This window comes from Lampris incognitus, chromosome 2 (assembly GCF_029633865.1).
Source record: "Lampris incognitus isolate fLamInc1 chromosome 2, fLamInc1.hap2, whole genome shotgun sequence".
NCBI classification, from domain to species: Eukaryota; Metazoa; Chordata; class Actinopteri; order Lampriformes; family Lampridae; genus Lampris; species Lampris incognitus.
This window is the reverse complement of record NC_079212.1, coordinates 95,280,739-95,352,827: the sequence shown is the minus strand read 5'-3', so window position 1 is coordinate 95,352,827 and position 72,089 is coordinate 95,280,739. Positions and strand designations below refer to the sequence as shown.

Genomic DNA, 72,089 nt, shown 5'->3' with positions numbered 1-72,089 from the left:
TACTGACTAGACCAAGCTAGTCTGACTGGCTGGTGATGAAACTCAGATATTTAGCCTCTTTGGAATCGTTATCAGAGCTATTGATGTCAATGGCTCTTTTGTGTTCTGATGTTTAGCAATGACGGTCGTTGGAGGTGTTGGTTTCGACTTCGTTAGTGCTCTATTCAGTGGTCATGAGTCGTTGGAGCCGTTAGTGACTGACTGTTGTTCTTGGAGGCTAGGCTTCTTGAGTCTCCTGGGTAGAGATGAAAGGACGCTATTGTAAGTGGGAGAGGGGTGGTGTCGCAAACCTCCTCCTCTGTTGAGGGATGGTTTTTCCAGTTTTGCATAGATGGCTTCCTTCACCCCTCTTTCAAACCATCTATCTTCCCTGTCCAAAATGTGTATGTTGCTGTCCTCGAAGGAGTGTGTCTTCTCCTTTAGGTGTAGATAGACTGCTGAGTCTTGTCCTGAGGAGTTTGGCCTTCTGTGTTGGGCCATTTGTTTGTGTAGTGGTTGTTTAGTTTCTCCTATGTATAGGTCAGTGCAATCCTCATTGCATTGTACAGCATACACCAGATTGCTTTTCTGGGTATGTGGTACACGGTCTTTGGGATGAACCAGTTTTTGTTGGAGTGTGTTGCTGGGTTTGAAGTATACTGGGATGCGGTGTTTGTTAAAAATTCTCCTGAGTTTCTCGGAGACCCCAGAAACATACAGGATGACTATGTTATTCCTACTGTTCCTCTTCTCCTCATCGCTCACCCGGTTGGTCTTTCTGGAACGTGTTGCAGTTTTTACAAAGGTCCAACTGGGGGATCGCAGGTTTTTAGAGCGTTCCCCGGGTGTTTGTGTTTTTTTCCGTTGGGCCTGAGTGCTGCTGGGCACATTGTCAGCTCTGTGTTGCAGAGTTCTGATGACACCCAGTTTGTGTTCCAGAAGGTGGTGTGAGTCGAAAAGTAGATATTGGTTTGTGTGTGTAGGTTTACTGTAAACCCCAACGTGGAGGCTCCTGTCTTCCCCAATGTGGACGTCACAGTCCAAGAAGGGCAAACTGTTGTTCTTTACCTCTTTCCCTGTGAACTTAATGTTCTTGTCCACTGAGTTGATGTGTTTGGTAAACGCTTGCACCTCTTGTGTTTGGATTTTGACCCATGTGTCGTCCACATATCTGAACCAGTGGCTCGGAGGTGTTCCTTTGAAGGAGTTCAGGGCCCTGTGTTCTACCTCTTCCATATATAAGTTGGCCACAATGGGAGATACTGGTGAGCCTATTGCATAGCTTGTTTCTGTCTGTAAAACTGGCCCCTGAATTGGAAATATGTAGTGTTCAGGCAAAGGTCCAGTAGTTGGCAAATCTGGTCTGGGCTGAGGTTGGTCGTATTGTGGAGGGTGTTGTCACGTAGCAAACATTGGCTCACAGTTTCCAAAGCATCCATGGTTGGGATGCAGGTGAATAACGAGGTCACATTGTAGGATACCATGGTTTCAATAGGTTCCAGTTTTACGCCTTGGACCTTGTTCACAAAGTCAATGGAGTTTTGGATATGGTGAGGTGTTTCGCCCACTAAAGGGGTCAAGATGTTGGTTATATGTTTGGCAATGTTGTATGTGACCGAGTTTATGCTGCTGCTGATGGGCCTGAGGGGGGCTCCATCTTTATGGATCTTAGGGAGTCCATATATGCATGGAATGTTATCTTGTGGGTAGAGACGGTGGTATTGTATCCCATCAATGGTTACTCCTTTCTGTAGTTTCTGTACGTACTCTATTATTCTCCTCTTGTAACCGCTAGCTGGATCACATCTCAGCGGTTCATAGGTGTCGGTGTCGCTGAGTAATGACGTGATCTTGGTGTAGTAGTCTGTTGTGTTGAGGATAACCGTGCATCTCCTCTTATCTGCTGGAAGGATAGTGATGTTTTCATCCTTGCTCAGGGCTATCACGGCTTTCCTTTCCTCCATGGTTAGGTTGGAAAGAGGGGGTTTCGCATTGACCTATACATTGGAGAAACCAAACAACCACTGCACAAACGGACCGCCCAACACAGAAGGCCAAACTCCTTAGGACAAGACTCGGCAGTCTATCTACACCTAAAGGAGAAGACACACTCCTTCGAGGACAGCAACATACACATTTTGGACAGGGACGATAGATGGTTTGAAAGAGGGGTGAAGGAAGCCATCTATGCAAAACTGGAAAAATCATCCCTCAACAGAGGAGGAGGTGTACGACACCACCTGTCTCCCACTTACAATGCCGTCCTTTCATCTCTACCCAGGAGACTCAAAAGCTTAGCCTCCAAGAACAACAGTCAGTCACTAACGGCTCCAATGACTCATGACCACTGAATGGAGCACTAACGAAGTCGAAACTAACACCTCCAACGACCGTCGTTGCTAATCATCGGATAGCAAAAGAGCCATTGACATCAATAGCTCTGATAACGACTCCAAAGAGGCTAAATATCTGAGTTTCATCACCAGCCAGTCAGACTAGCTTGTCTAGTCAGAAAGGCACGAACTGATGAAGCCTCTTGGATGAAAGGCTTCACGGATATATACCAAGTCCAGTTGCACTTGATTAAATTCCTTTGGATAACCATGACCTGGATGAATGAGAACATTCACAGACATCAAAACAACACCATTTATAAAAAGTTAATCATCATCAGGTGTATTAAATCTAAAGCACCTAGACTCACGCAGAGTCTCAATGTTTTGACTCATAAATGAGCACTATATTTCACTTAACATTAGTGATAAGAATAACCGGTATGATATATGACATCTATTTCAAGAGGCAGCAGTAAAATCTTGCTAAAGTATCTACAAAAGACTATAACATGAACCTGAAGGTCTAAACATATCACAACTAAGCAGATATACCAGGTCAAAGTTAATTTTACGCCACAAGTTTTAGAGGATTTTTTTTCTGCCTCGCAAAAAAGAATGCCAATAATTGTGCATTCACACCATTTTACACAGATTCAGGCTTCTTTCTCAACATTTGCCTTTAACTGTCAGAAGATCATTTTACAAACCTGTTATTTATTTTCTAAGGCCTTCATAGCATAGCTAATCTATGTAAAGGACAGCAATAATTCTGGCCAGCAGGGTGTATGTATGCATGATGCATGTGTGTGTGTGTGTGTGTGTGTGTGTGTGTGTGTGTGTGTACATTGGATTTCTTTCTGTCCCCTATGAAATGTTGAAACAAAGAGTAAAAGGGCTCTCTGGTGGTTGCATTCCTTGTGAATGATCTCCATTGACCAGTTTTCGAAAACTAATTACAAATCCAATCGAGCACAGTTATCGGAATTTAAGGTTTGTAGAATTTATATATATAAATACATTTTTAACAGTGATTTATCATATATCTATATTTAATATCTCAAGTTTGTTTGTCTTTATAAAAGTTGACTCAAATCATGTCTAAGTGGCAATGCTGCCTTAATATTGTAATATAATATGATATATTACAAAAATTACCTATGGAGAAATCTGAGATAGGAATGCTACCACCAGAGGGAGACCACCAATTTCTTATTTTTCTGAGCAACAGCAGGCACGAACCATCAAAACGAGCAACTGCAAAAGTGTTCATAGCCTGCAGCCATACTACCATGTAACCTGGCTCTGCGGAACGACAGATTAAGCAGGTGTGGGCTTGGTGTTAGTGGGCCAGTAGGGGGCAGTATTCCCTCTGGTCCGAATTTAAAAAAAATAATCCCAGTGCCCCGGGGACACTGTGCTATAGAGATGCTTTCCTTCTGATGAGATGTTCTGCTCTTTTGTCTCTGTGTGTTTATGCATGAAGGCTCAGTTTTAGTCTTTTTTCTGCCTTGCATGACAATAGATTCCTGCAACCAATAATAAACATTTGTTGCATCCAAAAAAATTTAATATAACTTGTTAGTGACATGGTAGAGGGACAACCAAAATGTTGGCTCGGAGGTGAAATGTTATTGCCACTAACTTTTTGCTGACCATGAGCTGATGTTTACAAAAAAAATGAACAAAATCTGAGAAATACCACATCTGGCATAGGCAGATGAAGTTGCTCAGTCTAGCAACACGGGGATCCGGCGATCCCCGTGTTGCTAGACAAGGGAATAGACCGCCACGCTACCTGGACACCCCCCGGCACATGTATCTTTAAAATAAAACCTAATAAAAAGTAAAGGACAAAAAAAGCTATATAAATGAAGCTTAAAGTTATTATTACAGGTATCAACAGAACAATGTTTTATGGCTTAAAACAAACACACATCAACTCTCAGAGTGTTCATATCTCAACTGAGTCTGAGAAACTGGTTCATGTATTCATCTCAAGCAGGTTCGACTATTAACAGTCTATTTGCAGGATTATTCAAACAGTCAGCAGGACGGCTTCAGCTCGTCCAAAATGCAGCAGCTAGAGTCCTTACCTGCACACGAAGCTGTGAGCGTGTTGCTCTGGTACTGAAATCCCGTCACTGGCTCACGGTGCAGTACAGAATCACCTTCAAAATCCTGCCAGTAGTCTGGGAAGCTCTTAATGGTTTGGCTCCTCAGTGCATTTCTGACTTGCTCACTGATTATAACCCAGTCAGGCCTTGCAGTTCACCAGGTAGAGGTTTTCCAGCTGCACCCAGAGATGCGTAGATCCAAGTCTGGTGAGGGTGGCTTCAGTTACGGTGGTGGTCCTGCTCTCTGGAGCAAGCTGCCTGCTGGGCTGAGGTCCATCAAAACCCAAAACTTAGTTATTCTACCAGGCTTGTGGTTATTTACTCTGTGTGTGTGTGTGTGTGTGTAGGAATGCATTTAGTTATGTAATGTTATGTAGGTATGTGTGTGTGTGTGTGTACATACACACAGGGTGTTGTGATGCGTCTAGTGCAGCAGTGTGTAGTTGGAGGGAAGGTGCATGTGTTCTTCCAACCTGCTTGTGTCCTTCCTGCCCTTAGCTTGCTGTTGCTGGCTAGCCTTTGTGGCGAATAGGGAAGCATCCTAGCGTGTAAGCCTTCCCTTGCCAGTACATAGCCTCTCCTTCACCAAGACTCCTGCCAGGCCTCCCCGTGGCCACACGTGGTAACTGGGGTCTTGCGGCCCCAGGCTAACTTGGCAGGGGATCTCGGAGCAGCAGTGGGCCCCAGAGATATGGTGTGCAGGCCCACCCTGGTGGACATGCCCTGGCACCTATCAACCACTGCCCCGCTGCCTTGTGGGTGAGTCTGGGAAGACATAAGGCTAAGGGAGCTTACCCCAACAGAAAAGCAAGCTGTGGCGGTACGCTTCGAGGTGGTTTCCGAAAAACTGGATTTCCGGCAGCCCCCTGTAGTTGTGTGGAGATGCCGGTCGTCTACGGATCCCCCTTGCCATCGGAACCATCTCCTCTACAATCAAGTCATGTGGCGTTGGGAGAAGCGCACCCCCCATGCCACTTTAAAAACCATCTCTGCGCAGGTATCTTCTGCTATCTGAGTCCTCAAAGGACCCACAAATAGAAGAAGATGGTCATCATCGGGCACGATGGACAACCAGCAAGCAAGCATGTAGGTATGCATTTAGTCATGTAATGTTGTGTTGTGTATGTAGAGTCTGAACAGCTGAATAGCAGCGCTGTAGTTCACCCTTGCCGAGGCAGCCAGGCAGCTCACAGGCTGTAATACCTTGTGTCTAAACAAAGAGGAGGAATGAGCGATTACATCGTTAATGTAACTGTTGTGTGAATGAAAGGGAATATGATCACTTTACACTGGTAATGCTAAGAATTGTAGATAACAGAAGGACATAGAATGAGCACTTTAAACACCCTTACGTAGAACTGATCATTTTTCTCCTGCGGTGCGGGCGATATGGGTTCGCTTCCCGGCCGCGGCAGTTCCTGTGGTTGCGTTGTCTCCCGAATTCGCTACATTGAGGTGGAACTATCCGGGGCTATATGAGAAATATGCCCAGGCCAGGCGACGCCACTGCATACAGCATACGATACAATCTTAAATGTAGTTAGAAAACCGTTTTGAAACTGTCTTCATCGACATCAGATATAAAAGCTTTGCTGGTGCGTGATCAGATGGAAGATAGTAACACAGAGGTGCCTCGTTTTTGTAATCCATAAATGCAGCTTGAGGAAACGAAGTGAACAAAACTTCACCGAGCAGAAGCCGTAGGGGAATTAATCAGAGTTTTCATCTCACTGGTGAATGGATGCAGAATATGGTGCGTATGTCATCTTGACAACTTTGTGTGCAACACACCCTGAAATGTTCCTCGGAAAATGTGGGCAGACAACCACAACATTCCACTCACACACCCTGACCGTGTGAGGAGGAGGTGGCAGATAGGATCAGGTCAGATTGGCTCTGTTTTACCAATAACATGCGACTCTTTCTTTGTAGCCAAACGTATTCCTCATCCCTCACCCCCTGAGATGCTTCCTGCTGATAGTGGGGGCAGTGTCAGCTCTGTTATTTAGAACAAGTTGTGGACTATAGCACGAAGGACATGTTTTCATACTGTAAAGACATGTAGGTTAATGAGGCTCCGACTGACGAGGTAGGGCGTTGAGCCTTGACACTTGGTCGTTCAAGGAAACTTGATAAGAGACTGAGTACAATGCCACGAGACGAAAACTGAACGAGGATTTACTCTAACAAGTCCTGCTGCTTATTTCTGGATTGTTGTTTAAACGAGCTCATACTATGCTACCAGTAAACTGACCTATCTGGATTTTTATCCACAGACTTTACATTTGGCAATGGACAGCTATGATTACCTGCTCCCCGCTCCCTGCTTTGTCTGCTTGCAGCAGTTTCACCTGCCATTGAATTCGGTGAAAAGGAGGTACCCCCCCCCCCCATAAGGACTTGCATTTACAAAGGTTTCACTGAGTCAAGACATTGACAAGGTTAGAAATAATGATTTGTATTTGAAATAAGATTTTTTTTACATCAAACTTTGCTTTCGTCAAAGAATCCTCCATTTGCAGCAATTACAGCATTGCAGACCTTTGGCATTCTAGCTGTTAATTTGTTCAGGTAACCTGGAGAAATTGCACCCCACACTTCCAGAAGCAGCTCCCACAAGTTGGATTGGTTGGATGGGCACTTCTTTGAGCAGATTGAGTTTCTGGAGCATCACATTTGTGGGGTCAATTAAACGCTCAAAATGGCCAGAAAAAGAGAACTTTCATCTGAAACTCGACAGTCTATTCTTGTTTTTAGAAATGAAGGCTATTCCATGCGAGAAATTGCTAAGAAATTGAAGATTTCCTACACCGGTGTGTACTACTCCCTTCAGAGGACAGCACAAACAGGCTCTAACAGGTACTATTTAATGAAGATGCCAGTTGGGGACCTGTGAGGCGTCTGTTTCTCAAACTAGAGACTCTAATGTACTTATCTTCTTGCTCAGTTGTGCAACGCGGCCTCCCACTTCTTTTTCTACTCTGGTTAGAGCCTGTTTGTGCTGTCCTCTGAAGGGAGTAGTACACACCGGTGTAGGAAATCTTCAATTTCTTAGCAATTTCTCGCATGGAATAGCCTTCATTTCTAAGAACAAGAATAGACTGTCGAGTTTCAGATGAAAGTTCTCTTTTTCTGGCCATTTTGAGCGTTTAATTGACCCCACAAATGTGATGCTCCAGAAACTCAATCTGCTCAAAGAAGTGCCCATCCAACCAATCCAACTTGTGGGAGCTGCTTCTGGAAGCGTGGGGTGCAATTTCTCCAGATTACCTCAACAAATTAACAGCTAGAATGCCAAAGGTCTGCAATGCTGTAATTGCTGCAAATGGAGGATTCTTTGACGAAAGCAAAGTTTGATGTAAAAAAAATCTTATTTCAAATACAAATCATTATTTCTAACCTTGTCAATGTCTTGACTCTATTTTCTATTCATTTCACAACATATGGTGGTGAATAAGTGTGACTTTTCATGGAAAACACAAAATTGTTTGGGTGATCCCAAACTTTTGAACGGTAGTGTATATACACACACACAAACACACACACATATACATATGTTACATGTCCCAGGTAAGGGGCGGGGCCAGTAACAGGAAAGTGGGTCTGTTTTAAACAGAAAGAAAGTATAAAACAGGAGACGTGGTTGACTTGTTGAGCAGGCTGGTGACGTCTTTATTTACTCATAAAATCATAAACTAATCCTTTCTGTATTCATCTCATCTTATTTCTTTTCTTTTTTATATCAACAATAATCTCTTACATCAATATCTCAATTATCTGACATATACACACATTGTGACACAAACATTCCACTTGCACTAATGCAATAAATCAACTAACTGAATTGACCAACAGAAGCTACAATAGCTACAGTATGCTATAGGTCCCCTAGTAACACTAGATGTTACAATAATACTGTTTCTGATACAGTTCAATAGTTCCATTGCTGCTTTACAGATTATCTGTATTCTACATATATTCCAAAAAGATAGATCAGCCTACATGTCAACAAACAAATTACATCTTTATATAAAAAACGCAAATAAGACTTAGAATAACCTGTGTACAACTAACGTTACACAGAAGCCACCTTAACTGGCTCATGAACTGACCACATGTTACCACGGTAACCTTGGCTACGCTTGTTTTCACCGTAGCTCATAAAACCGTTCATTAAAGACAATATCATAACGTTTGTACATGTTTCTACATTCAGTTAAACCACAAAAGAAACCAAATGAGCCCAGGAGCCAAAAACTAAACAAAACAACACTCAATAATGGCAAGAATACCCATCTTATTCCTCAACACAAACCGGCACGCAGCTACGGGCATGACGAGACAAGTTAGCTAACTGGCTAGCTAAGTAGCTAGCGAACTTTTCTAGTTTGACAAAATAAACTTTTTACTGGACATAAAGACCCATAACTCCGTAGTTTGTAAGTCAAACATGCATACATTTGGTTCCTATATCATTCAATCATGCTTGGTGACAGTACATACCTGTTTTAAACAGAAAGAAAGTATATAACAGGAGACGTGGTTGATTTTGAGCCGGCTGGTGACGTCTGAAGGCACGAGCCCACTGCAACACAATTATAGAAACGCAATACTCTGCCAGACCAGCGCGCCCCCTTGTGGCGTGGAGACATATTGCAGCTGCAATACATTAGAAATAAGTCTACATAACAATGAAATAAATCTGGCTCCTACTAACAATATATCAAATACAATAACTTAAATTGTGACAACACAATTGTGAGTGTCACACACACACACACACACACACACACATATATATATATATATATATATATATATATATATATATATATATATATATATATATATATATATATATATATATATATCTTTGTTAAAAGAAACACTCAGCGGTATATATATATATACTAGAAGAACCCCGCTATGATGTAGCGGTTTGGTTATCCACCCGTCTAAATCTCCCTCCTCTTCATCCTTCCCCCTGCCCCTAAACCCCCCCACTCCAACTCCCTCCCCCCAAATGCAATGAAGAAACGCCCACAGCTGCTACTTCACACAGAGCAATAGTTGGTGAGGCTGGCACACATACCTCTGCAATACTTCCTGTTTGGCTCTCATCTGCAACCTGCCCAAAACAAGAAGTCCTTGTGTATGTGCTGCTGGACTCTCAGAGTGACTCAACCTTTATTCTAAGCGTAGTAGCTGAAACGCTAAAGGCCAACAAAGACCAAGTCAAGCTCAAGCTCACTACGATGACTGCAACCACAACAGCAAACTCTCAAAGAGTGAACAACCTACAAGTCCGTGGCTTCTACTCAAGAAAGATCTCCCTACCACCAGCCTATACACGGGAGTTCATTCCAGCCAACAGAGCTCACATACCAACAAAAAAAAATGAAAGTCTGGTCCCACCTGGAGCACCTTCAGAAAAAGATAGCATCTCTACAAGAATGTGAAGTAGGCCTGCTCATCGGGTACAACTGCTCACAAGCCCTTCTACCAAGAGAAGTCGTATCTGGCAAAGCAAACCAGCCCTACGCACAACGCACGGACCTAGGATGGAGCATTGTGGGGTGTGGAAGTCCCTATGTAGACTACGGAGATGCCATCAGAACGAGTCATCGCATAGTAGTGAGACAAGTGACACCAGATGTTGAGTCTTCTATCAACCGCACCGAAAGAATCAAGTCAAGTATAAAGCCTGAACAGTGATCCTATGTTGCTTCTGAGGACAACCCCGCGGATCACGCCTCTCAAGGTTTGACTGCAGACCAACTTAAGTCCTCAAACTGGTTCACCGGCCCAAAGTTTCTTTGGCAAAAGGGTCCACTCCACAAAGATTGCAAGGTGGGAGAAGTCAACGAAGATGATCCCGAGCTTCAAAAGGCTCTCGTGTGCAACACTGAGACAAAGGAACAGAGATCTTTATTAGACCACCTGAAGAAGTTATCGGACTGGACAAGAACTGTAAAGGCAGTTGCAGGATTACAGCGAATGGCCAAAGAACACAAAGGTCTGAAGCAGCGCACCAATGAAAGTACAAGCATCGAGGAAAGGAAAGAAGCAGAGCTTGCCATCATTAAGTTGGCTCAAGAAAAAGCATTCCCATCTGAGATAAAAAGGCTCAAGCTAAAGAAGGACGTTGCCAAGACCAAAGAAAGTAAGCTGCAAAAGTTAAGCCCCTTCCTGGATGAAGACAGGATCCTCATGGTGGGAGGACATCTAGGTCAAGCTGCGCTACACCCGCACATAAAGCATCCAGCAATACTTCCACAGAAAAGCCACATATCAGCCTTACTCATCAAGCACCACCACGAAAAAATACAACACCAAGGACGCGGAATGACGACAAACGCACTCAGAGCAAATGGATGTTGGATCCTGGGATGCAGCAGTGCTGTCTCATCACACATCTACAAATGTGTCAAGTGCCGAATGTACAGACGACGCACAGAAGAACAAAGAATGGGCGACTTACCTCAAGATCGTATGGAAGCAACTCCACCTTTCACGTATACTGGAATGGACTGCTTCGGCCCAGTCTGAGTTAAGGAAGGAAGAAAAGATTTCAAAAGATATGGACTCATACTTACCTGTCTATGTTCAAGATCCGTTCACATAGAAGTGATCAACGATATGACACCTGGACAATTCATCAAGCAAGATCTCTATCTACAAAAGAGGTGGCACCGAGTCCCATGAACCGAACTCCCATGCCCCCCCCCCCCCAGCACTTCCGCCAGGGTTGGTCTGTTGGTCTGTTGTTCCGGGGCCAGGACGGAATCTGCATTGTTCCGCCTGGATCCGAGATTCGACAATCGGTCAGAGCCTCCTTTCTAGCACCCTAGAGTAGACTTTCCCAGGGAGGCTGATATTGTGGTCTGTGTGCTCTTTAAAAGTCCTCACCATGAAACCTCTACAGAAAAGGTTAATTAAAGATGTTATGTTGAGTTTAGGAGCTTACTCCTCACGCATACAAGAACGGTATGTGATGGGAAATACAATCCAACATTATGTGCCTTTGTCCTTCTTGAAATTCAACACTACACAGGTGCTTAGGGAAGGAAACCTCTCACACGTGAGTTGAAAGTCCAACTCTATATAGAACAGCAGCCACGATACCAGGCCTCGCCCTTTAGTTCTGAACAGATTACTGAAAATGAGAAGGGGGCACTGTTTTATCAAAGCAATTCAGGACAAGAAGTAAGAAGTTGTTGAACATGCAGCCAACAAATTATAAAAAATAAGTGTCCAGTTATTTGATATCAGGGCCTTTGTAAGTAGCAAAAACAACAACAAACATAGTAATTGGACAGTAATGGTTCTAATACTTAACATAACTTCAAAAAGTAGAAGGGGATTCAAAATATGTATTTGTACTCCAAAAAAGGCCTTAATTTCACAGACGCCGTGGTTTCTGGTGGAAAAAAAACACTGCAGTCTCGCCATCCGCCACCATTGTCTGGAACGAGTAATAAAGAACTCGATTAATTCAAAACTGGTCTGAGGTTTTGTAGTTAATTCCCATGACTGAAAATAAGTAATACCTATATAATTTCTGCAGGTTTTCATCAGAAACTTCAGTTCAGTCGCAGCTCCTATTAATGCACTCACCAAGAAGAGCTACCCATCATTCTTGTGGACTCCTGAAGCGGACTGCACATCCACTGAGCTCCAGAAAAAAAAGAAAAAAGAAAAAGAAAAGCTCGGTGTTCCAGCTCTGGTCCGGTCTAGTCCATCCAGCTCTATCACTGCCTTGCACAGGGGAAGTTGGTGTGTCAGACATGGGAATATGGGCTGTCTTGTCTCAATACTCTACCACGGACCAAGTATCATCCTTGTGCTTTCTTTTCCAGGCATCTGACCCAGACAGAAACCAGCTACGATGTGAGGGATCAAGAACCGTTGGCAGTAAAAGAGGCCCTGGACGAATGACATCAATGGCTGAAGGAGACTAAGCATGTATTTGTGGTAGGACTGACCATACAAAATAATCTTATACTCTGCATACTAAACGACTCAACTCCCATCAAGCTAGATGGGCATTATTCTTTAAATGGTTTAATTTCGCTCTGTCCTGTTGGCCTGTCAGCAAAAGCCACAAGGCCGGTGCTCTCTCCCCTTCTGAAAATAATACTAAACCTATCCTGGCACAATCTCGAATCATCACTCCAGTCCTGTGGGGAATTTAATCAGCGGTGAAGGCCACACAGCACACCAAGCCGGCTCCAGGATGAAGTCCTTGGATCCATCCGGTTGTTCATCCTTGCCTCTGTCCATTCCCTGGTGCTGCAGTGGGGGCATTCTCCTCATCCGGTGGGACCCCTGCGAGTTGAGTGATCATTTGAATTCATCAAGCAGTGGTTTTGCTGGCTCTCCGTGCATAAAGATGTCTACTCTCTTGTTGCTGCCTGTCACACTTGATCCCAGCATAAGTCACCTTGACAGCATCCTTCTGTTCTGCTCTGCCCCCCTGCCTGTCTCGTGACAACCACGGTCTCATCCCTCAGTTGATTTCATCACAACCTCAGCCTCAGGAAGAGGCTGAAGAAGGTGTAGGAGACATGCTGGGACGTTGATCTGGGGGGAGTGGGCAAGCTAGCTACTGCCTCTTGGGGTAGGGGGGTGGGGGAGGGGGGGAGGTGTGAATGGAGGCACTGGTTCTGGTGACTGGGGAATCAGGCTGCCCATCTGAGCTCACGAGGTTGGGTGGTCAAACCTGTTGAAAAACAGGTTGAGCTCGCTTGCACGGTCCAGGGTCCTCTCAACAGCAGTGCTTGACTATTTGTTGCCAGTTATCTTTCTATTCTAACACCCCCCCCCCCCACACACACACCTCCCTGGAGCTGTCGGAGGAGCTGCATTCTGGTCTCCTCTTGTTCTCTGTATTTGGGTCCACTATTAACCGTCCCTTGAATTATAGAATTTATAATGTCAATTAATGACACCATAAAATTTTATCAGCACAGCAGAGTTGAACAGTTTTCTGAGCTGATAAAAATTTATGTGTGGGACGTAAGCCAATAACCCATTTATAGCGGTTGTCTCTGTTATCTGCAGTCAACATGTGTGCCAACACTGGTACCCAACAAGTGTAGAGCACACGTGTCGGTGTGAAGGAGTTGGTCTGTGTCTGTGAATCCTTCTATCGTGGTGTCAAGAGAGCGTTGGTTTTAGTGGCCTCAACTGGCCTCAATAGCCCCTCCCCAGTGGCAGCTCACTTCATATCTCGCAGTTTCTGTCCATCTGCAATAGTCTTGCTGTTGGTGTTTGGCTCTCGAGGACAATTTTCTGAAAGGGGACAATTCACTTACTAGAGGTAAAAAAAACAAAACCCACACACTTTTTTCAGAATTATGTTCATGCTGGTGACATTTTAGAAGGAGCATTGTGTGATTTACTATGGGACGTTTTTGTTATTTCTGATTACACAGCCTTTATCTCTTGTTCACAATATGTTATTGATGTGCAGCTACGTTGTGTGTGTGTGTGTGTGTTTGAGATACTAATGCGTTGCAGAAAGTGGCTTATGCTATATTAGCCTCGCTTGTGTCAACTAATTGTTGTTTCACAACTTATCAGATGCGGCCTTACTGTAAGAAGGGTAGTATTACATACTGTAGATGCATGTGGATGATGAATACAGGTAAAAGAGGTGAGGAAAGCCTATCCTTGGACTTGGTGTAATCTGAGGATGCTCGGTAACAGGGCAGCGAAGGAGATTTGATGGAAAATGTCAAAAATAAGCGCTACGGCAGATTTATGCATTAATTGCTTTGGGAAGGAGCTTGGACCAAGCTGTTAGTTAAACTAGTCTGCCTATTTGGCCAGTCCGATCCGCAGGGAAGAGTTGATATCGCAATAAGAAACGAGCTGTGGCAGCCTTCTCATCCACTTACAGCTTTGTCTCCTTACTAGTTTCTGCCACCTTTTAACGGGTCAGTCGAGCCTATAGAGGCAATACCATCCAGCTTAAAGGAATTTAATTCGTATGGGTTTCATTGAGTTTCAGTGTTGTGTGGTCTTTATGCTGTTTCAGGGTCCTTATGATGAGTGAGCACACTTTATTAGGAAGGCAATGAATTAGATCAGACCAGATCAGAATCAGAATCATGTTTATTGGCCATGTATGTAGGTTTGCACTGCATGGAATTTGACTCCAGTTTCGTGGCTCTCTCAGTACTTACAGTTTTTGTCTTTTTTTTCCAATTGATAAATGGAGGAATTATTATTATATGTTTTTCGCTTATTGAGTTTCAGCTACAAAGCAGGTCAGGTTCCCTTGACATACATAGTTTTTTTTTATCCCCTTATGTAACTGAGCAATTTACCTACGAAAATAAAATCCTTTCTCGTGAAAATTAAATTAATAATTAAATGAGACTCAAACGTACGAATTAGTTGTGCAAGAAATAGGATACAAAGGTGAAATACTTTTGTTCCTCTTGAAATGCTGCATAAATATTAAGAGGAGGAAACTTCACTTGTGTTGAATTACAGCCCAACTGGGCAGTTGGGGTAAATATGATCTCTTTGGATAAATAACGTCAAGAAAATGAAACTAAACACGAGGCACTGTTTTATCAAAGCGTTTCAGAGGAAGAAATGTAAGAGGCTTGAAGAAATATTTTTCAAAATATGCCACTAGATATACATGGAGATATTCTAAAATGCCCAAAATTTGTTCATTTGTTATCGTTAAAACTTCTGTTATTTTGTTCTTATTTCTTATTTTATCTTTTATTTCTATGTGTTTCTGTTTTTCTTGTTTCTATTTGTTTGTATTTTCCTTTTATCTTGTATCTTGTTAGTTTTTCTTTACTAGAGCGTGAGCATCTGTAATAGGACCCAATTCCCCCTCGCGGATGAATAAAGTATTCCGATTCTGATTATGGAAATGGGAACAAACATAACTGTAAAGTAAATATTCTCACATTTTAATGTCTTCAAAGATTGAAAATGGTCAGGTGTTTATCAAAACTGCAACGTTCTCTTAAAGTGTTGATTCTATACCTGGTCATACTAGTTAATGGATTATATACATTGGTTAGGGTAGGGGCCAAATGCATGTATATATGCATGCATGTATATGACACATGCATGTTTGCGAGTGTGCCAGTGTGCAGTGCTGGGGCAAGTCTGCAGACCCGGGTTAGAGAAAGAGGGGAGGGGTTGGCGCCAGTTGTTACTTCCACGGGAACAAGACGTACACAAATGTAAGGAGTGTAAGCCAGCAATGCATTGATAGTGATTATCTCCCCTTTATCTCAGCGAACATGCGACGCACCACTGGCACCAAGGGCGTTGAGGGGAACGTATGAAATTGGGCTCATGCGCATCTGCCATATCATATCTTGATGTCAAGAAAACACAGTTCACTGACAGCCCACTTCAAATCTCTATCTATTTCATCTGAAATGGTCCCGCAATGGTTGGAATTTATCGATGAGAATGGTTTTCTGACGATTAAGCGAACAAGTTGCAAACAGTGAAGTACAACATTTTCAGCTTTTGTGTTGAATAAGTCCTTGTTCTCATGAATTAAGAAAACTGGTGTTTTGCAGTTGCAGGGAAATCTTAGGTCTTCTGCCTTTGCACAAAAAAAAGGTGACAAGTCAAAGCAAAAGATGGAGAATATTGAAAGGTAGCAACAAAGAAATCAAAGTAAGCGAGTTCAGCGAGACGGGTAGCAGATGCTCAGCGTGGCACCAACATCTGCTACTTCCCAGCGCCCTCCATAGATACCGCTGGCTGTGGTCACCGCAAAGTTTGAGCCAGCGTGACAGGAGTCTGTTGGAGACGGCGTGTCAGGCCACACTAAAACGGTGTTTTTCATTGCAGAAATCTGGGGAGTCGTGTCAGTTAACTCGCTCCAATCTCTACCGTTCAACAGCCCCTGCCATTCACTAGCCATACAGTATTATGGCCTGGGAAAACCCCAGTACTACCCATCGCACCCTGGTTATAGAAGAAAAAAATATTAGTGATATATTTAAAATATACTGATGTACCCACAATTGAAATTTTTCTGATTGATTAAAATTGATTATAAGAGTTTTTCTTATTGTCAACCGGACGAGATAAAACTGAAACATCATCTTCACAACTTTTTCTTGGATTCTTAATTTGTATGCCCCAGTTATTGGTTTGAGCTTTTTGTAAGTTTAGTGGCAGTATTTATGGAGGTTTTACAACCTTTATCTTCCGAAGCGATAGAACATGTATCATAAATCTAACCTCCATACGTAGGAGGGGCAGCTTCCCCTTGTTACTTTGCTCCTTTCTCTGCTCTGGTAACCCACTAAACATGTCACGCGATTCATAGTACATTGCTGTTGGTCAATACATAGTCTAATTTTTTTTTTTTGCTCAAAAAAGTATGTCAACTTTAAGGCATCTTATTGAATCCCACAATTCCCAACTCATATGGGAAAAACTGTTGAATTTTGGACTGATATCCGTGTCTACAATAACAGTGTATTGAGCAGGGCCGTTTCTGAACATTTTGGGGCCCTAAGTGACATCTTACAGTTGGCCCCCCAAACCCAAACCACTGTTATTTTGACCCTTAACAGACGCAATTTGCTTCCAAATTCATATCCCATCTTGTTTGAATTACTCATGAACTCATAACTGCATAGATACGGAATACATACGTATATCACAAGAAAGAGTGGCGCTTAGTAATGATGCTAGTCATATATTTGTACGGGCGGCACAGTGGTGCAGTGGTTAGCACGGTCGCCTCACAGCAAGAAGGTCCTGGGTTTGAGCCGCGGGGTTATCCAACCTTGGGGGTCATCCTGGGTCGTCCTCTATGTGGAGTTTGCATGTTCTGCGTGGGTTTCCTCCGAGTGCTTCGTTTTCCTCCCACAGTCCCAAAGACATGTAGGTCAGGTGAATCGGCTGTACTAAATTATCTCTAGGTGTGAATGTGTGTGTGTGTGTGTGTGTGTGTGTGTGTGTGTGTGTGTGTGTGTGTGTGTGTGGGCCCTGTGATGGCCTGGCGGCCTGTTCAGGGTCTCTCCCCTCCTGCATCTCAGTGACTGCTGGGATAGGCTCCAGCATCCCTGCAAAGCAGGATACGTGGTTTGGATAATGGATGAATGGACATATTAGCACATACCAAAAGCATCACATTACGAAGACAGATCAAATTCCACCCGTTTTCACACTCCTGCTTCTCGGCTGAATAAGTCACAAAGTCCCTATCGCTTCACAATGTGCTGCACATCAAAACATACAGTGGAACCTACCCTTTCTGATGATACTATTTGTTTCTCTGTGCGGCAAAGCGTTGTTGGGGAAGCCAGTTGTGAAATTACAGCAAATTTCTACATCGTCTCCAACATAGGGCTGACATTACATCCCAATTTATATGAAAAATAAACACCAAATAATCTATTTGCTTTTCATTGCAACGATTCAAAAGTTGTGGTCAGAAGACGTGTGCAGGTCACCTGTGCACAAGTTGGCTCATGTGCAAATGTGCACATGTGCGAACACAGGTCACCTCAAGTCACCGCAGGTCAGTCGTAGAGCATCCCACCATCATGCTTCTGATATTGCCAGATCCCAGACAATCTGCCCTACCCAGTTATGAAAAGATATCTCTACTGCCAGCATTTCATGGCGAGATACATGTAAAAACATAAAGGCTAATATAATATAAAAAATTTGCAGGTACTATCATATCAAATGATGGAAGATCTGGATAGCCTTGTTCTGAAAAAACAAAACAAACAAACAAACAAACAAACAAACAAACAAACAAACAACCCCCCCCCAAAAAAAAACAAACAAACAAACAAAAAAAGACACAGCACGCATGGCTACCCCTTATAATGACCAGTGCTTGAAGTGGGCCGGTACTCACCAGTACGCAGTACCAGCACGTCTACACTTTACTCTTTGGCATACCATGACTTTTCCTTGTGCAGCGGCGTTTCTCACAAGCTGCAGGTTCACTTTTCTGCCCTCTCCAAATCAGACTCTCTGGGCGATTCATCATGGCCCTGAATAAACTGCATTTACCAAGGGGTACTGGGGGCACTACTCACCTGCCTGTTATTCTCTGTCATTGGCTAGTCTAAGTAATGTTACATTAACCTTACAATGGTAGCCTGAAGGCCAGCTGGACATGGAGCATGGTGATGCAGAGGTGCTTAGCTTGTGTGACACAGTAGAAACAGAGAGAAGACAAATGATCAGATTCCCCGGGAATATGAGGAACTAAAGGCATCCCGGCCTGATGACTTATAGACTACGTAGTATATACACTAAAGCTAGTGTACATAGTCAAATACTTTTTACTCTAATTGAAACTGTTGCCCCCTTGATTAAATAAATTTATGTTATGAACATCAGTGATAGCTGCTAGTATAGTTGGTAGAAACTCAGAATGTAATAATGATTTGCTGATGCACGCGCCAACATGTGAGTAAGGGGGAGCACCTCCGTAGCAGAACGGTTCGATGTGCTGGAGATCTTTTATTTCCCTATTGGTTTAAGATATTATGTTGTTTTTTTATCATTGCTTTTTTTCTATAAAATAAAATAAAATACATACCACATGGTTGCAATGTTGCTGGTTTGATTCCAGCTGGTGACCTTTGTTGCATCTCATACCCCTCTCTCTCTCTCTCCCCCTCATTTCCTGTCTACCTTGCCGCTTCCACTGTCTGATAAAAAGGTTAAAAAAATAAATTTTTCCCCACTTCTAGCACTGACCAAGATAAGAGTTTAAAAGTAAAGGCAGTGAAATTACCCTGAAAATAGACTAGGGCTCATAGGGTTAATATCACTGAATGAAAAGTAATGACTAGGCATACTTTATTATCAATAAAGCTTTTAATTAACAAATACAAGCACAATATGAAAACAATAAATACAATTTCTTGTTAATATTCTTGTAAAGATTTCGTGTACATAGGTACAAGAACATTTTTTAGAAAACGAAATTGCACAAATATTAGTAGAAGAGAATAACAAATAATATCAGCGTAAATTACAAGATTATTCTAATGCAATATAAAAAATAAATAACTTTCAACTAGAACATGTTCAAGAATATTAATAAGTCAACAAGTGTATATAAATGTAAAAAAGAAAATTGCAAAATAAATAAAAATAAATATATACAGAATTAAAGATAATTAAAATGTAAACTTTTGAACAGATAATAAACTAAGTTGTTGTTTGTTGTATTTCAGTAACGTGAACTCTGTGTGTTGACGTCATAGTCTGTGAGGGATCATGTGTTCATGATCTTCAGAATTTCTGTTTCCTAGATTGTTTTGACGTGACCTCATCAATGACGTCATTGTGACGGCCGTCCTGTCTGTGGGGAAAAACACCCCACGTGAGTCCCCTGGTGGTTAGAGGGCTCATTGCAGTCGATTATAATGCAAATAAACAAAAACGGTCTGGTGCTCAGAAATGAATTTTTACTCAGTGTTTATCAAGTAATATTAATATTCCTTATATTTTGATCAGGTAGATTAATGACCACGAGAGTTTGATGAGAACCCACCCTGTTATGTTTCTTTTTCCAAAATATAGGTCATAAATTGTCACTTTGGTGTCCTTCTATCACTGCTCAATAGAAAGCATACTCACTTATGGCATCTTAGTGTGGTAGGCCAGTTGCACTGTGGCTGATAAGAAAGCTCTGCAGAGAGTGATTAAATCAGCACTGAAAACCACTGGCCCACAGCTGCCTTCGCTTGAGGACGTATACAGATCCCGCTGCCTACGTCGGACCACAAACATAATCAAGTAGTCCATGGGCCAGAGCCCAAAATTTCCTATTTCGGTACACTCAAGGTGGCAAAACTTACTTATAATTTTTGAAAGGATCCATGTCTGTAGATGATATTTTGGTATGATAACCATTCCTGAGTGGCAGCTGTATCACAGTTATCAGCTCATGAAGTTAACCACCCCCTAAAGTAAATTGCATTTTAGACGCTGGTGCATATCCTGGTTTAGCCTCATGGTCAGGACATTTTTCAATGTTCTATAATATTGTCTTTGGTATCATTTTAAAGGGGACCTTCTTAGCTTTCATTCAAGCCCTGTTGTGGATATTTCTCACAAATATAGAGGTCACTTGAGCTCTTCAACCTGTCAATAACACACATCTTTCTGCAATGTTCGCCTAAACTATATACTTTCTTTTAGCCCTGTGGCATCTAGGAATATCAGGGACACAAAACACAAAAACACTGGAATACTCACAAGACTGTAAAGATTCAGGAAATGTATAATATACCCATACTATTTCATTGTGTGAGGTGATTGTGAACCTTAAATTAGAAGGGCATTATTACTAAGAAACTAACTAGACCAAAGCCAGTTAGTCCATGGGTCAGACCAGATATCGATATCACCCAAGGTGACACAACTTCACTGGTGCCATTTTATTTGGTACACTAACAGAAGTAAAATAATACATGATAACCTTTCCAAATGAGCAGCTATTTCATTTTTCTTTCAGGAAACCTGTTTCTGTGCCTTTCACGATTGTGTATTTGCCCAGATTTTTACAAATATAGCATTTCAACACCCCTGGTACTGATTATTCTAGCTTAAACTCTGGGACAGTTCTTAGTTGGCCAACAACCAAGGATAAACAGTACTGTGTACTTCCATTCATTGTGCTAAGCTAGGCTAACGTGCAGCCAGATAGCTTTCTACTAAACACATATAGAGGAAACTGGTATCTATCTTCTTGTCTCACTCTGGAGAAGATTGTAAGCTAATTTCCCATAATGTTAGCATGTTCTTTTAATGTATATGTTAATATGATTAGTTAAAGTGGCTACGAGGAACTTTCATCTTGTGTTGATTTTAGCGGCCTCATGTGGACAAAATACAGCTGTTGCATAGCAACTAGGTAATGTATCTATTTGTGGCTATGTAAGATAAATAATGGTAATATGACGCTGGTGAAGCAAAGTAAACTTTGTTTTAGTAGTGTTCATACACCTAAGTTACATGTATTTGTTTGTATGTGGCAGGTGAAAACTGACTGAATATGGCCACTGGTGAACAAGCAAGTTTTTACCCAATACCAAAGCGCCCACGGGTGGAGTGCATTATCCACTGTTCTGATGATACAGATAAGCTGGTTTCACTACAAAGTGTCGACTCATGGAGAACTCTGCTCAGGGCAGCTCAGATACGAAATCCTGCACCAGTTTTGAAACTGGCAAAAGACATTCCTGAGGGACAGATTCCAGCAATCTACTACCACAGAAAGTGTCGCAGTATCTTCACTATGAAGCAAATTCTTGATGGCCTCCTTGCAAAAGAAAAGAAAAGTTGTGTCTCTGCTGAAGAGAAACAATCTAAGAGAGTAGCTCGACATGCTCCAAGTACATCTAGGACTTATGATGCAGAGTGCATATTTTGTCAGAAAAACAGCAAATATTCCAAGAGACAGAATACGAGAGAAGTACTGGTGCAGTGTCGAGAACTGCGAGCTGATGCAAAGATCAGGAGTGCAGCCACAAAGAAAAGGGACAGCAGAATCCTTGCCATTGTGAGTAGAGACCTTGTAGCAGCTGAAGGGCACTACCACAGGTCATGCTATAGACTTTACACCAAAGAAGAGGTTTCCAAAGGAGAGGTTGCCAGCAATGAAGATGATGATGCTGCAGCCCAGTATGAAGCTGCTGTGAATAAGGCATACAATGAGCTGTTCCTCTTCATCAGGATGGAGCTTTTTGGCAATCCTCAAGTGATGACAATGACTGATCTCTCTTCTAGACTGGTAGCTTCAGTGAACTCCCAAGGCATTGCCCAAGTCAAGGAATCAACCAAGAAGCACATAAGGCGAAACCTGGAGAGTGAGTTTGCTGGAGCCTTGCAGATATTCCCTGATGAGAAAGGAAAATTCCTCCTCTATCCCGATAACTTGTCCATGAGGGAACTTGCCAAAGAAAATCAGTCTCTCAAAAGGGAGCTGCAGACCCTGAAAAGTGTCAGTGCACAAGATGTTATAGCCAAAGCAGCCATCAAATTGAGAGCAGACATTAAAAGTCAAGATGTTCCTCAAACCTGGCCGCCTGAAGTCAAACCAGAAGCAGAATGTCATACCATTCCAGAGTCGCTCATTATCTTCCTGTACTCTCTACTCACAGGCTCAAATGATCCTGATCATGCATCCCAGAGAGTGCAGTGCCTTCTGCAGTCATTTGGCCATGACATAGTATATGCAGTGACATGTGGAAATACCAAGCCTTCCAAGCACATTGTTCTGCCATTCAGTGTCAAATCGTTGACAGGAAATGTAGAGTTGATAAACATCCTCAACCGACTTGGTCACAGTGTGTCCTATTCACAGATGGAAGAGATCAACACTGCCCTGTGTCTCCAGAAACTCTCATCATCAGGGAGTGGCATTGCCCTTCCAGCTAACATCCATCCTGGCATATTCACAACTTTAGCCTGGGACAATATCGACCGTCTTGAAGAAACTGTCAGTGGTGAGGGAACATCTCACAGAGTCAATGGGATTGCTGTGCAAGCAAAGCCAGTCAACCCACTTCCTGTCCAACCCATGCCCACTGTTCCCAAAACAAAGAAGAGAAGCATTGATGGACCCCCACCAATGTTACCAACTTACAATGCTGGACAACGGGTAGGGCCACCACAAAGCAAAAAGTCAGATGCCGATACTGCAGCCAATACTAAGCTTGCCAGAGAGAAAAACCTTCTTTGGGTCCTAGCACGCATGTCACAACAAGAAGAACAGTCAGTCAGCAGCTGGACAGGCTTCAACATCCTGACTCGAGGAGAGATGACGGTCATCCCCGACAATATAGGCTATCTGCCTACCATCAATGCTCCAGCGACACAAATGTCTACTGTCAACGAGGTGCTTAAACAGTCACTGAGCATCATGCAGTGCTTAGGCCTGAGGAAGATTGTCTGTGTCTTTGACCAAGCCCTGTATGCGAAGGCTGTCGAGATCACACGGAAACACCATGACAAGTTCCATGATATCATCGTTAGGCTTGGGGTATTCCACACCATCTGCACACTGCTGGCAATAATAGGAAAGCGTTTCCAAGATGCTGGACTCAAAGACCTCTGCATTGAGTCTGGCATGATTGCAGAAGGCTCAATTGCTGGTGTTATGGATGGCCGCAAGTACAACAGGGCAGTGCGACTACACAAGCTCCTGTATGAGGCTCTCATGCGACTGACCTTGAATGGTTTCCTGTCCTGGTTGGAAGAAACTCACAGGAATGACATGGTTCATCTGAATGAGACACTGAAGACCATTGACAGCCTTCGGAAAGAAGTCTCACAACATGCTTTGAAGGAGGTCCTCGAGAACAGCTCTTGTACACGCATCATGGATCTATTTGAAGTCTACCGTGAGTTCCTTAGAGGTGGAAACGGCAGCCTCTCGAACTTCTGGATGTCCTATTTGGACATGGTTTAAATCTTGTTGGGGCTCATCTGAGCATCCAGAGAGGGAGACTGGATGCTACACTTGGCTAGCATTCGAGCAATGATCCCATGGTGCTTTGCTTATGACAGGATGAATTATGCATGCTACCTCCCCTACTACTACGCCCAGATGTCTGAGCTGCCCATCACACACCCAGATGTGTACACAGAATTCATGGAAGGAGGCTTCTCAGTCCAACTGGGCTCCACCAATCCCTTTGGCCGAATCCCTGTTGACCAAGCTATAGAAGAAACGGTGAACAAAGACACCCAAACAGCTGGAGGGACAAAGGGATTCAGCTTGAAGCCAGGAGCTGTGACCAAATATTATCTCACAGCTGAGTATAGAAGCATGTACCTCAGACAGCTGAGAGACCTGACAGGTCAAGGCAGGTGCAAATGGTCTCATCCAGATCTACAGAGTCCAAGGATCAAGAGAGATGAAGCAGATGTCCAGTCTCTCATCAACCTTATGGAGAATAACTGGCTCAATCCTATGTCCCCTGATGAGATTGATTTGGTTAGCCTCTCCACTGGCAACATGGCTCCACCTGATGTGACCATAGATCTCTTGAGAGCTCTTGAGAAAGGAGAAGAGGCCTACCAAGCATTCCAGCAAACAAGGTTAGATGCAGACCCACCACCTGTGAAATTCCACGACAAGATGACCAAGCAAAGTCTGAAAACATTCTCCAATGTCAGCACAAAACAAGCTCATGGAAAGAAAGCACAGGATGTGGTTCTGAAGGCAGATAGAAACCTTTTCAGTCACATGATCCTGGTGGCTGAAAGCAGGAAGGTGAATCTGAAGGATGTCCTTGCCTACCCATTGGGCCCACTACCATGGGCACTGGCAAATGCTGATGGGTCCTTACGAAAAACAAACAAGGCTGCACTTGCCAGAGAGCTTGAAAAGAATGTATCTCCTGCAGAAGACATCCCAATCCCATCTACTTCCATCATTGATGGGATGAGCCTGGTCCAAAAAATGAATGGCAACAACAAAACCTTTGCACAGGTGGCAGAGTCAGCCTTGACCCAGGTCCTCCATGAGGGAGCACAGAGTGGGAGGATTGATGTTGTTTTTGATGTCTATCACCAGACTTCGATCAAAGATGCTGAACGACTGAACCGGGGTGGAGACATCACTCTCCAGTACAAGAATCTTGCAGGGGGACACCACGTCCAGCAGTGGAGAAAATTTCTGTGCAGTTCCTCCAACAAGACCAGTCTCATCAAGTTTCTGGTGGAAGAGTGGAAACTCCCACGATACAGAGCTATGCTGCATGGCAAGGTGTTGTACATGACCTGTGAGGAAACCTGCTACAAGTTGACAGAAGATGGGTGTGAGGAAGCAGCAGAACTGCACTCCACACATGAAGAAGCTGACACCCGTCTGCTCCTGCATGCATTGCATGCAGCAAATGCGGGCTCAAAGTCAGTTATCATCACAGCTGAGGACACTGATGTCATGGTGCTTTGTCTTGGCTTCCAGAAGGACATCACCTGTCCCATCTACCAGAAGTGTGGGACTCAGAACCGCACACGGTTTTGTCGACATCACCAAACTGGCAAGTTCACTTGGAGACAGCATCTGTGACAGCCTAATTGGCTTACATGCCTTCACAGGCTGCGACAGTGTCAGTGCATTCGCTGGTCGAGGGAAGCTGAATGCCCTGAAGATAGTGAGAAAGCACACTTCCTGCCAAGAGACTTTTAGTCAACTGGGACAGACATGGAATGTGAGTGATGAGCTGTTCCAGAAAATTGAGCAGTTCACCTGTCGGATGTATGTTGCTAATAGCAGCACTGCTGAGGTGAACAAACTGCATTACCAGCTCTTCTGCACCAAAAGGGGAGAGGTTGAGTCCAGCCAGCTGCCACCATGTAGAGACTGTCTCTTTATGCATGTTCAACGAGCCAACTATCAGGCAGCAATATGGAAGTGCTGTCTGCAGGCTAACCCTGTGGTGCCAAGCCCTACTGAGTATGGATGGACAGACGATGAAGGCAAGCTGGCCATTTACTGGATGCGCTCCCCACCTGCACCAGATGTGGTCTTGGAAATGCTAACATGTAAGTGTGTGCATTCATGCAAAATGCCAAGCTGCATGTGCCTGTCAAATGGACTTCCATGCACAGACATGTGCAGGTTACAGACCTGCAGTAACCAAAAACAGCAGGATGATCCAGAACTGGACTTTGAACTTGGGGAGTCAGATGATGAGAGAAACGAGCAGTTTGATGAATGACAGTGTGATGATTCTGATGGTATTACTGTGGTAGTAGTCTATTGATGCACAGGATGTTGATTCTGGACTTGGTTACCCAGAGCTTGATAACAATAATGTAACCATATTCACATATACCCATTACCCTACCCATTACCATTACATATACCCACTAATGATATGGGATTACATGTATCATTGACTAAGTATATGTAAATGTCAATGTTGTTTAAAATATTAAAATAGTTCATTACCTCACTATGGTATTCCTTTTTATCATGTATTTTGATTGTGTATTTAAACAAATGTATAGAGACCAGTTTGTGACCTAACTGGCTTTGGTCTAGTTCTCATTTAAGGCTCACAATCACCTCACACAATGAAATAGTATGGGTATATTATACATTTCCTGAATCTTTACAGTCTTGTGAGTATTCCAGTTTTTGTGTTTTGTGTCCCTGATATTCCTAGATGCCACAGGGCTAAAAGAAAGTATATAGTTTAGGCGAAAATTGCAGAAAGATGTGTGTTATTGACGGGTTGAAGAGCTCAAGTGACCTCTATATTTGTGAGAAATATCCACAACAGGGCTTGAATGAAAGCTAAGAAGGTCCCCTTTAAAATGATACCAAAGACAATATTATAGAACATTGAAAAATGTCCTGACCATGAGGCTAAACCAGGATATGCACCAGCGTCTAAAATGCAATTTAATTTAGCGGGTGGTTAACTTCATGAGCTGATAACTGTGATACAGCTCCCACTCAGGAATGGTTATCATACCAAAATATCATCTACAGACATGGATCCTTTCAAAAATTATAAGTAAGTTTTGCCACCTTGAGTGTACCGAAATATCGTCTGGCCCATGGACTAAAGGGCTCATCTCACCCAGGCAACCACCTTTTCACTTCGCTGCCCTCTAGGAGGCGCTATAGGTCTTTCAAGACCCATACTTCCGGACTTTTGAACAGTTTCTACACAAGTGCCATTAAAGAACTGAACTCTGTTAGCAAATCCTAAGGTTGCAATAATATCGTGAAACTGTGTAATAACACCTGTACATCTGGCATGTGCAATAACACCTGTACATCTGGCATGTGTATCAACACCTGTACATCTGGCATGTGTAATAACACCTGCACATCTGGCATGTGTAATAACAATTGTACATCTGGCATGTGTAATAACACACGTACATCTGGCATGTGTAATAACACCTGCACATCTGGCATGTGTAATAACAACTGTACATCTGGCATGTGTAATAACACCTGCACATCTGGCACGTGCAATAAAATATGCTGACTCGGGTTAGTGCGATACACAGACTATCTAGTGTAATAGATATTACGCTTGTTTTTGCACTTACACATACATTATCGATATGTTGATTGTGCTGCAAATGTGTGCCTATTTGTATTTTGGCTATTTTTATATATTTTATTTTTTGGTAACACTTTATAATAACTACACACTATGAAGCATTAGTTAAGTATTAGTAACTACTGAATTCATCATGTGTAAAGCATTTGTAAAGCAAGACATACACCAATGGTTAGAGTGTTAATAGATGTTTTATAAGTACTTATTCAATTCATGATTAATTCAGGTAGTTACTAGTTGTCAGGGGTTAAAGTGGGATTTGGTAAGTGGGGGATCTCTGTGTTAGAGGCAGAGGTGGGACCAAGTCATTGTTTTGCAAGTCACAAGTAAGTCTCAAGTCTTTGCCCTCAAGTCCCGAGTCAAGTCCCGAGTCAAGACAGGCAAGACCCGAGTCAAGTCCCAAGTCAAGACCGACAAGTCTCAAGTCAAGTCCCAAGTCCTACCGTTTGAGTTTCGAGTCCTTTCGAGTCCTTTTAACAACAGAGAAATAATATTTACACAGATCATGCTTTTAAGATCTGTATTTATTTATCAAACCTTTTTTTGCAAGAACATTGTTCAAACACATTTGAAAGAAACAAATGCAAATGTAATTTGCACAAAAAGTGCTGACATTGTATTTCCATAGCATATTGCACTATAACTAGTTGCACAGCAGTTTCGGTCCTGTATTGTACTGATCTCATATCATATTGCAAAACCGTTTTCGCCTTCAACTAGACAGGTCCTTTTGACTCCTTTCAAAACTTAAATCTAGCCTTAACCTTTTCCAAACATGTCATCACTTTAAAAAAAAAATCCTCACTCCCCAAAAAATTATCTGAATTATCACTTCTGAAAAACTGCACCGACTTTCTGGAAGTGTTTTCACTTTTGAAAAATTTCCTTAAGATTCAAGTGTCCAGACTTTCCAAAAGTGTTTGTTTCTGTCTCAAAATATCCTCATTTTTGTAAAACAGTCTTCACCTTAAAACTTAAATCTAGCCTTAAACTAAAAACCATGTCTTCACCCTCAAACAGGTATATTTGGATGAAGTGAGGATCACAAAAACAGTCCTCCAAAAAACGTTACTTTTCCAAATGTGTCACCACTTTCTAAAAAATATTTTTCAGTGTTTTTAACTCCTTTCAAAACCTAAGTGTAACCGTAACCTTTTCAAACATGTCACCACTTTATAAAAGATATCCTCACTCCCAAAAAATGATCTGCATTCTCTTAAAGTTTCCTGACTCTTCAAAAGTGTTCGTCTTCATCACAAAATATCCTCAGTTTTGCAAAACAGTCCTAATATTTTTAGTTTTCAAACATTTTCTCTAAAAATGTCTTCACATCTTCAACATATCCACACTTTCCAAAAACTCTCTTTCCACTCCAGCGTGTTCACATCCTCCGTTACGGTCCTCACAGATATAGAAACACGCGCAAACATAAATCGACATGTAATATATTCCCGCCTCTATCAGTTCCTGTTGCTCCCTTGATAAAAATATTTGTGTATATATATATATATATATATATATATATATATATATATATACACACACACACATGGAGGCTAAACCGCTAAAATAATTGGTATGCATCCATAGAGAGACTGAAACTTGTGTTTGTGTGTGTGAGTGTGAGTGTGTGTGTGTGTGTGAGAGAGAGAGAGAGAGAGAGAGAGAGAGAGAGAGAGAGAGAGAGAGAGAGAGAGAGAGAATTGAATTTTGAACCAAGTCTTTATTTAACAGAAAAATTTAGACAAAAAGCAGACTTGAAATCCCTCCGAACATAAACAATACTTGTCGAGGTATAAACAATCAATAAGCATTTTTTACAAGCCCAAAAGAACAATCATTCACCGACAACTCAAAAAATAAAAAACAGGTAAGACCTCTTTTATCCAAGTTCTTTAGAAAAGACCAGCTCATCTTTTATGGTGGAACACAGCAGCCCTTTATAACACCACAAGATTGTGAATGTGACCAGGTCTTTCATTCCCTTGTAGTAATTGAAGTCTACTTTTATCCTGGCCTTGACCATCCTGCAGAACAACAGTTCAACATGACATTCTATACATTCTTTAATTCTCTTTTTACGGCTCACATAGATAGCCATCTTTGCCTGCCCTGAAATAAAATTTAAGAGTTGACATTTAAATTTTACACGTTGACTATATTTGAAACCAAAAAAGAAATTCTGTTCGCAGAAACTTTCCCCAGATGATCTAAATAAGCGGTCTAGTAGCAGGAACAGGGGTGTAAGCCTCACACATTCTGAAAAGCAATGAAACACTGTTTCTCTCTGGGCACAATAGGGACAGTTGTCATTCACATTAGGGTCTAGCACAGAAACAAAAGCATTGACCGCCACTATGCCATGCAAGACCCTCCACTGCAGATCACCAGCTTTCTTAATTAACGGTGGTTTGTATAAGCCCCTCCAGACTGGCTTCACATTCTCCCCCAAGCCCAGCTGGGCCCTCCAGGGTGTATCAGTCCGACCACTCAGTTTATCTTTATTCAAGACCTTTACAAGCATATTATACATGGTCTTACCTTTAAGTACATTCAGCCTTTCATTAAGAGCATTTCCCAAATCCAAAAGTGGCCCCATACAATTTTTCAGATCAGGAACAACCTTTAAAACAGGAAATGGATCCTCAAAATTGGGATGAGTAGAACCACTGCAGTACGATGTCAAAAGCCCCCGTTCTACTGCTGTGAGCTGACCGTTCCACTTAAGTAGTACCCGACTAAGGAGGCGTGTAGATTTCACTCCCAGGTGAGATGCTAGAGTGGCAGCGTTGTCAAGATTGGGCCCAGCCAGCTCCACCACCTGACCCAATGTGACGACCTTTGCCTGGCAGAACAGCTTTGATACCGTGGGTCCAAAGTCGCAGAACGTGTCCATACGCCCACCATACACCACCGGCTCTTTTAGAAGCCAGCTCAGAGAGTCAGAACAGCCCATTCTCTCCTTCTTAAACATATTCCACACTCTCATGAGCCCACGATAAAATCCAGGCAATCCGTTGAGGTCTGAGTTCTTAATAGCCATTAGGAACAAGGGCAGGTCTATTCCGAGTCCACAACACCGTCGAAGTATTGCACAGGCTGCTGGTCGCCACACTAGATCTCTAGGCCCAGTGAGCAATCTTTGAATGAACTGGAGGCGGAAGGCTGCACCCCTGCTGGCCAGATGGACTAGCCCTTGACCAGCCTCATCTTTAGGAAGGTACAGCACACTCTGAGGAATCCAGTGCAAGTTGTCCCAGAAAAAGTTCACCAGCACAGCCTGAATCTTGGCCAGGAGGTTGGTTGGAGGATCAACGCATGTTAATCGATGCCATAGCGTTGATGACACCAGGTTGTTGATTACTAACATGCGCCCCCTATACGACAGTTGTGGTAGAATCCATTTCCACTTCCTAAGACGCCCTTCAACTTTTTCCAAGACATTCTCCCAATTCTTATTTGAGAAGGTGTCATTCCCCACAAACACTCCCAGATATTTCATCCCTCCCCTTTTCCATGTCAATCCCCCAGGTAACATGAGTTTACTGTTCAGTCCCTCTCCTACCATCAGTGCCTCACTTTTTCCCCAGTTTACCCTAGCCGATGATATCTGACCAAACTTGATAACATTTTTTACTAAGACATCAATATCTCTTTGGTCCTTTACAAAAACAGCTACATCATCGGCATAGGCAGAGAGCTTAAAAGTTGTGCCGCAACCAGCAAAAGCAACTCCAGACAACTCACACCTCAATTTATGCAACAGGGGCTCAATGGCCAGGGAGTACAACATTCCAGACAAAGAACATCCCTGCCTTATTCCCCTTTGAACCTTAAAAGGAGCACTCAAACCACCGTTAATTTTAAGTACACTCTCAATGTCACTGTACAAAACCTTGATCGTAGCTATAAAACCTGGGCTGAGACCGAAAGCTTTCATGGTTTGCCACAAGTGCTGGTGTTCAACCCGGTCAAAAGCCTTTTCCTGATCTATGGAAATAAGACCAGTTTCAACTCCCAATGAACTAGAGATGTCCAAAACGTCCCTAATTAATGCAATGTTGTCAGTGATCAGCCTACCGGGCACACAGTAAGTCTGGTCAACATGGATGACCTCCTTCATCACCTTTCTCAGTCTGTTTGCTAGCACCTTAGAAAAGATCTTGTAATCGGTGCAGAGCAAGGACACTGGCCGCCAGTTCTTAATGTCCTGCAGATCCCCTTTCTTCGGCAAGAGAGTAATGACGGTCCTTCTGCAACTCTGAGGCAATCGCCCCTCAGTTGCACTATTCCTCAGTACAGTCAACAAATCCCCTCCGAGCACCGGCCAAAAAGACTTATAGAAGTCAACAGGTAACCCGTCTACACCAGGTGCCTTGCCACTTTCCAGACTTTGCAGGGCGTCATGGAGTTCTTCAGGGGACAGTTGAGCCTCGAGGTCTGTATTGAGCGCTACCTCAACCCTTTTTAGCCCATGATAGAATGACTCAGCCCCCAGCACATCCTGCCTGAGTTCGCTCTTATAGAGGTCACTGTAGAGCCCTGCTGCGTATTTCAGAATTCCAGAAAAATCTGACAGCTGCACACCAGTGTTAGTGCGCAGAGAGTGAATGGTTTTTCTCTGCCCATTCTTGCGCTCTAGACTAAAGAAAAAGTGAGAAGGAGCATCCATATGTGTGGCGTTCAGAAAGCGCGAGCGGACCAGTGCCCCCTGTGCTGTAATACCCAGCAGGCTAGCCAAAGCGGACTTTCTGGATTTGAGAGCTTCTACATGGCCTCTGTCTCCTGTGGAATCTGCCAAATTCTGTAGTTCCACCATTTCATCCTCTAGATCTCTCATAGATCTGGCTATGTCTCTGGTGACATTGCGAGTGTACTGCTGGCAAAACTGCTTTATCTGACACTTGCCAATGTCCCACCATTGCTGCAGAGAAATAAATTCAGACCTTCGGCTCCTATATTGGCCCCAGAAAAACTTAAAAGCATCTCTAAAGTTGTTATCATTTAGGAGGCCTGTGTTAAAATGCCAGAAAGCACTATTTGTTTTAACACTTCGTATGAAAACCGAGCACTGTACAAGAGAGTGGTCAGAGAAACAAACTGGAAGCATGTTACATTGTTTAAACACATTAAAATGATGTTTAAAACAATAAAACCGATCAAGCCGTGCCATGGATAGCGCGTTATCTTTTAGATGTGTCCATGTATACTGCCTCTGGGTCCCATAAAAAGCTCTCCAAACATCTGTCAGTTCACACGAATTAACCAAGCGTGTGAGCCGACTAAGAGATGCAGGATGTGGTTCCTGATGGTTCCTGTCCAACTTGCAATTCTCTGTACAGTTAAAGTCCCCTCCCAGAAATAAATACTCCTCACTGTCACATTTACTAGTAACATCAGATAACACATCCAGAAAAACTACTCTTTCAGGGCCAAGGGTTGGACCATAAACATTTATAAAAACCAGTGTTGCGTTGTCATACTGTGCCCTTACTTTCAGTAGCCGGCCTTCGACTACTTCCTCTACCTCAAGGGAGCATGGCAAAAAATCTCTTGAGAAAAGAATCCCGACCCCACCACTAATATTGGATTTATGACTGAGAATCAATTTTCCAGTCCAATCCCTCTTCCATTCAGTTTCATTATCTGCTGTGCTATGTGTTTCTTGCACAAGCAAGACATCTATTTTCTTCAGCTCAACCAGTTTAAACACAGCAGCTCTTTTCATGTCATCCCTTGCTCCATTCAGATTTAAAGTGCCTAATTGTATATTACACATGAGGAGAGTGGGGCTGAACTGTGCCAGAAACAAGCGTACACTGACCAAAAAGATAACAATACCCAAACGTGGCTTAATCATCATCATGAAGCTGCAGTTTCACCTTCTGTACAAGTTTTTTCAGTCTGAAGACTTCCTGCTCAGTGAATGTGTTCACCTCCAAGTCCCCTGTGTTTTTCATAAAGCATTTAACTGATTCAATAAAAAGCTGCAAGTCTGGAAAATAATTTTCCACCTTGACCGCCCTCAAACCCTTGGTAACCTGCAAAAACTTCCTGATCTTCAGAAAGGCATAGCTGCCTTCTGTGTCCACCTGTGTACGAGGAGAGGAACCTAACTCACACTCACTTTCGTCTGTGTTCTCATCAGACAAAGAGGAGGATGGCTTTTTATCTTTTGAAGCCCTCTTCACTTTTAAATTTTCCTGTCTACCTTCAGTCGGCTTCCTTTTAATTGACTTTTTTGATTTTATTTCATCGTCCAACATAATCTCTGCCTCTTCTTCGAGTACAGACTCTGCCACTCTAACAGCAGTCTGCTGTATTTGCGTCCTCCGACCACCACTCGTATCTGGCCCAGCCAATTTGCTATGATCCCTGGTCTCGCCGTTTTCCTCTTCCGTTACATTCCGTTCAACCTCCCCTACCTGCTCATCCTGGCCATCAGCTGTGACCTGCCCAAGTTCTGTCACCTTCTCAGTGTGCTCAACGGTTTTAATATGCTCAGCCTGTACACCTCCTTCTCCTGCCTGCTCAGTCCGTCCATTTTCCTCACGTTCCCCAGCCTCGGTCTTTTTCTGTGTCACCACCTGGTCTGTTTCTCCCACCCCTCGCTCCCCAGCCTTCTGTCTGCCCTGTGCCGACTCGGCCGCGCCGTCTCCAGCCGGAGATGCGCCGCTGGCGGCGGCATCGGTGGACGAAGGCGGCCCTTGAGGCTCAGACCTACCCTCACTCCTTTCGGGACAAGACCTTACTAAATGCCCCTCTGACCCACAGCCAAAACATTTCATCATACCAGAAGTAACAAATACAATATAATCAAAGTCATCAATCCTGAATTTCAGCTTCAGATCCAAATCCTCTGCATTATTTTTCAAAATCATGAAACCTTGCCTCCTATGGGACACAACGTGTTTCAAGTGAGGAGACTGGCAACCGGAGGAGACCATTTTTATGGGGGACACTAGTTGTCCGTATCTTGCAAGCTCCTTTTCAAAAGCTGCATTTCTCATGAACGGGGGAGCATTGGAAATGGTGATTCTCTTGGCTGGGTTAACCAGCGGCAGAACGGGAGTCAACATGTCCCTAATCACCACACCACTTTCCACCACCTGGTTGACCTTATCAATACTGTCAATAAACATAACTACTGCACCGTTCATTCTGGACGCCGATTTGATGCTTCCATAGCCCACATGCTCACCTACCGCGAGGCAGCACTCCTCCACCGAGCATTTGACCACCGGAGCCACTTTAATCGCATGCCGGCGTGTCAACTTTTCGAACGCCGTTCCTCCACCTCCCACAGCGGCCATATTGCCCCGCCGGGCCGGTGGCAGCGCTACCGAAAATAAAACTCCGCTTAAACCTACCACCGAGAAAAACGAACTAAAAACTAAACAACAACAAACCCACAGAAAGCACGTGAAAGGGACCAGACAAAAAAGTCCAAAATTCAGAAACTCACTCACACCGAAACAACACGCTGCTGCTCCGTACACTCACTCGCACTTCCGCTCAGAGAAAGAGAGAGAGAGAGAGAGAGAGAGAGAGAGAGAGAGAGAGAGAGAGAGAGAGAGAGAGAGAGAGAGAGAGAGAGAGAGAGAGAGAGAGAGAGAGAGAGAGAGAGAGAGATTGGAAGAGGGGGGCGGGAGGGCAAATACATGAACATAACAATGAGCAGGGTTGTGCTTTTCTATGTCAGGGCCCTATGCTGCATTGCATTTGCAAAAGATCAAATTGGCCAAAAGTCTGTCAGTCATTTGTGCACGATGGGGATGTAGTATGATGCCACCATGGCTGAAAACTCGCTCCACTGGAGCACTAGAGGCAGGCACCACCAAGACTCTGATGGCCACTCGGAAGAGTGAAGGAAGAGTCTTCATGTTCAGTGCCCAGAACAAAAGGGCAGCCTGTCCTTCGGCTATGTCAAGGTAGTGACTTAGCTGTAGTGCTGGAGTGGTCCCAACATCCTTCTTCTGCCTCTTATGGTATGCAGCAAACAGCCCTTCTCCTTCTCCAATATCCTCTTGCTCTTCTTCATCAACCAGAGACACAGGTTGCTCAGTCTCTGCAGCATCTTGCAGGATCAGTTCTGGCAAAACATGTAACAGCAACAGCAGAAACAAAAGAGCCCTTATTACCATTGATGTTGGTGATAGTGTTAGACTGAAAAATGTAATTATTGTTGCAGTCAATTAGATCAGATTATGAGGAAAAAAATTGCATTAAAGTCAATAATATTTACCTTTAACTTGTTGTGCCACCTCTGCCTTGATGTCACGATGGACCAGCACATGGGGCTCCACCCACAGCAGAGAAAAGGCTGGATCCAAGGCAGCTGCTTTGAGGTAGACTGGGTCTGAAAAGGGGGCAGGGATCCCATCTTGAGTCCTGGCCATTTTCACGTTAATGAAGATCCCAAGAAATCTTTTTTTCAGGGATACCTGGAGACTTCTGACCAGGCCGCTCAGGAAACAAACTTGAGACTTCAGCTTCTCAAGGTGGTGATTGAGGGACAAGACGGCTGGAACAACTGCACTGATTGTGACGACCTTCTCCCCCTGTGTCAAATCAGTTGCTTCTCCAAACGGCTTCAAGATGTCCACCAACTCCTTCAACAGATTCCACTCTCGTGGTGTGAATGGCAACTCCTTATGCCCAGCCTTTTCTAGAACAGCACAGAGCTTTAGATGATCACACTGGAGAACTGCCTTCACTTGCCTCAGTGTTGAGTTCCATCTTGTGTTGACTGCAGCAGGGATGCCTTTCTGTTCCCCAAATTCACTATCAAACACATCTCTGAATGTTGTGCTTGTGTGCAGCAGTGAGCTAAGTTTAGATAACTTGGAAAGAGAAGGACATACCACTTTTGTTTCTTTCAAACCGTCTCCCACCACCGGCTGAAGAGTGTGCGCAAAACACTGCAGGCGCTGTTTCTTTGCAATAGCAGCATCTACCGTTTGCTGATCTTCCAGGGTTAAGTTACACCAGAGCTCAGGGTCATCAAGATGATCTCCATCATCATCATCCTCTTGTTCACTGGGGAAGCACACAGTGAATGCCTTTCGCATGTTAGCAGCATTGTCACTAATAATGTAGTCCAATTTATCTTTGATGTTGTATTCATCACATATTGACTCAAATTGGTCACAGATTCGTTCAGCTGTGTGTGAGCCTTTGAAGCGGTTGCAGGCCAAGAGATTAGTCTTTAGCTGTATCCTCTCTGCCTCTTTCTCTATCCAGTGGACAGTGACACCAAGGAATCCCCTCATCTTTCAGTCAGACCAAATGTCCACAGTGACTGAAACATGGTCAGTGTTGCTCAATTGAGTTTTTAATTTTGAACGTCTCTCCTCAGCGAGGCTCTCTGTTTTTGATGTCAACGTTCTGCGACACACTGGGCTGTACTTACTGTCAAGTACCGTCAGAAAGTGCTGAAATCTCTTGTTTTCCACAATGGACAGGAGAAAGTTGCAATCAATAATCAAGTCGGACAGTATTGCATTGGTGATAGCTCTATGCTGTGGATGACTCATGCTGTAATGCCCTACACGACGGTCCAGGAATTGTGAGATTGAAGGCTGTTGTGGTTAATTTATGATGCTTTTGTTCACCTGGTATTCTTCAAATCTGTAACAGTTAAGCATATGAAACAGATGTCAGAAAATCCCTTATAGCCACACATGAATTGTATTTGAAACTACTCTTTACTCATATATCAATCGTAACATTGTGTTAATATTAATTTTGTGTTAATATTAATTGTATACAGTATTAGTGTGTGTGTTGTAACATTACATTAATAAAATCAATTTCATTGTCATTGTACGCTATATTAATAATATTTTCACTGCTTTACCTTGCCATCAATAGCCCTTTCCGTCAGGAAACTGAAGTTATATGCTTGTTAATTCACTCTCTACAGTTTTGAGTCTTATCTTTTGCAAAAGACTCACCCGGTTCTTTGATTCAGGTCGACATAGGCAAATAAGAAGTCAGACGACTTCTTGCTGGTTCGTGTCATTTTATTGGCACACAACAAATAGTTCACAGGTAATGCTGCAGCGCTGGAGACGTACCCTCGGTGCAACCGGGAGTCGTCTGCCAAATAACAGAAACACATAGTGATATATACTAAAACAACAAGGCGTGGTTCTTTTCGGAGACAGGCATGATCTTCTTTTTTGGTTTCCCTTCGTCATTGTCGATTACGTTTTCATCGTGTTGTTTTGCAGGTGTCGTTCCTGCTCCAAGGCCGTCCTAATCAGGCCGGCGTACACAGACTCCCTGGCCGTCCTAATCAGGCCGGCATACAATGGTCCTACTCTCAGGCCCAGCTCCTTTAACAGCACACCAGATTCCATTGACAAAAAGAGCAATTTTACCTCGCATCACACTGAAATTGCTGGTCTACTGCTACCTCAATCATTAAGTTTATTTGTGCTATTTTATGTCTTCGGTGATAGTTCAGCTTAGTTGTGATTTACCGAAATTACATAAACGACCTCAATGAGGCAGCAGTAAACAAGCAACTCCCATGTGCTGCAAAGTAAAATGGCTGTTTTTGTCAATGGAATCTGGTGTGCTGGAGAGTAAGATATACTTCGCTTTCCTGTCGGAAAAACTCGTCTGGCAGCAAGCTAAAATGGTAACGTACACATATTCTTAATATAGAGTAAATTTAAACTGACCTTGATTTGATTAGGTTTGCTTATGTTTTACTGCTGACAGCAGTCTACTGTGTGTGATACACTGACTAAGCACCTTAACTAAGCACCTTATACAATCCCGCTTCAAACATCCCAAACTGTCTGTTATGTATGCACACATAGACAGTGCTGCATTTGATTTGGTGCTGTTCTATTGTGCTGGGATCGATTGGTGATGCCTGCGGGCTCCGGGTTGTTTGATCGGGTCTGCCTTTGATGCTGTGTCAGTCTAAATAAAGAATGCCACGGAGAGGTTGTGTCGAGCGACAGCGCTGTGTCCTGACGTGATTTCTAAACTTAATATTGGCGACGAGGATGGCTGATATCTCCCTCCCACCACCTGCCCCCTTCCTGGCATTACCTGGCGAGCCTCCGGTACCATGGACTCGCTGGCTACATAGTTTTGAAAATTACATCATCGCCTCAGGGCTCGACGACGTGAGCCAGGCTAGGAAGACGGCTCTGTTGCTACACTGCTTGGGAGCAGAGGGTCATCGTGTGCTCGGGTCTCTGGGGAACGTCACAAGCTTTGCCGAAGCTGTGGGACTTATGAGCACCCATTTCGCTGCTCCACAGAGTGCCCTCCTTCGGCGATTTATATTCCGTCAGCGACACCAACTGCCTGGTGAGTCTGTGCGGCAGTACGTAGCTAATTTGCGAGGGCTAGCTAGCTCATGCAAGTTTGGCGCGCTTCAGGACGAGATGGTTCGCGACCAGCTAATCGAACACACCAACAACGCAAAAGTGCGTGAGACTCTCCTGCTGGAAAAAGACGGTCTGCTGCTGTCCACAGCAATTACCATCGCACTACAGGTTGAGGTAGCAGCTGAGTGTGCTGCTATGCTAAATACACAGCAAGTGGCCACCTCCAGTCAAGCTGCCAACGACTCCTCCCTCTACTCACGGCTGACCCTCGGGACGCAACCCAGCCAGAGCTAGGCGGGCGCCGACTCCACTGGGGACGTCTTGCAACTGCAACGACGGCGTTCTCGGCCCCGCCCTCAACAGTCCTGCGGTAACTGTGGATCTCGGTCTCATGTTTCAAGGGCTCAGAACTGCCCTGCCCGTGGCCAGACATGCCGTAGCTGCGGTAAGCACAATCACTTTGCCAACGTCTGTCGATCTTCCCCGGCTGGGTCAGAGGGCCACACCCCCCAGTCTTCAACCGCCGTCATTCACAAGGTGAGCTCTGCGCCAGTGTCATTCAAATCATGCACAGTCAACATTAATGATGTGTGCATTCCCCTGCTGTTGGACACCGGTGCAAGTGTGTCTCTCCTGAATGTTGATACCTACAGTCAATTTTTCGGTTCACTGCCACTGTCCGCACCCTCAGCTGTCCTCTGTGGGTATGGTGACTCCAAAATCGATCTGGTTGGCTCTCTCCAACTGACTGTCCGCTATGGAACCAAGCTGGTGCCTAATGCAGTTTTTCATGTGGCACGCCGTGGGGCCAACCTGATGGGCCTGGACCTTTTCTCCGCTCTGGCGTTCTCCCTCTTAGACACAAGGGGGGCAGCAATCCTGACTGTCGCCACACCTTGGCAGCAGAAGTGGCCATCGCTGTTTATGGGGCTGGGCTGCCTCTCCGCCTTCACCCATCAACCTCTCCTCAACCCTGCTGTGAAATCTGTCATCCAACCACTGCGCCGCATCCCGTTGGCTCTCCGTGATGGGGTCTCCGCCGAGCTGCAACAACTGCTGGAAGCTGGCATCATTGAACCGGTGGACGCGTCACCTTGGGTCTCAAACCTCGTGGTGGCTAGGAAGAAGTCGGGGGGCCTGCGTGTCTGCGTCGATCTACGTGCAGTAAATAAGGCAGTGGTCCCTGATAAGTATCCACTACCCACCTCAGAAGAACTCACTGCTCAGTTCTATGGCTCTGAGGTGTTCTCCAAGCTCGACCTCAGACAGGGGTACTTACAGGTGCCCCTCCACCCCAGCAGCCGAAACCTCACAGCCTTTGTGACACATGCAGGAGTGTTTCGCTACACCAGGATGCCTTTCGGTCTCAGCTCCGCCCCTAGCTGCTTCCAGAAAATCATGGTCTCCGTGCTGGCTGGCATACTGGGCGTGGCCATTTATCTGGACGATATAGTGGTACACGGGCCCACCAGTGAAATCCACGACAAGCGCCTTAACATGGTCTTCGCAGCCCTGTCCAAGCACAAGCTAACTCTCAATGCTGAGAAATGTGTCCTCTCTGTGCCAGCCATCGACTTCGTGGGGTTCCGGCTGTCAGCGAGCGGTGTAACTCCACTACAATCCAACGTGGATGCCATTCAGGCCATCCCTGAGCCCAGCTCGGCCGCCCAGGTCGCCTCCTTCCTGGGTATGACAAGTTACTACCTGAGGTTTCTTCCCCAGTACTCTGCGACCACAGTCCCCCTGCACCAGCTGCTGCGTAAGGACGAGCCATGGGTGTGGTCAAAGGCATGCAGTGACGCTGTGCGTGATCTCAAGACTCAACTGACTTCACCACCAGTGTTGGCTCACTTCAACATCTCCAGCTCCACCTTTGTGACCTGTGACGCATCAGCCACAGCGATAGGGGCCGTGCTGTCTCAAACCCAGAACGGTGTGGAGAAGCCCATTGCCTTCGCCTCCCGTGCCCTCAACCTGACCGAGCAGCGGTACTCCGTGGGTGAGCGTGAGGCGTTAGCCTGTATCTGGGCTTGTGAAAGGTGGCACCTCTACCTCTATGGCCGCTCCTTCACCCTCAGGACAGATCACCAGGCCCTGACAGCGCTGCTGTCCACATCTGGGACAGGCCACAAACCCCTGAGGCTGCACCGCTGGTCTGACCGCCTCCGCCAGTACAACTTCAGCCTGCAGTTCACCCCAGGCAGAGACAATGTTGTCGCCGACCTGCTCTCTCGCTCTGTCTCCACCCCAGCTCCACAGACGGACACTGACTGTGTGGAAAAGGACATTGTCCAAATGCTACACACACCCCTCCAGGCCACTGTCTCTCTGCAGGAGCTGAGGGCAGCCTCCGAACAGGACCCTGTCCTCTCCCAGCTCCGCACCTACATCCAGAACGGCTGGCCTCACAAGGTCCCAGAGGAGCTGGCTACGTTCGCCCGAGTCAGACAGGAGCTCTCCTGCTGGAACGACACCTGCGTGGCACGTGGGTTTTGCACAGTGGTCCCAGCTGCTCTCCGTGCACGTGTTTTGAATACAGCACATGAAGGCCACCTGGGCATTGTGAAACTGAAACAGCGCTGCCGAGACCTAGTGTGGTGGCCGGGGATAGACAGAGATATTGAGGCTCTGGTGAAGGACTGTTCTGCCTGCCTTGTGAGTGGCAAGACTGGCCACCAGGCTCCCCCACCCCTGCAACCTCTCGCCTGGCCCTCTCAGCCCTGGGAACACCTGCAGTTGGACATTTGTGGTGAGATCCATGGAGTTCCCCACCACCAACGCTTCATGGTGGTCGCCTACGATCTACACTCAAAATGGCCTGAACTCACCACTTCCGGCACTGTGACCTCACAGATCATCATCGACTTCCTGGACTCTCTTTTCTCTCGCTGGGGCCTCCCAAAGGCCATCACCACTGACAACGGCCCTCAGCTGGTCTCTGCTGAGTTCACTGCTTATCTCGAAAGCAAGGGCATCCGTCATATACGCACTGCGTACTACCACCCCCAGGCCAATGGCAGCGTTGAACGTTTTCACCAGTCACTGAAGAACGGCCTCAGAGCACACATGGCCCAAGGGTGCTCTTTCACGCAGGCCATCCGTCACACTCTGCTACACTATCGGGCCACACAGCACTCGACCACAGGCATCTCCCCAGCCTCTCTCATGCTAGGCCGGGAACTGTGCATGCCCCTTGACAGGCTCCGCCCCTCCACACCTCAGGCACCTCCCTCTGGGGTCAGAGCCTCAGTCACTCGTCAGCAGACGCGGATGAAGCAACGGTTTGACCAGTCAAAACGAACCAGGGTGCCAGACATCAATGTGTCAGACTGGGTCAGGGTCCGCAGGCCCCACAGGGACAATAAAATGGCTTCATACTGGTCCTCTCCTCTCCAAGTCACCCGTCAGCTGGGCCCAGCCACTTACCTCCTCAGCGATGGCACTCGGTGGCACTCCAGTCGTCTACGGAAGGTGTCAGCTCCGCCACACACAGCTGGTGACACAACCATAGCCATTCCCTCAGCATGGCGAGACGCCCCGGGGCTTCATGCAGCTCCTACACGGGCCCCAGACATTTCTGGGCCTCAGCTCCCCCTGCCATCTCCCTCCCCACCTCGGCCTGCCCAGCCTCAGGCCGCCCCGCGACCTGTTCGCACACGTTTACGCCCTGGCCACCTAGAGGACTTTGTGTCAACCTTTCATGTTTGAAATCCTGCCGGGGGGGTGGGAAATGTTATGTATGCACACATCGACAGTGCTGCATTTGATTTGGTGCTGTTCTATTGTGCTGGGATCGATTGGTGATGCCTGCGGGCTCTGGGTTGTTTGATCAGGTCTGCCTTTGATGCTGTGTCAGTCTAAATAAAGAATGCCACGGAGAGGTTGTGTCGAGCAACAGCGCTGTGTCCTGACGTGATTTCTAAACTTAATACTGTCCTTTTACAATATACACTACCGTTCAAAAGTTTGGGATCACATTGAAATGTCCATATTTTTGAAGGAAAAGCACTGTACTTTTCAATGAAGATAACTTTAAACTAGTCTTAACTTTAAAGAAATACACTCTATACATTGCTAATGTGGTAAATGACTATTCTAGCTGCAAATGTCTGGTTTTTGGTGCAATATCTACATAGGTGTATAGAGGCCCATTTCAAGCAACTATCATTCCAGTGTTCTAATGGTACAATGTGTTTGCTCATTGGCTCAGAAGGCTAATTGATGATTAGAAAACCCTTGTGCAATCATGTTCACACATCTGAAAACAGTTTAGCTCGTTACAGAAGCTACAAAACTGACCTTCCTTTGAGCAGATTGAGTTTCTGGAGCATCACATTTGTGGGGTCAATTAAACGCTCAAAATGGCCAGAAAAAGAGAACTTTCATCTGAAACTCGACAGTCTATTCTTGTTCTTAGAAATGAAGGCTATTCCATGCGAGAAATTGCTAAGAAATTGAAGATTTCCTACACCGGTGTGTACTACTCCCTTCAGAGGACAGCACAAACAGGCTCTAACCAGAGTAGAAAAAGAAGTGGGAGGCCGCGTTGCACAACTGAGCAAGAAGATAAGTACATTAGAGTCTCTAGTTTGAGAAACAGACGCCTCACAGGTCCCCAACTGGCATCTTCATTAAATAGTACCCGCAAAACACCAGTGTCAACATCTACAGTGAAGAGGCGGCTGCGGGATTCTGGGCTTCAGGGCAGAGTGGCAAAGAAAAAGCCATATCTGAGACTGACCAATAAAAGAAAAAGATTAAGATGGGCAAAAGAACACAGACATTGGACAGAGGAAGACTGGAAAAAAGTGTTGTGGACGGATGAATCCAAGTTTGAGGTGTTTGGATCACAAAGAAGAACGTTTGTGAGACGCAGAACAAATGAAAAGATGCTGGAAGAATGCCTGACGCCATCTGTTAAGCATGGTGGAGGTAATGTGATGGTCTGGGGTTGCTTTGGTGCTGGTAAGGTGGGAGATTTGTACAGGGTAAAAGGGATTCTGAATAAGGAAGGCTATCACTCCATTTTGCAACGCCATGCCATACCCAGTGGACAGCGCTTGATTGGAGCCAATTTCATCCTACAACAGGACAATGACCCTAAACACACCTCCAAATTGTGCAAGAACTATTTAGAGCAGAAGCAGGCAGCTGGTATTCTATCGGTAATGGAGTGGCCAGCGCAGTCACCAGATCTGAACCCCATTGAGCTGTTGTGGGAGCAGCTTGACCGTATGGTACGCAAGAAGTGCCCATCCAACCAATCCAACTTGTGGGAGCTGCTTCTGGAAGCGTGGGGTGCAATTTCTCCAGATTACCTCAACAAATTAACAGCTAGAATGCCAAAGGTCTGCAATGCTGTAATTGCTGCAAATGGAGGATTCTTTGACGAAAGCAAAGTTTGATGTAAAAAAAATCTTATTTCAAATACAAATCATTATTTCTAACCTTGTCAATGTCTTGACTCTATTTTCTATTCATTTCACAATATATGGTGGTGAATAAGTGTGACTTTTCATGGAAAACACAAAATTGTTTGGGTGATCCCAAACTTTTGAACGGTAGTGTAAGTAGGAGTAAGGGGATGAACCCGCAGTGGATGCAGATTACCGTGTTTGCAAAGTGACGTTAACAGTGAGTTGACACTCTCATTGATTTAACTATGCAGCTAGCAATTACGTTACTTAGCCGATAAGCTAGTGTTAGCTTTCATTCAAAACTTACCGTTCTTTGTGCAACTTCAAATGTCGAGCGAAGTTCCAAGTTGTGGCGTCTCCGTCCGTAATCTTCGACCCGCATGTTTTACATACTGCAATTCGTTTTTTGTTGACCACCTCGTAATTTTTATACCCAAACGAAACTATCTTTGGTATCATTTTGCCAACTGGCGCCTTGTTATCTGTTATTCTTCATTGGTTGTCCTGTAATTTGATTGGTTGGATGCTGTCGGCTCAAAACAACGTGGATCTAATTTGATTGGATGTCTTGCCGACAGCGCGCCATCTCTCACACACACTCACACACACACACGCAGATGCACACGTGTATGTACAAAGAGAGACAGAGCGGTCCATGTCAACATACTTTTTAATCTTTGGGTTTGGGGAAAGTAGCAAGTCTTTTCAACTCAAAAGGGTCAAGTCCAAGTGAAGTCACGAGTTACTGATGTTAAAGTCCAAGTCGAGTTGCAAGTCTCTACATTTTGTCAAGTCGAGTCTAAAGTCATCAAATTCATGACTCGAGTCTGACTCGAGTCCAAGTCATGTGACTCGAGTCCACACCTCTGATTAGAGGTGGGCAAAAGTGCGGGAGTGATAGGTAGCTAGCTAACGTTAGGCTAGTTAACCACTGGTCCAGTAGTCCCGACGTTAGCATTGGTAGCTAATAATAGCTACCGGTAGCTAACGTTTGCTAGCTAGTTAGTTATTTGAATGAAAATATTGCATGGCCAGAGCTAAGGTTGGACAAACATAACTAGCTAGCTACCGGTAACGTTACCGGACGCTACCGATAGTTAGCTTGCCTAGCAGCATTCAAACAACTAGCTAGCAACGTTACCGGGTGGAAGATAGCTAGTTAGCTAGCTAGCTAACGTTGCGTTCGCTAACGTTAGTTGCTTGAATGAAAACCACAGCAGAGCTTGACAAAACTATTGGAAATACTATTGGAAATACACTGAAGATACTCACTCTTTATGCCCCCCAATCCAAGATAATAGTGCAGGTAGCAGGTTGACGCTCTCTCGAGTCTTGTCTGCCTGGTGCGGTGAACTGACCCTGACCCGTGAGTGTGAAGCCAGTCTCTTTTGATGTCAAGTCTGGTGAAGCCAGACAGCAGGCAGGTGCGGGTCACGTGAGGACGCGATATCGTTCAAACTTTTAGAAAAAGTAAAGTAGTATAAAAATAGAAGAACGACTTTATTTGCGATTTATTTTGTAATGTTTGTGAATTGGCTGCATCAAGTTTTTTGTTTTAAATTTTACTGTGACAAAATGGTTGAAATTACTCCTGTCTAGAGTGCCGGATCTCAGCTCCGGTTGACTTGGGGGAGGAGGGGAAGTGCCGGTGTCGGGATCCGGGGAGCTCCGGCCCACTTTAATCACTGCTAGTTGTTAGTTAAGTATTTTGTATGACCTTGTCTACAGTGAGTACTAGCTATGCCTTACAAAGACTTTTGTGAGTCTCAAGGTACTGCTGGCCTTTCAATCTCATTTGTAAAGTATTTGTAAGGCATAGCTGGTCCTCACTTTAGATGAGGTCACACAAAATACTTAACTAACAACTAGTAACTACCTGCAACTAGTAACTAACTAACTAACTAATGCTGACTAATGCTACCCTCTGATCGTCGGCCCCGTTACCATTCGACGGTAACAGGGTGGACGAAAGTATATGCTTTTGTGTGTACATGAAAATATTAGTAATACCTAACCAATGCGTCATAGTGTGTTGTTATTATAAAGTGTTGCCTTTTTTGTACCACCGGGAGTTGCACTTAATTTCCTTGTACAGCTATGCAATGACAAATAAAGGCATTCATTCATTCATTTAGAGAGTTAACCACCATCACAAAAAAGACCCCCCCCCCAAAAAAAACCCAAAACCAAATACATATATAGGAAATCAGAATTTGTTCAGATCTGAAATTAGCATGAGTAAATGTTCAGCTTTTATTCCCTGGCAGCACCGTCTGTAGTTTGCTGGGTCCTCTAGAAACACCGACTATAGAGTAATTTCTCATCAGAAACACATGAACATGTTTGGTGTTACAAGGTAAACAGTTTCATACCCCATCACACAGCAAGTGTGATTTCTGCCTCTTTTAAGAAGCTGCAGCAGTACTGTTCTCACCCACACGCTGGCTGATCCCTCAGGTTCCCATGGACCGGCAACACGACTCGCAGATGAAGATGAAGGTGATGCTGATGAGCGTCGGGAACAGCAGCACGGGACACCAACCCAAACCCCAGGAGCGGGACAAGTGGGGCAGTAAAATGGAGTTTGTCCTGGCAGTGGCTGGGCACATCATTGGTCTTGGGAACGTCTGGCGGTTTCCGTACCTTTGTTACAAAAATGGAGGCGGTAAGTGACTCGTCGACTACGGGGGTTCCCAAACCTCTCCATGCCGTGACCTACTTGTTGCCCCGGGGCACGCCACATATCTTTAGTCACGGCCTGTTAATGATCACCTGAAACAAACAAATATACCCGGTTATTTTCTTGCCGGGTGCGGGATTCGAGACGGGGTGTACTGCACCACAAGGCGACATCACTAACCGCTCGGCTAAAGGATCAGATCCGTTAGCTAGGGGCTAACGTGTCTTATTAGTAGTTTACACAAACATGTCAACCGTGGGCAGTAGTTTTTAAGTTCCGGACGTTGTCTGGGACTGTTTCAACGGTTATTTTCAGTTCTTATTTTACATTTCACGTTTTATAGACCTTGTTCCGTTTGTTAGATTAGCAACATGTGTTTTCCTTTTTGATTTTCTGGTAATATTTTCACTTTTTCAATTTTGCTATTCAAGTTCCACCATGTCTCTCTGAAGTTTACATTGTTTAAAAATAGTATTATAGTTGTTAAAATGTTCATTTTGGTGTCAGTCGTTCCCTAACAGACATACTAACATATTGTAGCGAATATCGGGGGGCAGTTCTTGAGACCGTCGTCATAGCCGGGACGCGAACCCGTGTCTCCCACACCGCAAGCGACAACGTTAACCAGTCGACTAAAGGGTGTGACCCATTAGTCAATGTCGCAGCCGGGACGCGAACCTGTATCGCCCGCACCGCGGGAGACATCGCTAATCGCTCGACTAAAGGATTCGACCCGTTAGCTAAGGGCTAACGTATCTGCTTCTCCAAAAAAAAAAGTCGACTGGTTAACGTGGTCGCTTGCGGTGTGGGAGACACGGGTTCGCGCGGCGGTTCCTGTGGTTGCCCTCCGGTTTCGCTACATTGTTGTCAGAAGTGGGATACGCGCGGACGCGCTTTCCCGAAGGAGGGGGCTAGTGTAACGTGCATGGAGAAGAACGGGTCTGACCCTTTAGTCGAGCGGTTAGCGACGTCTCCCGCGGTGCGGGCGATACGGGTTTGCGGCAGTTCCTGTGGTTGCCCCCCCGAATTCGTTACAATATCAATATATAATTAAACTCATTAAAAACTATTGCCATTAAAGTGTCACCCTGAAAAAACAAAAAAACCTTCTTCATAATTCGTGTTGTAAGAGCACGGGACGACATTCCAGAGGATGTGACGCAGGCTCAGTTAATTCTATAGAAATAGATTAGATACATTTTTATACCATTATAAAGATGAGTTGTGATTATTGTGAGTATTGTGTGACTGTGGTTATTTGTGAGACTAAATGTATACGTGAGACTACTGCATGTGATTTGTGATTATTTGTGAGATTATTGCGATTTTGATAACTATATTGTGGTTCTTTCTTGTATGGTTGTTTGTTTTGATTTGTCGAGTCTGGTGTAGAGGATTTGTATCCTGTGCCAGAAAATATTTTTCATTAAATGTCATTAACTTGAATTGTCATTAAATTAATAACTCAGCATGACAGAATATGGAGTTTAACAACCAGCGGTCATTTTGACCGCCCATGGTCATTTTAGGTAGGAGTGAAATCCCCGTTGTTGTAGTGTTGAATATCACTTCAGTGATATGTGAGAATACAGCTGAATCATTGGAGTTGTAGTGACTCAAAAGCTATGACGATACATTTTGTCTTTTTTTATTATTTAAATTCTGTCGCCAAACAAAATGTGCTTCTTGAGGACAATCTGCAACCTTCCTGGCCCTCCGCTACGACCCATACGTTCGAAAACCACACAGCTGAGTCCTTCTGGAAGTGCTGAAGAGCATTTGGCCCCTAAGAAATTCCTAATGTGGGCTGACACCCAAATGATGGCAACAACCTCACTGGGAAACAATATGTTCTGAGACGACCTGAGTTTCCTTCTGCAAAATGAGTAATCTAGCTGATTAACTTTATATACAGAATAAAGCCTCTAAGGTCCACACACACACACACACACACACACACACACACACACACACACACACACACACACACACACACACACACACACACACACACACACACACACACACACTCTGGCTCGTGCCTGAACAACAAGACAGGTTGGACTCTGAGTACATGAGTATTGACGATATGATATTTGATGATTCCAGCTTTACGGTGTACAAATGAATACGCTCATGTTTTAAAATATAACTTTCCGTGTTTTTTTAAAGGGGCGTTCTTCATACCTTATGTTTTGTTCTTGTTCACCTGCGGCATCCCCCTCTTCTTCCTGGAGACGTCCCTGGGCCAGTTCACCAGTCAGGGTGGAATAACATGCTGGAGAAAAATATGTCCACTTTTCGAAGGTAAATGTACCAGTTGTTGTTATTATTTTTGAAACAAAATCATTTTCTATGATTGAAAACGACCATTAGATACAACAAAGGAAGTGTTATTCAAATATCGTAACCACAAAACAGCGGCAGCGTGTATGGAGAGTTGTCTCTGACCATTATTTAGGCCCTAAGTACGCGTCGGAAGAGAAATGCAAATTTACTCATTTTCACTTGGGGACTTCAAATGAAGGGTGGCAATCTGTTTGCGGTCGAATGCTGATCTAGTAAAATTTGAGACTATTTATTAAATTTATTATGTCACACTGCAATATGAATCATAACTTTACACTATTAATGCTCTGTATGACATACAGTTACCAGGATTATAGGTAATATATTGTATTTACACTTAACATCCATCCATCCATTATCCGAACCGCTTTTCCTGCCCTCAGGGTCGCGGGGGTGCTGGAGCCTATCCCAGCAGTCACTGGGCAGTAGGCAGGGAGACACACTGGACATCTGCTAGAAATATGTTAAGTTTTAGGATTAACATGCTAAGGGTGGCACGGTGGCACAGTGGTTAGCGCGGTCGCCTCACAGCAAGAAGGTTCTGGCTTTGAGCCCCGGGGTAGTCCAACCTTTGGGGGTCGTCCTCTGTGTGGAGTTTGCATGCTCACCCCGTGTCTGCGTGGGTGTGCTCCGGTTTCCTCCAGGGTGTCTTCCCTCCCCGTCCGCTCAATGACTGCTGGGATAGGCTCCAGCATCCCTTTAACCCTGAGATCAGGATAAGTGGTCAAGATAATGGATGGATGGATTAACAACAGGCTAATGGTGTGCTAGCTGTAAAACAGGCGGTTAGCAGGTGCTGAAAACAGCTACAAAACACTGCACAAAAAGGCATAATAATGACATTTATACATTTTATTTGTGGGCGCCTTTCAGAGCACTCAAGGACACCTTACAGAACACAGTAAAAAACAAGCAGCACTGTGTCAGGCAGCATAATATCACAACAAAGCAGGGTAGACAATAAAAAGTTAACACAACAGATAAGTATAAAATCATCATCTGCACAAAACTCAATGAGGCGTGGATCAGACTGAATATGCCAGTTTGAAAAGGTGCATTTTGAGATGGGATTTGAAAAGTGAAAGAGAGTCAATGTTGTGAATTTCTTGTGGGAGAGAGGTCCACAGGCGGGGGGCAGAACGACTGAAGTTCTAAACCCTGTGGCAGTCATGCAGGCCAGTGGTGTAGTGAGTTGGAGAGCAGAAGAGGATGTGAGAGTGTGAGAGGGCATGTGGATATGAAGGAGTTCAGAAAGATATGAAGGAGCTAGGTTATTAAGGGCCTTAAAGGTGAGGGAAGGATCTTGAAGTCAGTACAGTATTCAACAGTGAGTCAGTGGAGTTACAGCATAAAACACATGCAGTTCTTCATAAATGCAAGAATAAACAAGCATAGTACAAAACAAGAATGAAAAGTTGCCTACCAACACGGGTCTCGCCGGTTCGAATCCCCTTGTTCCCCCCGGCTTGGTCGGGCATCCCTACAGACACAAATAGCCGTGTCTGCGGGTGGGAAGCTGGATGTGGGTGTGTGTCCTGGTCGCTGCACTAGCGCCTCCTTTGGTCGGTCGGAGCGCCTGTTCGGGAGGGAGGGGGAACTGGGGGGAATAGCGTGATCCTCCCACACGTTACGTCCCCCTGGTGAAACTCCTCACTGTCAGGTGAAAAGAAGCGGCTGGCGACTCCACTTGTATGGGAGGAGGCATGTGGTAGTCTGCAGCCCTCCCCGGATCGGCAGAGAGGGGTGGGGCAGCGACCGGGACGGCTCGGAAGAGTGGGGTAATTGGCCGGATACAATTGGGGAGAAAAAGGGGGGCGGGCATACAAATATATTCATATATGAGTTGTTTAAAATGAGAGAGAGAGAGAGAGAGAGAGAGAGAGAGAGCTTGTGTGTGGGGGGACAATGAAGACATGGTCATCTCTTGTTTTGTATTTATTTTTATTTTACTACTTATTGATCCCTGTGGGGAAATTCTTCCTCTGCATGTAACCCATACTAGCTGTGTAGCTAGGAGCAGTGGGCAGCCACCGTGCAGCGCCCGGGGACCACCTCTAGTTCATCTCGCCATGCCTCAGTCAGGGGCACAGGCAGGAGTATTAACCCTAACATGCATGTCTTTTTGATGGTGGGGGAAACCGGAGCACCCGGAGAAAACCCGAGCTGACACACGGAGAACATGCAAACTCTGCACAGAAAGGATGTGGGATGACCCCCCAAGGTTGGACAACCCCGGGGTTCAAACCCAGGACCTTCTTGCTGTGAGGCGACAGCGCCGACCACTGGGCCACCCTGCCGCCCAAAAATAGTGAGGGATGACAAGCAATGGTGGTGCCAGAGATTTTCTTTTGCTGGCGGTGTGGGGTTGCTCGACTTTTCAGTGAGGGTGCTCTGAAATTTAGGGTTTCCCATTAATATGCCGGTCGCCACAGTTTGATTTCTACTGCAACACCCATGATACATGCACACACATGTACACATACGCAGTACCCGCTCCACAACAGTTGCAATGTCATTCTACATACGGCGAGATATTCGGCTCAAGGGATGTAGATGTAAGGGTCACCAGCCTGCCTACGTAAACACACCTCTGAATATAAAATTTCACACAATTATGCCATGGACAGGGCTTGCACACAAGCAGTAAGCAACAGACACAGATTTGTGCACATTTCTGCCTCAGATTCTGAGAAACTCATGCTGCCGGTTTCCAGATAGCACCCGATGTGGGCCACTTCAGGCAATGATGCAGCACTGACGGCCTTCTTCTGGCCCTGACAAAATTCAATTCTATTCAATTCAATTGAAATGGATGTGAGCCTGAAGTGGCCCACCTGTATAATAACAAATATGGCCCAAATATGCCAAATCAAATGTGGGCCTTTTTTTGGCAAACATGCGGTGCTCTCGGCAACATGTAATCTGGATGTGACCCCGAAGTGGCCCGTGTGGTAAATGGTGAATATGGACCAATTATCATGAAATAAATTTGGGCCACCTTTGGCAAATATGTGGCACATATGGCATTGCTATGGCTTGGTTCTGGCCCAGATCTGGCAAACAGGAGCAGACCGCCCAAGCGCCATCATTCCACGCAGTATGTGGGCCGGATGAAAGAATGATGAAAGTTGGGTGTGGGGCGGGTCCGGGCCACAGCAATTTCGCTATCTGGGTTATATGGAGTCAGAATTTGTGCCTCAACCACCAAAAGCATTAAATTTATGATAGGCAACAGAGGAAGAATAACATGCACTTAGCATTGGACGGCTTCATAACAACACAAGTTACCAAATGTTGCACTTTGTTTAACAGGAAGTGGAAGTAAGGTCAAAATTTTCAATACGTGCTGCGCCCATCGGCCGAATCAGATCACCTGTACTGGCCTTGAGTTTTTTAGTCTAAAAATTATTTATTCATTTTATCAATGTATTTATTGATTTTTCATCCTTCATCATATAATGTCATCATTAGCCACTTCTCTGTGGTCAGGTCGCGGTGGCAGCAAGCTGAGTAGGGCACTCCAGATGCCCCTCTCCTCAGCAACGCCCGCCAGCTCCTCCTGGGGGATCCCAAGGCATTCCCAGGCCCAACTGGACACGTAGTCCCTCCAGCGAGTTCTGGGTCTACCCCGAGGTCTCCTCCCAGTTTCTTTGGTGTATGTATAATTTTGACTTTTAATGTGTGAATACTATAATTTATAATTTGAAAAATGAACAAATAAATAAATTAATGTATTTATTCATTTTTTTTCCAAATTATAAATTATAGTATTCACACATTAAAAGTCAACATTATAAATAAGCCACAGACATTTTTTGAGGGTGGTGTTGGGGGGTGTGTGTCTGCCATGGCTATCCTAGGGGTAGCTACAGAGGCCCTTAGCCCCTCCCTGGCACCGCCTATGATGACAGGAAGACCTTGAAATGAGGACCAGAGTGGGCTCAGGGTGCTGTAAAGGCTTCAGCAGCTCAGCTAAACGTAGCCACGGCTAGGCCGTGCACAGCCGTAACAGTAGTGAAGCTGATTTTAGCGTCTGTATCGCTCCGCAGGTTTGGGCTATGGAAGCCAGGTGGTCGTTTTGTACACCGGTGTGTACTATATTATCATACTGGCCTGGGCCTTCCTCTACCTCTTCTCCTCCTTCAGTTCTGAACTTCCCTGGGCAAGTTGTCAGAACAGCTGGAACACAGGTACCCACCCTTTATTTTTCAAGCAATGACACATTCACATCTGCATTGTAATGTTAACGGACTTTCTAATCGTTCACCAAGTCGCTGAACATCGCCACTATTTTCTCTTTGTTCCCTCATTCTTTTGCCATACAAGAGCACTGTTTCAAGCCCGGACACAATTTTTCAGACTCCGGGCATCTTCATGGAAATATATCTTCAGTCATCGAATTTTGGGAGTAAGTATCCAACATTTAAATGAAAAAAAAAAGACAAAAGGACATTTTTCATTTACTGGAAAGTTCCCTAAATGAGCTTTGTTATAGGAGACGGGTACTGGGTTTGTCCAGTGGAATTGAAGACATTGGGAATATCCGTTGGGATTTGGCTCTTTGCCTGCTGCTTGCCTGGGTTATCTGTTACTTTTGTGTCTGGAAAGGAGTGAAGTCTACAGGAAAGGTGGGGGGGATGCACTTTGTGGAAGCACCGATTGATATGTAAATACTAGCTAGCACATGTTTGATCTGAATAAGTTACGTGGGAATTTGTGCCTGTTTTGTCTCAGGTAGTCTATTTCACCGCTACTTTCCCATATTTGATGCTGGTGGTGCTGCTGGTTCGTGGCCTTACATTGCCGGGGGCAAAAGATGGAATAATGTACTACTTATACCCGGACCCATCCCGCCTCACTGATCCGGAGGTGCTGCTTCCATAAATGTATGTAATGTTAATTATTACCTCATAGTGTTATTATAAGCATAAACTGACTCTTCCTTTGCTGACATGTTTAGGTTTGGATGGATGCCGGTAGCCAGATTTTCTACTCTTACGGAGTTTGCACGGGAGTTTTGACAGCCTTGGGAAGTTACAACAATTACTCCAACAACTGTTACAGGTAATGTGGTTTGGATTTTCACTTCCTTGATACGATTATCTTCAATATAATCAGTCACTATGGGCGGCACGGTGGTCCAGTGGTTAGCGCTGTTGCCTCACAGGCAACAGCGACAGTGTTACCTCCGGCTTGGTTGGGCGTCCCTACAGACACAATTGGCCATGTCTGCGGGTGGGAAGCTGGATGTGGGTATGTGTCCTGGTCGCTGCACTAGCGCCTCCTCTGGTCGGTCGGGGTGCCTGTTTGGGGGGGTTGGGGAACTGGGGGGAATAGTGTTATCCTCCCACATGCTAAGTTCCCCTGGTGGAACTCCTCACTGTCAGGTGAAAAGAAGCGGCTGGTGACTCCCCATGTATCGGAGGAAGCATGCGGTAGTCTGCAGCCCTCCCCGGATTGACAGAGGGGGTGGAGCAGTGAAGAGTGGGGTAATTGGCCAGATACAACTGGGGAGGAAAAAAAAAGGCGGGGGGGTAAAAGAAAAGCCTGCTTGGGATGGGTGACAGCCCCCCAGCATGTTTAGTTGTATAGTGGAGAAATAGAGGAATGAATGACTGTCACTTACTCTGGCTGGTAGTGGGGTTATGATTATTAACAATTAATTACCTGTGTTCTTTACTTGCAGAGATTGTGTTTACCTGTGCCTGTTAAACAGTTTAACCAGCTTTGTAGCTGGATTTGCCATTTTCTCCGTGCTTGGCTTCATGGCATATGAACAGGGCATGGACATCTCAACGGTGGCTGAATCTGGTATGAGCTGTTGTTAATGTTATTTTCTGCACATGTCCTTTCCAGACCAGTACGATCACAGAACTGATTATATGACCATGTTTCACTTGCAGGTCCTGGCTTGGCGTTCATTGCTTACCCTCGTGCCGTGGCGTTGATGCCAGCGCCCCAGCTCTGGGCCGTCTTCTTCTTCTGTATGATCATCTTCCTCGGGTTAGACAGTGAGGTAGAGCAAAAATATGAATCCCCTTTGAAATGCATTGATTTGTTGACCACACTGGAGCCCAGGAGCATCATGACAGAGGTGGCATCCACTTTTTTAATCATAAAACCTCTTTTATCATTATAGTTTGTGTATCATGAGGCTTTGGTCACAGCAATCACCGACATGTATCCTTCCTTCTTTCATCCGGCCTATCGGCGTAAACTCCTTCTCCTTGCCATCTGTGTGGGAAGTTTCCTTGTTGGCCTGGTGATGGTTACAGAGGTAGAGTCACACATTTCCTGCCACAACTATTTCCAATTGAATACTGATGATTGTGTATTTGACATACAGTATCAAATCCAGGCAGAAATGAAGATTGCTTACCAACACGGGGATCGCAGGTTCAATTCCCGTGTTACCTCCGGCTTGGTCGGGCATCCCTACAGACACAATTGGCTGTGTCTGCAGGTGGGAAGCCGGATATGGGTACGTGTCCTGGTCACGCAGCGCCTCCTCTGGTCAGTCGGGGGCGCCTGTTCAGGGAGGGAGGGGGAACTGGGGGGGAATAGCGTGATCCTCTCACGCGCTACGTCCCCCTAGCGAAACTCCTCACTGTCAGGTGAAAAGAGGCGGCTGGCGACTCCACATGTATCGGCGGAGGCACATGGTAGTCTGCAGCCCTCCCCGGATCAGCAGAGGGGGTGGAGCAGCAACTGGAAAGGCTCAGAAGGGCCGGGTAATTGGTCGGATACAACTGGGGAGAAAAAAAGGGTGAAAATTCCACAAAAAAAAAAAATGTAAAGAAGGATGTGTGAGAGGTTGCTTGTTTCTCTCTGTTTGCAGGGTGGACTTTATGTTTTTCAACTGTTTGACTACTATGCCTGCAGTGGAATGACCCTCCTCGTTTTTGCAATTCTCCAGTCAGTCTGCGTTGGATGGGTATATGGTAGGAAGCAACGAGCGACTTACATACATCACAAGAGGCTGAGACAGCCACAGTTTAAAGGTTCATGTAGTGGTGGAGAGGAGTTAAATGAGTAGATAAGACTGACGTGGTGAACATGACTTATTTCCTCAGGTGCAGATCGCCAGTATGACAATATAAAGGACATGATCGGCTATCGGCCCTGGCCTTTCATGAAATACTGTTGGCAGTACATCACCCCTGCTGTTTGTATGGTAAGTATTGTAAAACATTGTATGTGGGTGGGGGCGTCCCTACTTAGAGAATATGATCAAGGTTGTGTAAGGGGGAATCACTTGGTGAAACGCTGCTCGCTTAAAGTAATTTGATAACAATGGTGTGTTTAATTATACAGCTACCAAAGGCTTCTGACATTATGTGTTAAAATGCCTCAACCACCTTAAAAGAAGTGCTGTGAGACTTATTTATAGTCACTTTTAGCATGTTTTTGTATTTTCATAGGCAACATTGTATTGTATACAATGATACAATACAATGTTGCCTATGATATGTTACCTACAGTACAATGTTGCCTACAATACAATGTTGCCTATGATATGTTGCCTTTCATAGGCAGCATTGTATTGTATACAATGATACAATACAATGTTGCCTATGATATGTTACCTACAGTACAATGTTGCCTACAGTACAATGTTGCCTACAATACAATGTTGCCTATGATATGTTGCCTACAATACAATGTTGCCTATGTGAGTGTTGGATAACACTGGAGAAATATTTTCACATGTTTTGCTTCCTGAAAGAAAATGAGAGATTATGATAGACAACGTCAAGCTGAACACACAAAATAATTTCAGATTTGCCGTGTCGTGTAGGAATTTGGGGAAACATTAAAATAACTTTTATTGAATTTAACATGTTTAATCACACAATGATGCTGACACATTGTGTTAGTTCAACTGAGCTTCAGATGTTTTGTAAATAATTTTTGTTTGTACTCAGCATTGTGGTGCCTCTCGTGTCAGAGTCCAACAATTGTAGTGCAAATAAAAAGTACACGGTTGCGTGTGTATTGTACACATGGGGAAAAGTAAGAGCCATGGAGCTCGGCTCCACGGGAGATGCATCTTATCATTAACTGGTTCAGATGAATTTGTCCCAGTATAAGACCAATGCTGAATGCTGCATCAGTCTTGTTGGGGATCAGGCTGTCTTCATTGTGGACCATCTCTTTTCTGGCTGCATTTCTAGTGGTGATGGACTTTTCTCAAGAGGGAAAAGTGTCTTTTATAAGCAAAAAGTACGTAAATGAAACTGTAAGAAGACTGTGAGGTAAGGCAAATAGTCGTCGTCATTGGCGTCTCTCGTGTCCAAGGATCCATTCCAAGAGATTAAGGTGTGTGCTTGAAACGAAGATGGCTTGACAGTCATTATTCCAATCAAGAAGAGTCCTAATGTTCCAGGTTCCAAAAGTCAGCAGTGTAAAAACTTCCTTATTTCGCCCACAAGAAATGGATTTCCCACTGGACGTGGTATTCCAGTCAGGAGACATGGGAAACAGCTGTTTCTACCCACATTTTCTAGGGTCTTCCCCTTATTGGGGGGGGGGGGGCAGCGTTGTCCCTAAAAAGGGCTGCTCCGTTGCAAGATTGCTGCCGAATCCACACAAAGTTTCCCGGGTTCATGTAGAGATGACCATCAGATCCTTGCTGCCAGTTGTGTGCCTTTGGAGCTAGGAGTGTCCAGGATGATCAGTTCCTGCTCCCATCGCTCTGCAGCATCGCCAATGGACTTTTTTTGGGGGGGGGGGGTAAAGCACGGTCCTCGAAAACTCTCGGAGCCATTCACTAAAGCCTTGATTAAAGTGGCGATCAGGTGGCGACGCTGGTCCACACTGCTTGGCCTGAGAGGATCTAGTTCCATGGCAACACAAGAGTGAAGACGATGGGATCCGCCACAGGTTGTACCCAAGTGATGGTCAGATTGGGAGTCCGGAGCGCCCACTTGTTAGGCACTTATGAGCCAGGGATGGGTGGGATTTTTATGACCGCCAGTCCGCGGTCCCGTTAGGCTTTAGCCAGCTGAGTGCTGCCCAGGTTGCACCAACTCCACAAGTGAAGGCCGGTCAATACCGCGTGGAGGGGCCTATCCGGGGTTTGTCACCCATGCAGGATTCAGTAGGCTGTACCTTTCAGCCTACATTACAAGATGCTTCAGCAACCTAAGGCAAATAGCTGTGAGAGATAAAAGTGCAATTTAAATATTTCGAAACGAATCAAACCTTTGTTCTTTTTTACTCCTATTTTCATAAAAATGCAAATATAAGTGGAGTGTCCATTTGTCATCGTGGACTTCTCAACCAACAAAACCTGACAGGTAGAAAGAGATGTTGGAAATCAACCAACTCTGGGAACAAGATGAGCTATAACGCTGTTGTTAGTGGCTTTCATAATGTATTTCATGCTCTCCTCATCAGTCTGCTGGTCGCCGGTACAGGGTACTTCAACTGTATGTTGGGTCCCTGTGCAGAATGTGAAGTTTCACATTCATAACAAATCCTGACCGTTTGGAGGAACCGGGTTAGGAAGGAGCTCTATTTCAGCTGAGTTTACTTCAACTCAGCTGCGGTGCTGGCAGGCATGTTTCATTAACATGTCTATGTGGGCCAAATGATAAACATTATCTTAAACTCTACTCAACCATACACCGTTTTGCCATTACTTGTGCAAAAAGTAATCAAACATTGACATTGTATCAGGGAAAGTGGAATCAGTTTCATCTGGACACAATGTCCTCACTCATCTAAGAGAAACCTTCAGTCTCAACTGACTGCAGGCATCCCACTCTTATAAACAATACAGTAACATGACGACTGAAACTAACGATCACTTTCATATGCAAATATGGGTGTGACCATTAACTAGAGTTTCTAGTACTATTCACAGAGGATGTGGGTAATAGTCGCAATCACAGCATTGTAAGATGGCGACAGATGTACTCTTAGCCCCCCCCCGGTTCAGGGATGGTCGTTCCCTCTTCACGTAGATGGCCTCTTTGACTCCCCGCTCAAACCAGCGTTCCTCCCTGTCACCCTCATCCTTGAAAGAGTGGTCACTGGCCTGTAGATGGGTGTGGACAGCGGGGTCCTGGCCTGTCGTGTTAGCCCTCCTGTGTTGTGCCGTCCTCTTGGCCAGCGTAAGAGTATATCTGTCTCCATCTTACGATGCTGTGACTGCAACTATTCCCCAGTCCTCTGTGAATAGTACACATGCCCATTGTAACTCTAGTTAATGGTGATGGTAATTTGCTTATGAAACCAGTCATTGGTTTCGGTTGTGATGCCACTGTATTGTTTATAAGGGGTGGGGATACCAGCAGTCAGTTGAGAGTGAAGAGGTCACTTAGATGAGTGATGAAACGTTTCTCTCTCAATAAACGTTGTGTACAGAGGAACTGATTCAACTTCCCATGATTCCCTTACCTGGATTATTGAATATAGACATTGTATATTTCAAATGTGTAGTACAGTGTACTCCATTCATAGTGTACTTCTCCCCAGCTAAATGAAATATAGTAGCTAGACATTAAAGTGATCTCATTTCTAAACACAACCTCTTATAGTGATTTCTCAGTATCGGTTGACACGACCTTTGCTTTGTGTTTGTTTTGTGCTTCCATGTGTAGTGCACATTTCTCTTTTCCGTGGTCAGATACACCCCTCTTAAATTCAACAACACTTATGAATACCCCTGGTGGGGCTACGCCATCGGGGGGTTCTTTACCCTCTCTTCAACCCTCCTTGTGCCTTTATGGATGCTGTATGCCATGAGCGTCACCCCCGGAACAATCAAACAGGTATGCAGCGTGTTATGTGTAGTGTATTTGTTATGCACCGTGGGTAGAAATCACTAGAAACAAGAACACACCCAAAGGATCTACTGCAAACAAACCAACTAGAATATGAGTATGAATATATATTCAAGTCACATTAAAATGCATTGCTCTATTTTTGTTGCCACATTTTTGTTTGTTTATGTATTACTCCCCCCGGTTTAGAAGGCCGGTACCTCGGGTGGGACTCTGGGAAATAACACTGTTCTGCAGGCCTTTGGGATTTTGAACGCTGCCTTGTCGACCTGTTTTCATATTCTTAGAATAACTGCGTGCTATCTTTTAGCTCATCATCAATTACTTTCTTTGAAGGTAACGCGTACCCAGTTTGTGTAGTTATGGGAAAGTGTGTTGTTTGTTTTTCAGAGAGTGAAAACACTGTGCACTCCGGCCATAGAGCAGCCCACGGCAAAGGCAGCGTTCAACCACGAAGCATTTGAGACGTTCACGGAGTTGCACACGCTGCGCATGGTGACCCAGAGCCCAGACCCGACCTCCTTCATCTGAATCCAGAGCCTAGACCAGAGGACCTCCTTCATCTGAACCCAGAACCCACACCAGACCAGAGGACCTCCTTCATCTGAACCCAGAACCCACACCAGACCAGAGGACCTCCTTCATCTGAACCCAGAACCCAGATCAACCCAGATCAGACCAGAGTACCTCCTTCAACTGAATCCAGATGCCAGGCCTTGGGCCCATGCCATGCAGCAGTTTCATACTACAACTCGTAATCCCCCCTCCTTTTTTCTCCCAAATTGTACTTGGCCAATTACCCTACTCTTCCGAGCCGTCCCGGTCATTGCTCCACCCCTTGCTCATCCAGGGAGGGCTGCAGACTACCACATGCCTCCTCTGATACACATGGAGTCGCCAGCCGCTTCTTTCCACCTGACAGTGAGGAGTTTCACCAGGGGGACATAGTGTGTGGGAGGATCACGCTATTCTTTCTAAATTTATTGCTGATTTTTCCCCTTTTTTCTCCCAATTTAGTGGCCAATCGATCCCTATTTTAGTTCAAACATCCACCCTCGTACTACATGCGTTCGTCAACTGCATCTCTCTGGCCGGCAGTCTCGAAGGAGACCGCCTCCCCACTTTCGTGACAAGGCGACTCCAGGCCGAACCACTGCTTTTTCCCCACACACACAGAGACACATTCATGTGACGAACACAAGCTGACTCCGCCCCCCTCCCGCCAATTATTGCTCCTTCATCGAGTTCGGCCATAGTCGGATCTGACGAGACCGAGGCGCGAACCCCAGTCCCCAGTGGGCAACTGCATCGACACAAAGCCGATGCTTAGACCGCTACACCACCGCGGACCCCAGGATCACGCTATTCTACCCAGTCCCCCCCCTCCCCCGAACAGGCACCCCAACCAACCAGAGGAGGTGCCAGTGCAGCGACCAGGACACACCCACATCCGGCTTCCCACCCGCAGACAAACCGGCGAGCCTTGTGTTGGTAGGCAACAGATTAGACTACCTTCTACCTGGACGCCCTCAGCTCATAATTTTGGTAAAGATCAAAATGACAGAGTCAGTTAACGTCTGACCTTTGAGCTTTTGTGTGTAATTGTATTTATAAGGGACAGTATTACAGTCATACGGTCAATATGAGCGGGTCAGTCATTTTAGTGACTTCTGTGTTATGGTGTTTTCAGAACTTTGGTTTGTTACAGACGTCTGTAAAATCACAGGATTTGAAATTACGGCGTTTGCAAATGTACGGCACCAAAATGCTCAGCAGTGTCACATGTTTCTCGTTCTGTTACTTACAATAATGGAAACTGGTTTGACTTATTTTTCTTTGCTAAATCTTGGTTTTGACACACCGTGTTCATCCTGCTGTTTCGGTCCTTGAACACTACCATGAAACATTACGGATGAGTTAACGAAGGAAGAAAGATATGATAGAAGAGGGGAAAAAAGAGGGGAAGAAATGGCAAAGTAAATAATGAAATATTAAATTGTATATTATATTTAATCTATTGTCTCGGCCACAGTTTGCAATATTCACTTTAGTATATTACCCGTCTGTTAAACACAAAGGTTACGTTTACATGCACGTAGTATGTATACATGCACCAATGATACTATGAGAGTTCCTGCAGACTTTGGTTCAACACATAACTGAGTTTCTGCAGAGTAACCCCCAAACTGCAGCCAACATGAAGGAAACGGTCTCCTCAACAAGGTCCACACAAACTTACACCAAGCAAACCTTCTGCACGAAGCACGATGACCTTGGTCAAAGGTCTTTGTTCTCGAGGTAAAAACCATTTGGGCCACACCTTCATCTCTAGTTTACAGAATCCAGTGGATTTCAGAAGTGGTTCACTGGTGATATTTTCCTGGGCAGCCCAGCTCGGAGCTGTCTAAAGCTGAAGTCACAGAATATGATGTCAAATAAAGTGGCTCTCTTCTTTCCTCTCTCTCTCTCTCTCTCTCTCTCTCTCTCTCTCTCTCTCTCTCTCTCTCTCTCTCTCTCTCTCTCTCTCTCTCTCTCTCTCTCTCTCTCTCTCTCTCTCTCTCTCTCTCTCTCTCTCTCATATAATGCTACTTCCTTTATTGTTGTATTTTGCACAAAGTCAGTTCAAATGTTTTGAAAAGGATTTACCCTTCAAAAGGCAGTTCTGCAGTATGTTGAGAAGTCCTTTGCTGCACTGAACCAAATGTCTCCATGCAGTCCATCTACACCTCCTCCACTCAGCCACAGCCTGCAGCAAGTGAGTGTCAGCTGCATTTTTAGTTGTGCTTTAATTAAGTCCCAAATCATGGCATGCCAAAGCTGCGTATACACACAAAAGAGGGGTGTGGTGACTGTAACTTGCGTGTTTGCCTATTTGCACACGGATGAATACAAAAGCACACTAATTACATCCCTCCACTCTAAACAAAGCCCACATGTTCATCTGAGGCACCACCCAAAGATCTGGTAGACTTGCCAGTGTAAATTTTATTTCATTGATAGTTAGAGGCGGCACGGTGGCGCAGTGGTTAGCATGGTCGCCTCACAGCAAGAAGGTCCTGGCTTCGGGTCCCGGGGTTGCCAATTGCAATATTATATATTAAGAATATGGACTGGGGCCCTGTGATGGACTGGGGCCCTGTCATGGTCTGGTGGCCTGTCCAGGGTGTCTCATCGCCTGCCACCCAATGACTGCTGGGGTAGGTTCCAGCATCCTTGCGACCCTGAGAGCAGGATAAGCGGTTCAGATAATGGATGGATGGACAGATAATACTCAGGAGTTAAATCAAACTGTCTACAAATGTGTGGAGCCAGCCAAATTTGGTCATATCAGTGAAATCATCAATGCAGATGAAGATTTACCCACAAGAGGGCGGTGCAAACACAGATAGTTCCACGTGCTGGAGTGACTTTGTAGAGATGGGCTATTATCACTGTGTTTTCAGTTATCACATTCTTGTCTATTTCATCGACTAAGGCATTACATGTCTTCTTTATTGGAGAGTATTTGTCATTTAAGATAATAAATTGTGATGAAATTCTCAACTCAACTGTCACCAAAACGCACCTGCGTCTCATGTGAAAAAGATTTTTCTCCTAATGGCATATCTGGGGGATTATTTTACACACAAACAACAGAGGAACAACAGGGCAATGTCAAAAGGCAGGGGGGTAATGTAAGCTCCAAAATGCGTATTTACATGTCACGTATTTGAAACTTTTCCTGAAACGAAATCGCCTGTATGTAAAGTCGCCATCTGCTGGCCAACGTGGCATTACTGCAACACCAATCGAAGCAATTTAATATAACGGACACTAGAGGGCGCATCGACCACACTGACTCGACCCCTGTGGGAATGTCAGTATGAGTGTCGTCATCACCCCATTCAGCGTTATCAGTGTGATAGTCAGGCTGCACACCCATTGTTGGTGATAACCTGTTAACACTGTTATCAGAAGACTCGCCAGTCAGAATGGACGGGACGTTGCACAGCAGTGACGTTCAATCCCCAACAGTCACCAGGCAGTTATGTCTAAATTAGATATTATTTGAGTCCGTTATGACCAATTTGGAGAAGTCATTTTTTTTCTTATTGCACCGTCAGGAGACTGTTTTATGTACCCAGGTCTCTTAGAGATGGCCTCGTTGTAAGAGGTTGAAGTCCGTGAATCTCTGTGGCAAACAGTTACCACCTGCTGGGGCAATTTAACACACCATGCATCCTCAACACTCACCTAACTGCAGATTATACACCTCATTTATACTGCACAAAAGCACTATAACCACCACAGGACACTAAAACCAATTCTGTGCCAGGAATGGCAGATCTGAAAGTTGCAGTAGTTGCTGGGTTTTCTCATGAGGAATTGTTCTGGAAACTTCTGTTATGTTAGCCGGTAAAGTTTGGTTTATGGCTTTGTGGACACCTCACGATATTGTTTAGCTATGGTTACCACAGGGATGTGTGTGGTTTTCTCTCTGGTTATTTTATCAACAGAGCTTAAAATGTTTGTTTTTTTACATACACACACACACACACACACACACACTTTCCAATACTGTTCTTGTCATTGCTACCAGTATAATGGGAGGAGGGACAATATTATTTTGTTGTTTGCCTTCATATGACGTCATCAATGTTGATTGGAAAGGTAAGAACTGCATCCTCTAGTGGTCACCGTGTCTGCCTGGAAGACACACTTGTGACGCCTGCTGGTCTGTGTGTTTAATGGTTTAAAAGTAAGTCTTAGGAGAGAAAGTGGAAGTAAGCCTAAGTTACAGGGCTGACAACTATGTGCATGCACACGTACGAAAATCAAATACTAATATGTGAAGGATGCTGAGAATTAGTAGAAATGTGCCCGCAGTGTTTGGACGCAAGTGTTTATGACATGAGAATCCATCCATTATCCAAGCTGCAGCCTATCCCAACAGTCACTGGGCGGCAGGTGGGGAGACACCCTGGGCATGAGATAACATGAGATATGGATATATATGAGATATTACATGAGATAGGGAATTGAATAATAACCATTGTAGCGTGATATAAATTACAACAAAGACAATTAAAATGTCTCGACTATTGCCACTGATCCGGAACAATACGTCACCACTTGTGAAATGCGGATGGTGTTTCAGTTCAACACAAATGAGCTGTACTAAAACTCTTCAAAGACGATTTAAGTCTAAAAATTAAGTCTTAATTGGGTTACATTTGTTTGCCACCATGACCATGGATGGATGGATGGCTGGATCGACGAACCTATAAGATAGGAAGAAAACTATAGCAATGCATAAAACAGTTGAGAGAGAGAGCGAGAGAGAGAGAGAGAGAGAGAGAGAGAGAGAGAGAGAGAGAGAGAGAGAGAGAGAGAGAGAGAGAGAGAGAGAGAGAGAGAGAGAGAGAGAGAGAGAGAGAGAGAGAGAGAGAGGGAGGGTGAGACAGTGCGAGAGAGAGAGAGGGAGGGAGGCAATGGGAGGAGGTTGTAGGAGAATTTAATCTACTGCAGGATGGAAGTGTCTGAGCAACACTTGGTGCAAAGATTAAACCCTAATGGGATCAGAAGAGCAGAGCACAGGTCTCCTGAAATATCTGTTGGCCCCTTGCCGAGGATTCCACACCAAGGGGTTAAAGAAGTCTTGTCACTGGCTTTGCCCATGGGACAGAGGCCTGCTAAGATATGAATGGATGAATACAGTTTTTCGACAAGTCTACAAGTTATTTTACTGTAAAAGAGATTCAGTGGTTAGCACTGTTGCCACACAGCAAGAAGGTCCTGGGTTCGAACCCCAGGCTGTACCAGGTCCTTTCTGTGTGGTGTTTGCATGTTCTCCCCGTGCCTGCTTGGGTTTCCTCCAAGTGCTCCGGTTTCCATTAAAAAGACATGCATGTTAGGGTTAATACTCCTGTCTGTGCCCCTGAGCAAGGCAGTGGAAAGAGGAACTGAAGTTGATCCCTGGGTACTGCAGCTGCCCACTGCTCCTATACTATGGGATGGGTTACATGCAAAGGATGAATTTCTTGCAAGAATACAATGACAAAATAAAGTGGCTTTCTTCTTCTTCTTCTTCTTCTAAACTCTGCTTTGCATAATACTTAATGAGGGTCCCATGGGAAAGCAGGCGGGTTTTAATCACCCTTAATTTCACATTCTGATACATTAAGCACCTTCATGTTTACTTACGTCTTGTGGACAGTGTATCAACCAACCAACCAAGCAGCAGCTGATAAACCACAGCGTTTGACTGAATGACAGGGTCCAACAATGGGCTGGTAACACGGCCTGAGTCATTCATTTCAATAAAATGTAAATGCATAAAGAGATTCATTGCTCACTGTTTGACTGTACGAAATAGCTCACCAACCATCGCCTATACCTTGTACATTTCTCATTTATGAACGGGGTCATATTTCTGTCACTTGCCCACCAGTCAGTGCCTGTGCATAGAAGGTTGCACAATATAGCCAATTATGCAAAAGATGTGATTATCAATTTATGCTCTGCATCACTTGGAAAAAAGCAGGTAATTATGACGGGTTGGAAATGTGGTGCAGGGTTGTGTGTTAGCTAGGAGATGAATGTGTTGTAGTCCAGTGATATAATGTGCCGTCCTGACCCAGTAACAGATAAGCTCCTCTTCCTGTCTGTCACCCTCTTTCCTCTCCCCTGCAGCTGCTGCAGAGCACTGAGCCTATAAAGGACTGTGTTAAGCACTAGCATAGTAGCTGTAAATCAAGAGGCTAAGCCCAATTACCCGGGGGGTGATGTGTGACTTTCTGCACGTGGCAGGCGTCCGGTTGATCTAGTCTTGTTTGGTTTTCTCACCTGCCCTCATGCCAGTTAGCACCCCAAAGCCACTGTATCAATCCCATTTGGGGCTTATTCACGTATTGGGAGCAATACGCAAATAAATCTTAGCTATTAACCAAACTAAAGTGAGGCTTTTATTGCCCGGCTAAATAAATCAAATGAAGCCAAATTGTTGAAATGTAATTTTTATATTTGCTTAGAAAGGTGATTGTGATACTGCAGCATCGGTCAAATCAAATAAAGCTCGGTGATATTCCTCTTCAAAAATGGTGGAAACTGCAAACAACATGGGGTAAATCCTCGGATGGATTATTGAACTTAAACACGAGTCGTTAACGTTATTTGTGCTTAGTTGTGCCTCAACTTTCACCCGTTTGACGTGTTTCACTCTCTTCCTCCCCTGAGCAAGGTAACATGGGGGGGGGGGGGGGTCAGCTTCATTACAGATACATTCTGTCATAAATAACAAACTCATTTCACATTTCAATGCAAACATGTGTCAGGATATGTATCCAGGAAAAAAAAACAAACAAAAAGTGAACAAACTGAGAAAGTTAACAGTCCCTCAGCGTCAAGTTGACTTTGACTTCAGCTTAGCTTTCTCCAAAGCTAATTTACCAGCTTTTGCTAGGTGCTCCAGATTGTGTGGCTCCGGTATGAAGCACAACGAGGCAAGACAAATAAATTGGGACAAAAAAGTAATAAACAGATAAACAAACGGCAAACAAGGTCCTGATTTCACAAATACCACCAAAGCCTGCATCATGAAAGACAAGCATCTTAGGCTGTGTGTTTTTCCTTTATTTCCATTGCTCTACAGCTGACCTGCAGACTTGGACCTGCGACATCAGTGCATTGTAATTAGCTCTGAAGACTATCTGAATTGAGGGAGACAGGTGTCACCTCCAAACGGGCATAACTCTTAGACATCCTTCTTAGCGCCTTTCATTTGCGTAGTAGGTGTGAATCCAATTTGGAGGGATTGTAGATTAGAAAGGGATGGTCCGCTCCTGTTTAACAGCTTGCTAGTGACAAATTTGGATGGTAAGCAGATAAACCCAAGCTCCTTGGTGTGGAAATCCCTTCCGAGGCTATTGACATACTTATGAGGACCTGGTGACAGATGGCTTCTGTTAATGCAATGAAGGCGTCACCATCACTTGACTTTTCATGATTAATATTTAGCAGGTAGTGAGTTGGGGGGGTTTACTTTATAATGTAATCCATTACAATTACAAATTACCTGTTGAAAAAGATATTCGGTAACTTTAAGTATCACCATATTAAAGTAATGTAATCTGGTTACTTTCAGTTACTTTTGGATTACCTCGATGCCAAATATGAAAAAAAGACAAAAGATATCAAGCGCATTTTGTAAGACGACAAAACAGTGTAACCTTAGAAAGGACAACGGGGACACCAACTTTTAAGCATCAAATATGGCAAAATGGTAAACAGACGACGCTGTTTTAGTTTAATACATAGATTAATGGCACCCACACCCACACCCACCCTCTCTTTTAGGCCTGCTACATGAATTAAGAGTATCCACAGTGTTTTTTTAATCAGCAAATCAGGTGTCCACCTACTGAACTGTCAGAAAGAAATTCAGGCAGTAGGCCGATGGAGTCCACATGAAAGTATGGGCTATTTCTATACGTGTCCCACATTGTCCCACATTGGGTTTGTTGGCATCTGGTCAACCTACATGCAAGCCAGAGCAAAAGAAGGTATCACAGAGACCCGTCAGTAGGGCTGACACCTTTACCTCAGAAAATAAGGGACGTTAACCCTATCCCATCTCAGCTCCCGAGACCGCCTACCCAGGCCCCGTGACCCCCACCTCAGTGGAAAAGGTTGCTTTTTTTTTTTTTTAGTAAATAACCATTTTCCTTATTCTATGGGTGCACACACAGCATGGTATTAGTTCAGATGTGCCAGGCATGAAAGGTTCCTGTAAGGGGAAATATACAGTAGGCAAGACATCTGTCCACAGGAAGTAGACCTGTCAGAATATTATGTCTCTAGAAAACACACATGTACCTACATAATCTCTCAGTTAAGTGCTTAATTGGCAAACAAAAGCAACACAAAAAAATAAATTCAATGTGTACAAATGTACACAGCCCAAAGACATGTAGGTCAGGTGACTCGGCCCTACTAAATTGTGCCTAGGTGTGACTGTGTGTGTGTGGGCCCAGTGATGGCCTGGCAGCCTGTCCAGGGTGTCTACTCGCCTGCCGCCCAATGACTGCTGAGATAGGCTCCAGCATCCCTGCGACCCTAGGGGCAGGATTATGGATGGATAATAGTAAATGTACCATTTTCGGACTTAGGCTATGTGCCCCTGGTACCCCTTGGGACACTGTTCTGGTAAACCGCCGCAACTTTCAGGGGACCGTAGAAGGGGGAAAAACGGAGACATGGCCTGCGTATTTCTCTCTTCTCCGGTTGTGAGAATACGGAGCAAATCACACTCCGTATCCGTCCAGTGAGGTTCACTTCCTTCTAAAGTACAGGCTGATTCTGTATTATAAGGGACGGGTGGCAATACAAACAAGCACGAAACTGTCCAGATCCACGGTGCCCCTGCCAAGTGTGAAGTCGATCGGATGAATGGTTGCCGAGAAAATCAAAGGACAGACAGACAGACAGACAGATATATGTATAGACATGTAGACTCTTTCCATTTCAGTTAGATTATTATTATTCCATGAATTTTGAAATGTACATAGTTAATACAGGGGAGGAGCTAGGCTCTTGGCGGTCTTGAGGGGCCCTTCTGTTAAAGTCATTTTAAAATTCACAGTTGTAAAACAGCCGATATGTCCTATCTGGTCCTATCCATAAACAAAAATAGTCACTTACTGAGCCAAGCAAGCCCATGTAGGCACACAGACACCATACAGGGAAGCCACTTTGTCAGAAAAAAACCTGTTCTTTTTTTGGGGGGGGTCCCCGTTTTTCTCCCCAATTGTCAATTGTACCCGTCCAATTACCCCACTCTTCCAAGCCATCCCGGTCGCTGCTCCACCCCCTCTGCCGAGCCGGGGAGGGCCGCAGACTACCACATGCCTCCTCCGATACACGTGGAGTCGCCAGCCGCTTCTTTTCACCTGACAGTGAGGAGTTTCGCCAGGGGGACTTAACACATGGGAGGATCACGCTATTCCCCCCAGTCTCCCTCCCCCCTGAAGAGATGCCCCAACCAATCAAATGAGGTGCTAGTGTAATGACCAGGACACATACCCACATCTGGCTTCCCACCCGCAGACACGGCCAATTGTATATGTAGGGATGCCCAACCAAGCCGGAGGTAATGCCGGGATTCGAACAGGTGATCCCCGTGTTGGCAGGCAACGGAATAGACCGCCACGCCACCCGGATGCCACGAGACGAGCCTGTTCTGAAGGAAAAAAGAAAACAGGTTCCAAGTTCCATTCAAATGCTTCAGCACCGAGGACAGTATGTGTGCATCAATTGATGAGCGGTCCAGCACCACCACCGATAGACAGGGACAGGCCAGGAGCACTGTCTCAGTACCCTGTCTTTCTTACATGGGAATAACATAAACATAAAACACACACAGGGTCTACAACACTAGAAGGCCTATTCAAACATAAAATAGACACAGCGGTCTACATTACTGCAAGGCCTATTCAAATATGAAGCAGGCAGTCCACAATGCCACGGTGCCTTGATGCTCAATAATCCCGGTAAGGAAACCCCAGCAAGTTGAATCAGTTCATCCGGACACAACGTTTGGTGGGAGAAGTGTTTCATCACTCATCTAAGTTATTTTGTCAGTCTCCGCTGACTGCAGGTCCCCCCTACCATATAAACAGCACAGCTCGAAACCGGCATAGTTGCGTCTCAGACACACAAACAGGGCACAACCGATCGAAGAGAGGAGAAAGACGACGGATGCCTAAGCGTAAACCAGTGGTGATCCCGTATGTGGTGGGGGTGTCAGAACATTTGAGATGCATATTTTCCAAACACAGCATCTCGGTTACCCTCAAACCCCAAAACATGATGTGCCAGAAATTAGTCCACTCCAAGGATCGGGTCCCCCAGCACAAACAGAACAATAGAGTGTACCCTGGTAAGTGCCGGGAGGATCGCCATGAATTGTACACCGGGGAATCCAAGCAGACTCTGGTGAAGAGGATGGCACAACACAGGAAAGCAGAAGAGCTACCTCATCAGACCAGGACTCGGTGGTCTACACCCATCTACAGGCCAGTGGCCACTTTTTCAAGGATGAGGATGTGCACATCCTTGATAGGGAGGAGTGCTGGTTTGAATGGGGAGTCAAAGAGGCCATCTATGTGAAGAGGGAACAGCCATCCCTGAACTGGGGGGTGGGGGGTGGGTGCTAAGAGTATATCTGTCACCGTCTTACAATGCTGTGATTGCAATTATCCCCCAATCCTCTGTGAATGGTACACGTGGCCATTTTAACTCTTAACTGGTCACGGCAATTTGCATATGAAGCCAATGGCTGGCTTTGGTTGTGATGCAACTGTGCTGTTGATAAGGGTGGGGATACCTGCAGTCAGCTGAGACTGACGGAGTCACGTAGGTGAGCGGTGAAACGTTTCTCCCACTAAACGTAAAAGCACCAAAGTGTTCCCCATGAAATTACTAAATGCAATTAATTTAACTGAATTTTAATTATTTGGGCGTGTTTGACCATATCACACCGATTCTAGCCATCCTTTACTGGCTCCCCGTTCATACTGGATTGGGCTTCAACATTCACCTATGACGTACAGTCTTATGTACCTTCTCGTGCCCTCCGTTCTCAAATTGCAAGCCAACTCTCTGTTCCTTGAGTTAAGAAGAAGTCTGCAGGCTGCAGTCTTCTGTTTCTGCACCCCCTTATTTTGGAAGAGTCTCCCGGTCACCATCAGAGAATCTGACCCTGGAGACGCTTTCAGATCTAAACTGACAACCCATCTGCTCTCATTAGCTTTCAACTAGTTGTCTTACTTCTTTGGTAGTTTTACTTCCTTCCGAGCTTTGTCACAACTACCCTCTTTTGGGAGGGTCACCGTCTCAGTGTATTTATAACTGTAGGCTTTGTCCTGCCGACCTCTCTCTCTCTCTCTCTCTCTCTCTCTCTCTCTCTCTCTCTCTCTCTCTCTCTCTCTCTCTCTCTCTCTCTCTCTCT

At 44.8% G+C, this 72,089-nt stretch overlaps 1 protein-coding gene across 1 annotated transcript; it reads left to right on the top strand.

Moving 5' to 3' along the window:
• The first annotated feature begins 12,269 nt into the window (after positions 1–12,269).
• Positions 12,270–62,513, top strand: LOC130108076 (sodium- and chloride-dependent GABA transporter 2-like). The gene is made up of 15 exons (XM_056274917.1): positions 12,270–12,403; positions 46,742–46,949; positions 49,137–49,271; positions 53,363–53,503; positions 53,640–53,721; positions 53,809–53,941; positions 54,048–54,182; positions 54,274–54,377; positions 55,000–55,124; positions 55,217–55,329; positions 55,453–55,590; positions 56,152–56,254; positions 56,387–56,487; positions 59,921–60,091; positions 60,494–62,513. Exons 2-15 carry the CDS (start codon positions 46,748–46,750, stop codon positions 60,632–60,634), a joined length of 1,824 nt encoding a protein of 607 aa, XP_056130892.1. The 5' UTR covers positions 12,270–12,403; positions 46,742–46,747; the 3' UTR covers positions 60,635–62,513.
• Positions 62,514–72,089: the final 9,576 nt, after the last annotated feature.

Bases quoted from the DNA above. Each gene is read 5' to 3' on its own strand.
- LOC130108076 (XM_056274917.1), top strand. From the start codon at position 46,748: ATGGACCGGCAACACGACTCGCAGATGAAGATGAAGGTGATGCTGATG. The intron at 53,504-53,639 runs GTACCCACCCTT...TTGCCATACAAG, and splicing joins TCAGAACAGCTGGAACACAG to AGCACTGTTTCAAGCCCGGA. The intron at 53,722-53,808 runs GTAAGTATCCAA...GCTTTGTTATAG, and splicing joins TCAGTCATCGAATTTTGGGA to GAGACGGGTACTGGGTTTGT.